The sequence below is a fragment of the Condylostylus longicornis genome, unplaced genomic scaffold (assembly GCF_029603195.1).
Source record: "Condylostylus longicornis isolate FDR11 unplaced genomic scaffold, ASM2960319v2 ptg000137l, whole genome shotgun sequence".
Classification (NCBI taxonomy): domain Eukaryota; kingdom Metazoa; phylum Arthropoda; class Insecta; order Diptera; family Dolichopodidae; genus Condylostylus; species Condylostylus longicornis.
Window position 1 is genome coordinate 1,844,801 of NW_026578105.1, and position 72,089 is coordinate 1,916,889.

Genomic DNA, 72,089 nt, shown 5'->3' on the forward strand with positions numbered 1-72,089 from the left:
TCGGCAATCTTTTTCATACCTCTGTAGCTCAGTTAGTAGAGCATCCGCCTAAAAAGCGGTAGGTCACTGGTTCGAGTACAGTTCGATGAGAAAAAAATATTTTTTTTTAATTTTTTTGTCTTTAACTCGTTCCACTCGGGTTACGTTATCCATCTGTTCTGCAGTTGTATGAAGAAATTTCCATTAAATTAATATCAATTATGGAATTTAAATATGAGGTAACAGAATTGAAATACCCCGAATTTTAAATTTTAATTATATTATAGAAAAATCTAGTAAAAAATAACAGAGTTGATACTAAAATAGAATCAGTTAATTGGCTAAAAGTGAAATGTTTGAAATTTGTAAAAAAATATCACCCACAAATTACTCAAATATTTAGTGCACATATAATTACTTAAGTAAGCACGAGTAATAAATATTTATTGGTCGTTTTGACCAAAAAAAAAATTAATTATTACTATTTATTGCCTGTGAAAACCCACTAAAACGAATAGATGAATGAAATCAATGGATCATAGGTTAAGACATTAAAATACTTTATTATTGAAAACTGTTATAGGGTTGAATAAACAAGTCTCTGATTTTATAAATAAAATTTTAACTTTAAAGTTGAATTACTCAAAATGCACATTTTGGATTTTGTGAGTTTTCATTTAGCGGCAACGATATGCAGAGTATGAATTTATGTACATATATATATATATATATATATATATATATGTACAAGTTTGTGATACAGAATTCAATGTACATCAATTTTATTCGATAATAAACTGTTGATATAATGTGTACAATAGAAAATATATGGTTATATAACCAAAGTAAGTTTAATTTTATCTGGCCTCTGGCTTTAAAAATATTATATTGTACGAGTATTATATAAGATTACATATATAAACATCTATATATATTCAAATAATGTAAAAAAATTGAAAATTTTGCAATCCTTTTCTCTTTTTTATTTTAAAATTTTTTTTTATTTTGTATTCGTTACTCTTCACCTGTATTGTACAACGCCCACATTTTATATAAACATTAACGATTGACATACTAATAATTAAATACTGATAAAGGACAAACTGTATTTTATTTTTTTGGTTTTTTTTTTGTAATTTTTTCATTTACATTTTCTTTGAGTATAATAATATTATACTTTTAACAATATGTATATAACGTTATATTTTGATAAAATCTATTGGATTTAATGGTTTTTAATGGTTTTGTGTGTCCTTTACAAAATGAATTACCAGGACACATGAAATAAACATTTGTAAAATGAGTTAAAATAACAAAAAATTATGAAATTAAATTCAGAAAAAAGAAAAAATTTACAATCGTATAAAATAGCAAATTTAAATTAACAATTTTCATCTTGACATAAATTTTAACACGTATATAGTGTGTAGGAATATAATATGGAAATTATGGTGTCCCGCAAAAGAAATTTTATAATTGGAAATATTCGACAATATTATGAAATATTCGATTTTGGTTTTTGTTTTGTATCTGGATTTTTTTTTTGTGGTCATACTTTTAGTTATAGTTATAGTGATAAATGATTGCTCAAAAGAATGGTATTTTTTGTATATCCTGATTTTTGTTCAAGAAAAAATTTCAGATTAAAAGAAATACCGAAACTAAATTATTAAATACCGTTGAGCTTGTAAGATGGGGAGGGGCGATTAGGACGGAATTTAAATTAACTGAAATCTTCGTTCCTTCTATAGTGAATAGACCTTATTTTCAAAAATATGCTTATAAACAATTTATGTTTTCTAATTTAGCCAGAATACATTTTTTAAAAATTTTCAAAAAATTTTACATAATATTTGCAATATTTCATATTTTCAAAAAATTCCTTGAAAACGCTATAATTTCTAATTTAACTGGTAACCATTTTAAATAATAACAGTAGGTATATTGCCTTATTTTAGCTCTATATATTAAATTTTCACAACTTATTTTTTTTTTCTATTCTTTCTATAATGTTTACAAAATAAGTACAATATTTGTTTTTCTCATAAAATCTAAAATTAAGACTAAATTAATTGGTTGGCATACAAGGTGAATAATTTTTCTTTAAAGCATACAATATTTACTGTATAGACATTGTATACATACATAATAATGTATTAATAAAGGAAAATTTCCAAATTGGAATTGATATGGTACAGAAAGTATGATGTCAAGGTGAAAATATTTTATTTGTAAATAATATCATTATTAATATTATTATTATAGATAAAACTCATATATATTCATATTAAGTAATACGATATTTTTTGTTTCCCTAAAGAAAAATAAGACAAGTATCATTTTCCAAACATTTATTTGGGATTTTCAATTTAACTTGGTTTTAAAAATTATATTAATAATAATAAAAAATTAAATAATATTAAGGAAGAAATTTTTATTTGTTTAGTATAAGCTTAAGAGTTTCTTGAAAATTTGAAGTTCCCAAAAAAATCTAATTTTGAAAAACAAAAAAATTATTTTATATTTAAGTAAATATTTTTGATTATAAGTGGTTTGATGCCATATAAAAGTAAAATTTCTTAAATAAACGCCTACATTCAGGCAAAATATTTTAACAAAGTGTTAATGTGGTGTTTATTTATGTGTGAATTCCGGTAGCACTAATGTTATCGTTTACCGTTTCTTATCGTTTCATACCATTTTTTTTATTTCTCTTTTTTTCTTTTTTTTATGTGAAATTATTTTAAGGTATAGTTTTTTTTTTTGTTTTATATTTTATTATTTCGCATTTTTAGATTAAATTTCAATTTAATTAAAATTATTTTTATATACGCACATCCTTCAATCATTGTTTTAATGAAGAAAATTCAAAAGATATTTTTTTTTTTTTGGAAAAGTAAAAGTTTTCTTTTCTTTATAATAAAGAACAGAAAAAAATTAAAAAGTGTTATGAGGAATTTATTTTCAATTATTTTAATTAGTTAAACAATTTAATTTGGAAAATTTTATAGAAAGAAGATAAAAGTAGAGAAAAAGAGAAATTAAGAAAATAATTATACTTTAGTTAAGGTTTACGAAATTTTGACATTGTCATGCAACGAAATTTATTTCTTAAATTACCACAAAACTCGGCTTTAAATAATGTTTTTTTTTTCTAAAATAGCATATTTTTTGCTTTAAAAATTTCATTTTATTTTACAATTTTTAATAAAAAGAATTGAGTTTATTAAAATTTTATTCATATTGTTATTCTTTGTTTTAGAAGGTAGCAATTTCAGTTTGGTTTTCCATAACATGTAAATGAAGAATAAAAAGCTCTAGGGTTTATAAGTCAAACACTGAGTAAAAATTTAATGGTTGAGAAATTGAGTTGAGTAAGTGGATTAAATGATAAAGACAACAGCGCGAACAGAGCAGATTTAATAAATATTTTTAATAAACTTATTTGAGATCAATATTACTGTCTGGATTTTATAAATGGTACGGTTTAAATGTGCTATTAACAGTTTCAGTACATTTTACATTTTAATCATATTGTATAATTTTTTAATTAATATTAATATTCATTTAGTTTTTTAAAACATACAGAAGATCGATATTTGCAAAGTATATTATTAAACAAACCTATAATATTTACTATAACGAGCCCGGTTAATTAAATGAGGCGATCAAGCAACTTCAATTTGTTGAAATAAGACTGCGCTCTATTGAAAAGATTTTTAAGAAATAAAATTTGTCTATACACTAATTTTTAATGCAAGTAACATTTTTTAATTCCATGTTAATGTAGATTAAAAATAAAATCATTAATCAATTTTCAAATGATTTGTGTGTACAATTTTCTCAAGTGTATACTCAAGTGGGAGTATTCAATTTTTATTTGATTTTAATTGTTTATATCAATACAAATAAACAAAAATAAAAAGAAATTTTCTAATTTAATATGCAATTTCATTATAAACTGTAAATTGAAAATTGATTATTGAAGAGATATGATCCTTTTGTAAATTGTAGATTTGTACAATCGGTTGCAAAAGTGCAACGGGACTACGTTGTGTGTTGTAGGACATGTTCCGCACTTAAAGGGATCACGCTCGAGATCCACCTTCCTGATGAATTCAAATATCATACAAGTCCGGAAGGCAGCAATTCCGTCGCCGTATGAGCAAATACTAGTATCAACCTTCTCCTATGAGCGAGAGAATCATACTCCTCATAAAATCTGTAAGTGCATCCATTTTCCAGGTTCAGCCGACTGAGTGGCCCGCTAAGTCTGCAGTAATCCGACAAAACTCCAATGAGAATTTTCACATGATTCTTGCCCATCTCTATAATTTTCTTAAATAACTTCTGGTCATAATCTACCAGAAGGTCGTTGGACGGCCGCAGCCCCGGAAAACTTTTCCAGCACTCCGACCGCAGCCCCAGAAAACTTTTCCAGAACTCCGGCCGCCTCTGATTCCTTTCTTAGTTCCCAACGAATAGTATGTGGTTTGATTCCACAAAAGGCGAATTTCAGCTCAGGGAGCGGTGTGTTTGCTTCTTACTATATAGTATTACAAATGATTTTGGTATAAAAAAGGAAAATTTAATACGGTTTTTTTTTCAATTTTTTAGAACAAAACTTGCAAAAGTGCAAGTAATTAAGTTTCAAAAATGTTAAAAGAATTGAAAAAAAAATTTTTATTTAATTTCAACCAACATTCTATTTTTAAAAATAGTCTAGATTAAAAAGTCAGAATTAATGCAAAAAGAACAAAAGAGAATTTAAAGTAGATTTTCCTCTCCTTTTACGTCATTAAAGTGAGCACAAAAAAAAAAAATTTTTTTTTTTTTCAATATTATTGGTTTTGATATTGTGAGTGTCAAAAGACTGACATACTACATAAATGTCAAAAGGAATAAGAAAAAAAAATAAATAATTTTTATCTGTTCCTCATTTTTTGCTTTTTAATTCAAAAACTTGTTTGATTATTGCGGTTTTTATTAAACTTTGTGGCAAAAAAAAAAAAAAAATTTTCTCGTCCACTACCTTAAATGTTTTCAATTGAATTTTTTCATTTATTTTTTTATTTTTTTTGTAGTTTTTATTACAAAGAGTTAGAATGTTACTGTTAGAGATAGAGCAAAATATTTTGTAATTTAACTTTTCACATAGGACGCAAAGAGAACGAAAAAATATTAACAATTTTTTTTTTTTTTTTGTGTTTCAACGACTTTACTTTTTTGTATATTTGTGTTATTAGTTACTTGGGAAATTAGTTTTCAAATAATTTTTTTTTTTTGCTGTAGGACTTTAAGTTTGAAAAGTATCGCACCTGCCTTAGAACAAAAATATATTCTTTACACACATATGTACAAACATATTTTCTGATGAATTACTAGAGTGCAGTTAAAGTTTTATGAACAAAAAAGAAGAGAATAAACAAGAGAGAAGCTTACAATATTAATTTTTTTTGTTTTTACTGTTATAAAATATGGTTACCTTTTATTATTGCAATCATTATTATCAATATCATAATCATAATCAATATTACTGTTATAGTAATAACTTTTAAAGGTTTTAACAAAAAAAAAAAAAACAAAATTATGACAGTAAGAAAAATTCAAATTAGTTTTTTCCATTTTGCTTCATAAATTTTCATATTTTTTTATAGCCCTTTGCTAAATAATCACTAGTCATTTTTACACTATTTTTGATGTTGTTTGATAATACTGCTAGCATAATAATTTTAGATACGTAGAAGAAAAAAAAAAATAAGGTACTTTTAGAAATTTTCTCTCAGGAGGTGAAAAATTAAAATGTAAGGAAGAATAATTTTTTTCTTTTGCTTTTTAAATTTTTTTTTACTTCAAATCGTGTTGGGAAGATTTTGTTTTTGTACTTAAAGAATTAAATAACAACATCATGCGGAAATTATGTATATAAGTAAAATTAATTAAAAAAAAAAATATTTTAAATGCCCTTGCTCAATCTTTACTAAAAAGAAGTTGTAGGAATGCTGGTAAATATTATTTTCTAAGTAGGAAATTTTTGATTGTGATATCAGGGAGAATTATATGACCAAAGGAGCCGTTACCGAGGCTGTAATGGTCTTTCAACTGAATGAAGTCTTGTTCAAGGACACGTTTTTGATGTCATGTAATAGTGTTTTACTCCACTTGGAGGTGAAATTAGAGAAGCTTTGATTTCAAATTGATTCTTTAAATATACTATTTTCAAATTCGGTAATTTTGTGAAAAATTATAAAATTTAATTTTCTAATATAAAAATAATTTTATTAAATTTTTTTAATTTAATTAAATTTCATTATTTATAATATTACCATAGAACATGCTTACCTAAATTTATAACATTCTTTTCATCCCTTTTTAAAATATAATTTTCAGTTTTTTTTGTGTTCTAGTTTTTAATAAAATGAAAAAGGATTTTAAAAAGTATAATGAAAAGAAAAAGTAAAAAAAAAAAATTTACAAGATGACTTTAGTGAAATTTTCTTTTGTTCTTTTATTAAAAGATTATATTTTTGGTGTTTATTTGTTTATTTGTCGTTACCTTAATTACACTTTTCTGTAATCACACCATTTTTATTTTTATAAAGTAAATAAAGATGAAAAAGGTTAGCTATAGTTGCGTTGGTTGTTTTCTGATGAGTTACGATTCATTTAAGTTTTATTTTTATATTTTATTTACTATGGTATCTATATAGACTACAGACTTGATTACCATGAAATATTTTACCAATTCTGTATATAACTGAAGATTATAAAATTAATAAAAAGTATCTTAATATGAATTCGTTTGCGGTTTTTTCATTCCATTTAAGAGATATTAGATTTTAAGTGTTTTTTTATTTTAAAAATACACGTGTCAACTAAGATGAAAGTATACGCATGTTGGTTAAGATATTAGAATCCTGTTTAGTGTTTTCATAAAATTATCTACTGTTTTATATTGCTTTACATATAAATTTTAAAATTGAATTTTTTTAATTTGCCATAGTACAACAAAAAAGGGTCAAAAATTTTTGTATTTTCCTCTTATGCTTTGCTTGTTAACGAGACACCTTTTGTTATAGTGCAATATAAAATACAATATAATTATGTTACAAATAATGGAGATTATATTAGCACAAATAATTGAGTAAGATTATATTATTCATTTTAGTTCTTTATAGCTATACTTACTCCTCTTGTTTTTTTTGTTTGTTCATATTGTTCTGGTATAATGGTTTATTATAAGCTATTGGGCTAAAGGATTCGTACATTTCTGCATATAATATTGATATTTTATATCTTTCGCTCAATTAAAATACAAAATAATAAATAATTTTAGAGAATAAGAAAAAGAGACATTAAAAATTTATAAATGAGACGAGCAAATTAAAGTTAAATAATTAGGAATATTTTATAAAATAATTTTATAACTTTTATATTCTCTTGAGCTCAAATTTGTAATGATATCGCACAATCACTACTCAATTCAAAATTAAATTATCAGGATCACTTCTTATTGAAATCACTATTACAAAGTATGATTTTCATTTTAACATACATTCTTATTATACTCTTTTAATACTCTTAAAGACGTTCATCTAAATCAGAGATTAGCAATTTTTATCTATTATTGAAAATAGCTTTTTTTTATTGTTCTAAATACCAAAAATTCAATTTCAATACCATCTACAAAAGTTATACACAAATATTATTAAAAGAGAATTATAAATAATTGTGTCTCTTTTTCAAAATTTAAAAAAATATGTACGATTGTTAAAAAAATATATACAAATATTCCATGAAATTTTTTACTTTTTTTTATTGTTGCTCTCTTTTCTATTCAGTCTTATGGGAAAAATGATGGCTTTTATGTAACAAAGAAAAATTAACACTGTTAAAAATGTAATTTATATAGTATAAAATACAATTCGAGAGAGAATTTCAATTCTTATTTCTACATACAATATGATAAAATGAATATTATGAGAGCCCTAGGGGTTATAAGTGTTATATAAATGTATAAAAGAGTATTGTAGCTATAAAAAATGTTTTTTTTTTGTTGCTCTTTCTTTCCAAATAGCTATTTACGATAATGAAAATTATAATTTTTTTTTAAAAAGTTTATAATTTTACTTTTATAATGTCAAGAAGTTAAGAGTTGGTATTTTACTCAAATTTAAAAATTTGGTTTTATTTTTTTCAGTAATTTATAAAGTTGATAACGAACTTGAGTTTATTAAATTTTTATTAATTTTCACCACATGTTGAATATAAATTTGTTGTTAACTTTAAATTATAAAATAATTGGGAAATATTTAAAAATTTTTTATTAAAAGAATGGTAAGGGAAAGTGTTATATAATGTTTATAAAGGTTCTGAACTTTAATAATAGTTCTATGGAAAAGTAAAAATGAATATAGAAGATTTTTGTCTCAGTATTCAATTAGTATTGTTCATAAATATATTATATTTATATTTATAGTTATAGAAAATGTTTAATAATTTAAATTTGAATGCTTATTAGTCTTTATTATTAATAGTATAAGTATACTATGTACCATTAGAAATTTCCATTAATAATTCATATTTATAGCCTATAATCATATGACAACAATATTATTGGCAATAAAAGTCTTTATTTTTAAATTGATTTTTCATTCTTTAAGGGTTTTAAACTAATCATTCAAATCAATACGTTCATCAAATTTCCAGAAAAACAACATATGTACATAATATAAAAATAAATCATTATAAAAATGTTAAAAAAAAAGGATTTCAAAAAATTCATATATTGTACATATTATGGCACATTATATCAGTTTATTATAATTTATGTATGATACATAAATGTCCTCGTGAGATACATATATAAATATGTAAAAATTTCCCAAAATAATATTGCATATTCAGAATCATGTTAACATGTGAATATTGAAATAATGTGGCATTTTAGAGAAACAAAAAAAAAACAATATATATATATATATATATATGTGTGTAATATTAGATTGACAGTTTATTTCTGTAACTGTCAAATAAATTTTCTTGATCACAATAAGATTAATATTCATTTGAATATGTTCTTGAAGTTAAATGGAAAAAACGAAACACAAAAAAAAAAATATTAAAACCAAGAAAATGAAAATTTTCAGAATTTTATTCTTTCAAAGATCTCATTTTGTTTCTCTTGAAATTTTTGAAAATAATAAAAAATTTAAAAGTATACTAATAAAGTTGAAGCAAATCAATGGTTTGTAATCTAGCACTTTTCCCATTAACAAGGGAAAATACTGCTTTTAAAATATCTAGCTACTATATTATTAAAATTTTACTTTCATTCACATGTAAAAAAATTAAAAAAATTGCATACATTTAGGATGAGCAATATATGCAATCTTTGAAATAAAAAAAAAAAATAAAATTTAAATAGTAAATTGTGTGAGTTAAGAAAAATAATTAAATTTTTTAATGGCATGGCATTATTTACCGTTAGATTATTGCATTTTTAGAAATTGGTAAGCGCTTGCAATTTCAGATATATACGGTGCTGAAAATTCAAATTTCGAGAGGGTGTGTAGGTGGAAAATTATCTATGTATTAATATCTAAAAGGTGCTAAAATTTCAGACTTCTGTAACCTGTTCTATTCTAAAAAATAAAAAACTACTGGTGGTGGGGGGGGGGGCGGGGGAGAGGCACGAGGTAAGTATAAATTTTTATAGTTTTTGGTTTTGTATTTTCATAATTGTTAAAGTTTTGTAAACATGTTTATGGACGGACAAACGGACTGAGTGAAACAAATTAGCGCTTTTTTCCAAATTTTTTTTTTTTTGGGAAAGTTCTAAAAATTTAAAAATAATAGAAAATGAAAGTCAGATTATTATTATTTTAAATATAAATTGTTCAAGAATTAATTCAGTTTATTTTTATACTGGTTAATCGTAATTTTCTTAGAAATTAACTAAGGAAAATGAATGAAAAATAGCTGAAATAAAATGGAAAAAAGATGGATACAAAAAGTACATTATAAGGATGTAAGAATTTGTTTATAAATTCAAGTCAAAATATTCTTTGCAAAGTATTTATTTATTTATATTATTTTATATTTAAAAACAAAAATAAAATTAATGATGTGAGCAGTATATGATCCATGTGTACTGCTCTTCCTTTAACCAGATTTCTTCCAATTGCATAATATTTTTAATTGAATAGAAGTGAAACATATAATATAAAGAAAATTTATAAAGGAAACTTAAATTCAAGTTCTTTTTTTTTTTAAATTGACTACATTAGCACTGAATTTTATTAACAATATACATATTTTATTATGTTTAAGAAATTAATTTACGGAATTTTTTAATTTTAATACGAATGGCCCGAAAAGAACAATTCCTTAGAATCAAATTCCCATTGTTAACCAATTTCTTGGTAATTTGGTCAAAAGCTTACTACTACTTCCATAAAATACAAAAGAAGAAGTGTTTCAAAATGGAATTTTCAAAGCGTTGTGAATTAAGTACTGTAACTAAATTCGAGAATACATTTATGCGGTCGATAATATGTTGATCACATCATATTTCTTTTTTTAAATTATGCGCCACAAATGAAAATTATTAAGTTTACTTTTATTTTTAGAAATATTTAACAATGGAAAATGCGCGTTTTTAACTTATTTACTTATAATAATCTAATTTTTATTCAAAACATGTTTATCAGTAAAAATCTGTCGATCCATTTGCTTTTAAGAAAGATATAGTCTTGAAAAAAAAATTCTTTTATAAAAAATATCGTATTGAATTTATAAATAAAACTTAAATTTGCATAAAATCCATTGCTTTACTGTCATTCTGTCATAATATGTGCCTAAATTTTTATATATTGCTGCTTTGAACGGTTTTCGGTATTCTTTGGAAATCGTCGATTTTACATGGAAAAAATTCCTAAAGAGCAAAGAAAATATTTTTGAACTATTCTATGAGTTGTTCACTTAAATAATAAAAAATTTTATTGGAATTTTAAAAGGTTTTGTTGGAAAAAAATTAAGAGATGGTAATATCGTTTATTTTCATATGATTCTCAATGGTATTTTCTCTTTTATGCTTGATTTGTTCATTAACATATGAGAAAATATAGCTGAATATAAATATAAAATAAATGAATATAATTCATAATGTAATTAATGTTATACACAATAGAAACTTTATAAAAGCAAATTATCATAATGTTTATGAATTAAATAGGAAACGAAAATAAAAATTTTATATATGTTTATTGTTTGTGCTTATGCACACAATAGCATTTTTCATTGGAAATATTATTTTACTAAGATAATAAAATTAATCATAATAATGAAAAATTTTTCAACACGCAAATATAATTTTTATTTGCAACAATATACAAATAGTTTAATTTTTTATTTTACAACATTATAAAAAAATAACAAAACCTTGTATGTCCGTAATTTCAATTTTTCTAAGAAAATACAAAAAAAAAATAAACAAACGAACAAAATAATAACAAACAACGCCAAATAAAAAAGAATCTAATGGACGTTTTATTTCATGTGCTGGTGGTATATACACCATATTATTTATCAACTACCGTTTTTATACCCGTTTGAACGTATGTTCGCGGTTTATAATAAATTTGCATTACTGCTTGTGATGCTTAGAAATAATGGTCTGTCTGTCCGTCCTGAATTGAGCTACGTTCATTAAATTTCCACAAATAATTTATTATAGTAAATTCAAAAATCCTATATAATTTGGATATGTTCGAGGTTTTGACTGGGATGGCTGCCATATAACTTCAAAATTTATTTTGCAGTATTTCAGAAACTATAGAGCTAGGGTATTGGAATTTGGTGCAAGCGAATAAATTATAAGGGCTATTCTTTTCGGTGAAGGTTGTTTGAAATTGTTTGGCTCCTTCTGGTAGACATATAGCTTACTTGGGTATATCTTAAAAGTTGTTCAACCTACAATACAGAAATTTTGCAAAAACGAATATGGCCAAATATGGAAGCTGTATTCGTTAAAAATTGTTGAGATATTATGAATGCTTGTGATAGCAAAAATTTTTTGGCCATATCTCAGAAATGATATCTTGGCTACTTGTAGTAGCTTACATAAAACTTATATAGCCATATCTTGGCTACTTGTAGTAGCTTACATAAAACTTATAGCTCAGAAACTATTAAAGCTATAAAGCTGAACTTTTGAACAAACGAATTTGGTGATGTATGGCCATTATTTTCAGTAAAACTCTTTAAGATTTGAAATCATTTATTCGCACGGATATCACAGAGTTGACGCGGTCAACTGTATCCATTCTCATTTTTATTATATTAATAAAACATTTGAATTAAAATACGGCAAAAAAAAATAATACGCTTAAAAAAAAAAAAAAGAATTTAATTTAAAATAGAAAAAAACAGTAAAATAAAAATTAAATTAACAATAAAAGTAATTTTACTTTTTATTCATTTTCCCTATGGAAATAAAAAATTATCTTTTCCATATACAATTGGAAAATTTTTATTCAAACTTTAAAATTCTTTTTAATTTTCAATTTCACATGAGTGCGAACATTTTGTCCTTTTTTATGTCAGTTTATTATTAATTTAATTAAATTTAAAATTATATAATAGTTTTCTAAGAAATGTAATTAAAAATTAATAGCAACCTTTAGTAAATAATATTTATTTTATGCTATAATAAGTTCTTGGAATCTGTGGCAAATTATCCAGAGAAAATAAGGATAATGTATATGAAAAATAAATATTATATTCCAAAACTGTTATATAATTGTAATTATTATAATAACTACTGAAGTATTTATTCATTCCATCGCATTAACTTAATTTTATAATAATAATAATGATGAAAGTGTTGAATTCTTGGAAAAATTTGCAAAATAAAATTTAAAATGGCTTCTGGCAAATATTTTTGTTATCAATCATAATTAATTTGTTATTATTAACATTAAATGGTCAAGATCGCTTTAATAGAATTAAATTTGAATTTGATATTAAAATATATATTTCCTGTGTACTATGAGATTTACTGCTAATATTATATCAAGGATATTATATAAATATGACCCGGTAATGATTCATATTTTCTCTTCTCAATATTAATATAGTAGTTTGTAAATGATTTTCATGACAATTTTCACTGAGACTGTACTGAGAAACGTATAATTTGATTTTTATTTATTTAGCTATTTAATTTTAATTCTCTTGAATTTTCAATATTATTTAAATTATGTCCAGTACTCTGCCAAGAAAATTCACTATTCTTTAATAACAGTCCTTTCCTGTACAATTTGTTTTGCCAGTGAATTTTGTTTAAGAAGTACACAAGGACAATTAAATTATTATTCTATGAAAAGATTTTTTTTATTGTTATTTTAAGGATATTTTTATTGCAATATTTTATTAACAGTATTGTTTAAGTGAAAAATTTTCATCAACAGATTTTTGTAATTATTTTAAAAACAATTTTATTATAAAAATTTATTTTGATAATGAACAAAATGTGTAAATACGAAATTTTAAATTGTTTTAATTCTGAGAATATTTTTTTATTTTATTAACAACAAACAATATATCTAATACTCGTATAATAAATCACTTTAGAAATTGCTTTCCTTAAAATTTCATTCATACAATATAGGCGTTTTCATTTAAAATTTTGAAAATAGAAAAAAAATTAAGAAAAATAATAACAAGAATTTTAAGTGTTTATATGGGAATTAATGAATAAAATTTTGAAAATATTGTGGAAGATGTGGAAAACCCTAAATATATGTAATGCTAGATAACAAAAGAATACCATCTGTTATATATTCGTGTGAGATTCACTCGAATACTAAAATTGGATTCTGGCAATTGGATCTGTGCTGATTAATCGAGTGCAGTAAATTATCAAGCAAACTGGAAGAAGTTTTTGTAGTGATTTGAGATTATGGCTCTAATTCTTATACTGGCATCTATTTTCTGCATTTTGAGTAACTAATTTCATATTACATAATAAATATAATTAAATAGATTTTATTGAATTCAATTTAATACAACTTTCATACAAACGAAAAAAATGAAGAAATTTTTTATAATTTAAAAAAAAAAAATTGAGAAAAACAAAACGAGGCATCAAGTTAAAACGAGAATGTTGGGGCGTTTATAATATTATGCATATTAAAGGTAAACAACAGTAAAAACAAATAAAAATATTCTTTAAGCAACACCTATACATTCGATCTATTCGTGGAAAATGTAGGAAAAATTTTAACAGAGATTTTAATTTTTCCCTTAAAAATTGTTTTTTTTTTTTTTTTTTTTTTTTGACACATTTTATGTTTTTTGTTATATCAAAATAAATTTGAACATATTTGATAGGTTTTTTTTTTATACTTGAAACTTCAAAGAGAGAAAAACATAATAAATTTGTTTTTTTTTTGTTTATTATTTACAAAAACAATATTTTAACCATTATCTGTTATACATAATATCAAAGTATATTTAAGATCATGTACTTGTCTAAAAAAAAACATATTTTTATTTATAATAAATGTCGATTTAATGGTATTTATAGAAAAAATATTTTGATGCCTACAAACTTATACCTAGAAAGGATTTTTATTTTATTAAGAATAATATTTTTGTATCCTTAAATTATTATTCAATGTTCAGTGAAATATTGAATAATCATGTAAATTGCTAATATTACGCGTATACATTTCTAATCAAATAAGGAATATTAAAAAAAAAATTGTTATATTTTAGTAAAATTATGTTGTTTTTGTATATACCAGTTATGCTCTTTAAAGTTAAATTTAAGCTAGCAATAAATAGAAGTAGCAACATTGTGGAACAGAAAAATGTATGAATAAAAATTTTAAATTTTTAAATGGAATATTTTTAAAGAATTTACTATTTCCAGATTCTCTCTTTTAAATTTTAAAAAATTACTATTTACTCATTCTTTCACAAAATAGTTTCCAAAGTAAAATATTATACTTATGTGTCGATTATAAATTCTTTTATAATTTTCAAAACTTTTCAATGAAGTTATAAAGAATTCAATTAGAATTCCCATTTGAATTCCAACATAAAAGTTCTATTCATTTTTCTATTTAACTGTAAATCAATCAAATACATATATAAGATCCTTAATTCCCAATAGTATTATTGAGATTTAAGGATCAATTATATGTGAAATATACTATTAAAAGTTAAAATATAAATATGTTAAAATTCTTATTCGAATTTTATATTGTAGCTAGTAAAATTTTAATTATAATTAATTTTAACATTGATTTTTTTCATTAAATATAAAAATTAAATACTGAAATTTTTCGAAAAAGAAAATTTTTTATAATGTAATAACATACTAGGTACCGTTATGTATACCTATCCAAACTTTGTATAAGATTACATTCTAAATACTATTATAATATGTTAAAAATAAACATATTTTACATCTTATGGCAATATAACATTATAATATAAGTGTAATACAAAGTAAAATATAGTATTATACGTATTAGTATATTATATAAGATTAAAATTAATAAGTAAATCGTGTTAAAAATTGAAAAATAATAAAATATTAATGAAAATGAATAAAATTCGTCTACCTATAAATAATAAATTATAACAGGTATGAAAGACATATTCTTATAATAATATACTGTTATACATATTATGTTATTATAAATATTATATAATATAAGAGTATAATGTATGTTGCTATAACAAAATTTCATTTTTATGATAATGACAGAACGTTGTCATCATTTATTATTCATCAAAAATCTTAATAAGATCTAAAATGATTTATAACACTGTATATTATATTATGTACATACATATAATATAATCATAATATTTAAGATGATAATATGATAAATAGTGTTATGATAATGATAAAAAATTAAATTTATCAATGTAGAAAGAGGAAAAAGAGTAAAACAGTTAAGAATTTTTGTTAAATAATACGAAAGTTTCATTGGGGGGAAAAAAAACAAGAGACAAAAGTAGCTGCTTAAAAGAGAGCTTTAAAGAATAACAAACTTTTATATATTCTGTATGTATGTAAAATGGATTTATGTAATTATATTTTAATATCTCATTCATTTCACAGTTATATTAAATATTATAATTGATTACGGCTCGTATATACGTATAAAATTTGAAACAAAATTGTACTGATTCATTGCCATTTTAATATGCAGAAATTAAAGTTTAACCATGATTCTGTTAATAATAAGGTAATCGAAATTATTTATATAACAGTTAAAAAATTCATTATTTTGAAATTTGAATAAAAGTTTTAGCTTTATAATTTAAAAAGAAAAGAGTTCTGTGGATTCACAATTTTAATATGTGTGACTGGTTTGTACTATAATTTTTTTTATAATATTATTCAACGTGTTGACTCTTTCCCGTATTTTAATAAGAAGCCTTCTATTTGGATATTTTTCAATTATATTTTTCAATTTCGGTACAAAAATATAATCATAAATTTTAACATTAATTATTGAATTTGGAAAGTCGCTATCAAGTTGTATAATATTCTTATACTATATTTGTATTTGTATAACAAAAGAATTACAAGAGTATGTGCAACTGATGCTGAAACCTTTATATGGTACACATGTAAAAAATATTTATGTACTTGACAGGAGGATTATTTTAGAAAGGTATGTACTCCTATGTTAGTCGCATACATCTGACGTTAATGTTGAATTTACTTTATTTTAAAACAATTATTGTCCTTCTAGACCCGAAATCTTATAATGACATGATTTTCTTAGGGTAAATATATAAAATAAAATTTTATTAATTTTTTATTTTAGACGAGTGAAAGCTTAATCATGATATTCGATAATTAGAAAAGATGAAATAATATAACTAAATTATTTAAATAAGTATAAAAGTGTTTAAAAGGGTCGGGCCGGGCGGCGATGTGGTATTACTTAAAAAGTTTTGTAATTCGTTTGTGATCGGCTCGGAAATTTTCGTTTTGAATTTACTCATAATTATTTGTGAAGGAAGTGTAATTATTTATTCTGGGTCTCAATTCAACAATTTTTTCATAGTTACAGTTGTGGAACTTATATATAGAAAAATAAAGATTTTTTATATAGAAAAAAAATATTTGCATATTTTCATAAATTTAACAAATTTTTCTATACCAAGAATTCAATATTTTTGTCATTGTATTCTTTTCAACTATCCAGTTTATATTGAATTTTTTTAGTATGAAATTTAATATATTGATGAAATTTGAAAAGGATACACTGAAGGATCAACTCACTATATTTAAATGAATTTTTTTTTATCATTTTTTTTTGCTTGTTACTTAAATTTAATAAATATTAAGAACTCAATATATAGATGTCATCAATTATTTAAGAATTAACAAGTGAATCCTTATTATAAAACCTTGAATGATATTTTTAACTTTTTTAAAATTATTGTTTTTTCTTTATGGTCTATGACATAGATCTCGATGAAGTTGTCAGAAATTTTTATTCGGATTTGTGAAAGGGAAAAGTAAAAATGGTAAAAATTTTTATTTTTTCTTTGTTTATAAAATTTATTTAAGATTTTTTGAAAATCGGAGAAATTTAATGAATGAAGAGTCTTCAATCAACTGTGAATTATTAGAGCCCCAGTTATGACTATATTATATTATTAAAAAAATATTTAAATTATAAATTTATAGTGGAAGTATAGATTTTTGAAATTAGTTGGAAATATAAAAAAAAGGAAAGCAAATAATTGAAAAAGGAAAATTAAATTTTTCTTAAGTGCTTTTCCGTTTTATGTGTATGAATATTAAGTTGAATTGCTTTTTTAAAAGTCGGCAAAAAGTTTTGAGTTTCACCTAAATAAAGTTGGATCAAACCAATGGTTTGTTAAGTAGCACTTTTCTTTTCAATAAGTGAAAATACTGCTTTTAAAAATAATCTACTGCTTTGTTAAAATTAATTTTATTCATATAACAAAATATTTTAAATATTGCATACACTTAGGATGTGGTATAAAAAAAACAGTGAAAGAATCTTTAACATATTGGTCGAATTACATGATTAAGGGTTAATTGCTTGAGTTGAGAAAAATAATTATATTTTTTAATAATATGGCTTTTACCGTTAGCTTTCTGCATTTATTGAAATTCGAAAAAACGTTAAGTTTCGGAAATATAAGGTGCCAAAAATTTAAATTTTCCAAATTTTAAGAGGCGATATCTTCAGAAGGAGTGGAGGTGGAAAAACTTTTCTTCCAGCGATATAGTTAATTCTAACTACTTACTAATATCTCAAAGTTGCCAACTCCTAAAACTTGCAGTTCAGAAAAAATACGATTAATTGTGCAATATTGAATTATCTGCGTTAACATAATCTGAAGAATATTTATGGATTGTTTAAAATAAGTAGTCGAAAAATGGTATCTTTAGGTATTTGAGGAACTATAACTTTCAGAGGGAGGGAGGTAAGTAAAAATTTTTTCTACGAAAATGAGTTTCTAGTAAAAATCTATTCGCATATCATGAAATTTCAGCTCTCTATCCTCGAGAGTGTAAAATTTCTGTAAACGAGTTCACGGAGGGACAGACAGAGTGAAATTAATAAGCACTTTTTTTCAAAATTTTTATAGTAAAATAGTAGTAAAAAACACTATCAATTAAGTAATTTGATATTTTGTAAGGTTATTTTTAAATATAAATGCTCTTTAGAGAATTTAAAAATTTCGTTAGATTAATATTTCTTCGAGGAATTCTATAATTATGTTAGAATCAAATGGAAATAATATGCCTAAAAAATTTTTTAAATAATTTTTAATAGTTTTTCAAATAACTTCCAGATTTGGAAGTTATTTGAAATAGATTTTGGAAGTGAATATTTTTGACGTCAACCCTGAGACCAAGGTAATAATAAATAATAAAATTAATATGAAACAGCAGGCTTTATAAAACATAACATCAGACTAAGTTTAAATAATTTGCACGCAAAATATTTTCGAAGATCAAATGTTATTTGTAGTGCTATTTGTAGCTTTCAAAAATAATATAATTGTGTAGATTATTGCATTAGCAACTCATAGAGTTACCTGAGACAATAATTGTTATTCCATTCATTTTGCTTCATTTGAGAGGCTCGCCATTTTTAAACTGTTGTAGATATACATTATAATATCGTAAAAAATTGAGCTACATTTTGATGGGTTTTAAAAAATAATTTGAAAAAAAAATGCTATAAATCTAGTTTTAGGAAAGTCAGAAAGAGCGGCGAAGTCAATGCTTCGGAAATTTGTCAATATATTTTTATTTTCTCTGGGTCGAAATTTTTATTCTTCTCATTTTAAGTATATCGGTGTGCTACTTATGGTTTTTAAAAAAAATTCAAAAATCAGAAATTTCAAATTTTATAAAATGTAATTAGGCCCTATCATATACCCTATTAGTTTAAAGTATCATATAATATACTTTAAAAATAATATACCCGTTTTAATAAAATACACACAACATCCTATATACTCGTACTCATTAAGTGTTTATTACCTATTTACTATGTATACTTGCTGTTAATACTATACGTATATAATAAAAGCTTTATTAAACTGAATTCAAATAATAAGAGATGTAATCATCATAAAATTTTGTATTTACTCTAACATTTACTCTCTCGCTAATATCTGCAATTTTTAACATTTTAATAATATATACTAGCATAATCCCAAAAATGTTATATGATTTCATATTATTTGTATATTTTGTTATTTTTTCTATTTTTGTTTATCTTTTTCCCTCTCTCTCTCTCTCTTTCTTTTTTTTCGGTTTTTTGTTTTTGTATAGATTCATGGAGTTTTGTTTTGGTATTGCCATTCTTTAATTTGTATAGAGTAAATGTCTGACTACATAGGACTACATTTAAATGCAAATATCAATAGAGACATTTAAAAACAAAAAAAAAAAACCGGAGATCCTAAAAATACTGTATGACGGGATCAAATATTATTAACGTTATACAGAGAATATTGTTGAAAAGAGTCAGCGAAAAAGAACGTGATATGGTCAACACATAAACGATCGGGAATTTTATTTTCTAAATTAATTTCAAGAAAAATTCTATTATTTAGTTCATTAAAAAATGGAAACAGAATGTAAAATCAGCCCCCATAGAAAATAGTTCAATTCCCTCACTTTGATATTCCAAAAAAAAAATTTATTTGTTCAATGTTTTTACATATATTAATTTATTATATTTTAAAGAAACTGGTTAAACTCAGAAAGCATCAACCATGAAACCTGATTGCTTCAAAAAGCTTGAATTTCTCGGAAAGCTTTGTTATGTTATCAGGCAAATCTTACATGTATATATGAAATTTTAAGAAATCTATTTTATATTTTCTTAAAAAATGATCAAAAATGTAAAAACCACTTGGAATTCAATAAAATTTGACCTGTCTGTTGAAATATCCAAAGAAAAATCAAAGACTTGAATTTCTATTAAAGCCGTTTCAGTATACGGATTAGAATACATGAATGTACAAACAATTAGCTAGACATAGCTACTAGATTTCCCTATTTATTGATCACAGAAAAATTATCCAAAGTTAAAAACTCGACATGTGAAATTTAGTACCATCTCATAACCTCTCTTATTGTATGCAATCCGGCCGGCAAAAAAGTAAAATATATAAACAAAAAAAAAAAAAATATTAAAAGCAATGCATATAAATAAAAAAAAAAAAAAATCTGCAAATAAAGAAAAGATGTCACCATGTCATCATTTATTCATGTTATGCTAATTAACACATCAAGTATTCGTCGTCTGGAACAAACAACACAACAACAAAAATAGTATAAAAGAACAAAAAAAAGAAACAGGATAACCATATGGAAATATGTGGTTTTATTTTTCCTCTTAAAATAAAAAAGTTAATTAAGCCTCTACTAACATTATATATTACAGATATATATATATATATATATATATATATATGAGATATATCAACATATTATACATATTTATGTACATGTTTACATGTATAATCAGTCATTTACTAATATAATGTAAACATAATAATGTAAGTATAAAATCATGATAATATTACATATCGTATGAATTGCATAAAATTTACATGATTTTTTTATTGTAGACATTATGTTACTAGGTATTTACATATTTTATAGTATATAACATACATATAGGAGGTGTAATTGAGCGAACTGAAAGACTAAGAAGAATGTTACATAAAAAACTGAGAGAGATTAAAAAAAAAAAGCAGGATAAAACAATAATGTTGATCTAATGCACACTATCTTCATCAATCAAGAGAAAGACATCATCATTATAATCACTATCATCATTAATCAATATTATTATTCTGATTGTATAACTTTTATAATAAATTGTGCGTATGTATGCATTTATAATGCAGGTTTCTTTTCATAAAAATATGCAAAAGAATGCACATAAAAAATATTATGTAAACTATTATGTATATCAGAAATAAAGATAATATGCGAGCATATATACCAGAGATGTTATAATATTATACTTCTTATTAACTTGTATACTTTATTCATTCATTATGAATTTGAAAATTATCACTATTTTATATGTGTATGTGTTTATAAAACTGCATTATAATACAGAATATAAGAATAATATTTCTTTGTATTTTAGAATATATTTTATTAAATGTAATATTGTGGTAATATTTATGATTTTAGTTTATTATATATACGCTTATTATTATTGTGAAAGTATTTGTACACCTACATACATAATACTCGTAATAATATTTATGCATAAAAATAAAATTTTCATTTCAATATTGTGAGTATAATAAGGAAATAATGTTTCACAAATTTTTTTTTAAATTATTTGTTGAAATTTTAGTTTTGTCATAAAATATTATGCATATAATAGTAATTATTATTATGATAATTAAGTACGGATGAAGATTAAAATTTCATATTCTGGTTATAGATTATATATATATATATATTTGTATATAAATATAGATGGTAGAGATTTGACAGGACAATAATTATAATGATACTCGTAATAATATAATATATAAATATAATATGAATTCATAAATCTTTTATATATGTATAGAACTGTTATAATATTTGATGTAATTAGCTTAATATTATAACAGTCAAGTATATAAAAGAATAAAAGGAAATTCTTATAATAGAGATATTTTATATTATGTGTAGAATTTTTTAAAAGGAAGTTATTATTAATATTGAAATTTTGATAACATTATTGTATATGCACTTATTCATGTTTAGCTGCGTAAATGATTAAAAATTAATATACTCGTAAATTTTCTTAGATATTTTACAAAAAAATATAAAATATAAGATATTTTAATAATACCTTATAATATAGTGATTATTAAGAATAATTTTATCTTTAAGTGAATTTGTAGTATGATTAAGGAAAATATTGTTAGTGTATAATATTATTACAACTTGGAGAGTAAGAAGATTTAAGATTAGTATAGTTATGCTATAAATATTTTGGTGAAAGATTTTTTAGAGATTATAAAAAGTAGAATAAAATTTATTGAATAATTAAGAAGATAATAATCATTTAAGGAGTAAAGTTCTTTATGTGAAGATTTCATATTCATTCAAATCGCAATTTTAGTATTGTTATACCAATTGATACGTAGATGAAACAGTGATTATTACAGACAACATAATAGATCTCCAATTTAGTTGATAGAATTCAATAACAATAGTAAAGCCTTCGGTTTAAAAATAAATACATTTTAGACAAAATACATGATAGTAAACAGATCGGAGAAACACATTGAAATCGTTAAAATTCGAATCGAAAGGTAAAATTTTACAAATATCTTGGGTCACTGATTGAGCGAAAGTTGAAATTGCGGAAAAGAAATTAAATGCTTCAGTAAAGTGCTCGGTAACAGGAATTTCAGCTTGGCTTTACGGTTGCAATTTTAAAATGCTAATTGTGGTAAATACTGTTATATAGCGTAGAAACGTTGATATTAAAAATTGAAGACATAAAAATCCTTCAGACATTTGTGGAAATGTGAGAATTTCGAAGAATATTGAAAATATCTTGGGTCGATCTCAGAATAAATGTATCAGTTCTCAAAAGAATGAATACGAATAGAGAATTATTTCAGAGTGAAAAATCACAGTAAAATTGTCTTTCTTTGGCCATGTGATACTGTAGCTATCCATTTAGAAAAAGATCGAAGGCAAGAGAGGTGTTTGGAGCAAAAAAAGCCAAATGTTAGGGTAGCGTAAAATTAAAAATTGATCTGGTGCAGCAAATGTTGGAGATTTGTTTCATACGGCAATGGATAGAAAAATGGATGAATACGGCAATGGATAGGTTGAAGCAAGCTTCTAAGAGTCATGCATATGATCGCTGACTTCCCGAAATTGACATACAGAAGGAGATGAAGATATTTTGAATACTATAGAATTATTACGTTACATTGTGTTATGTTCCTGTGATTGTGTGTTTCAAATAGACGATTGTATGTAGCAATCTCATATTTAACATACTTGGTAATCATGTAGATTATTAAAACTGCGTAAAGCAATGTGAAGAACAATATGCCGGTAATTTCTTCACTGCACCCCCGCAGCTCAGCTGGTAAAGTGTTGGCCTAGAAAATGTTAGGTAATTGGTTCAAGTCCAGTTCGAGGAGAAATTTTTTTTTAATTTTTTTGCTTTGACTTGTTCTTTTGATTACGTCATCTATTTCTTTAGCAGTTGTATGAATGAATTTTCATTATTTATTCTCTTAGAAACCCAGTATTGATTTCAAATACTTCTTATATTGTTTAATCTATACTAAAATAACATAAAAATAATTTTCATAATTAAATAAATTCTAACGAAAAATCCTAGAAGTATGCAATAATCTTTATTTATAAATTTTAATTTTAACTCACCTTGAACTTGCCAATATTTTAATATTTTTAGAATTTTCCAATAATATTTTAATTAATTCAAATTAATTTATATAGCGCATATCCAATTAAACGCATCAATAAATTTTGAATTTTTTTTTAAATTTAGAATCAAAGTAAAAACTTGAAAAAATAAGGCAACAATAAAACAAAAAAAAATAATTAACTTTAAAAATTCCTTTTGTTTTATTCTTTTTGCCCTCAAAACTTTTAATATTTTCAAAAAATTTTCGACAAAAAAATAAAATGTTAATTTCATGTTTAGCCCTAAAATAATAATATCTATAATTAGAATAATAAAATTAATATTCAGAAATTTTATTTCTATTAATTTATGAAAAAAAAAAATATGTTTTTTTTTTTAATAATAACAAAGAATCTTGAAGTGAAAAGTTACAAAAAGAAAATTTTTAATATTCCTTAAAGCATAAATTAATTATTAAGTGATGTAGGGTGAATTAAAGTGAATAGGAATAATAAAGGTATTGAAATTTAAAACAAAAAAAAAACTTGAAAATAGCTTTAATTTTTTGAGAAAAAAAATTATAATTAATTCCAATACAAATGAATTATTAAATATAATTTCGTGTTTTCCCTTTTTTTTTTGTATTTTTATTGGTGTTTTCAGTTTTTTTCAATAAATGTGTGGTATTTAAAACAGAGTGTTCAATTTAGTCAATTACTCTGAGAAATTATGAAAAAATTGAGAAGAATTTGATGAAAGATATGTGAAACAATAAATTTGCTTGAATAATTTGCTAGACAATGTACTAGTAGAGATTCAAATGCTCGATTAATTTTCTAAAATAACTCATAATTTTTTAATTATTTGGAGTGATCATGTTATTTGAATTCTAAAAGTTCTATATAATATTATTGGTAATGCAAAAACCAATTAACTCTAATAAATGGCAAAATTTTTAAAATCTGTTACTTTCAGTTTAATTAATCCTAGATATTTTTCGCTGTTAAATGAATCTTATGCGACATCTAGTTGTAATTTTTTATTATCATGAGATTCTCAATTCCAAATTTTATTTTAAACTAAAAAAAAAAATTTTATTATTATTATTAATTGGAATGTTGGTATACTTTGTAAATTTTATCTTAATTGCCTTTTGTTACTTAAATTTTTTGGGGATTTTAAATTAAACGATATTAAGGGAGCAATTTAGAATTAGGAAAAAAAAATTCATGTAAATTTTAAAATAAATTGGTTATTATAAAAATTTAATTTTTTATTATTCATTTTGTTAGACTTGCTGTAGATAATTGTATTAGAATAAAATAAAATACCCGAACCATTATTTTCTTTTATAATTTAACTTAGAATTTTCGGAATAAAAGGAGTGGTAAATATTCCTTTAGGTTTTTAGGTCTTTTTTTTTTTTCAAATTCGTTTAATAATTAATTTTTATTTTATTAATTTTGTATACCTTTCTTTTTCTTTTTCTTCAGAACGATTATTTTTCAATTGAATCAAATTATTAGGTATTTAGGGAATTGAAAATTTAAAAAAATCTAAGTTTTTTTTCTTAGTTTAGCTAATTATTATAGTTAAATAATTTAAAATTACGAAATTGATAGATTTAATTTTATTTCAAACTTCCAATATTCTAAATTTCGGTTATACAAATCGATGATTAACCCTTATTTACAAATCGATTTTGTAATTTGTCATATGAAAATTTTTTAAAAATTTTTCTATGTTCTTAAAAAAATGTTGGCTGTATTACAGTTTGACTAGTGCTAGAGTAAGTAAAAATAATGATTGTCTATACTTAAGGTTACCGATGAATGTTCTTATACTGGATATTTTCTCTCAATGGCCTATTTAAAAAGGATTGAAGGAACGAAGAGCAACATCTGATGATTCATATGCAGGTGAAATAATACGTGACTGGATTTGTTACTTCGGTTTAAGTCTCGGGACTTTAGGCGATTGCAATAGTGCAATTTTCTAGGGAAGTATAGTGCTACGTGTAAATAATAGTGCTGCGTGTAAGTATAGTGCCGCGTCAGTATATTGCTAATATTGAAGGGGATTAGTGGAGTACTTAATATTATTTTGTTTCAATTTAAATAAATTCCGAACGGGCGAAATTCAAAATAATTTCAATTTTTTTAAAAATTAAGGTAAATGCAAATTTTAAACAACTAGAGTAAAATTGAATTCTCTGGTATTCGTCCAGTTTTCTTTTTTTCTTACCAAAATTTTTTAAATGCATCTCAATACAATTTTTTTCTCATTTTCAGGTTTTTTCTCTCTTCAATAAAATTCATATAATTTTAATAACATAATCGAGTAAATTTTCAAGATATATTCATTTACCTCTACCTATTGCAATTTTTTGTCAAGAATATTTTATGGAAACCAAAACAATCAACATTAAGCATAATCAACATTATAAGCATAGTCCAGTATATTTCCGATTAAATCATCGTCAACCTAACTTAAAAATCTAATTTTAATACTGTTTGAAAAAGACACTTTTAGTTTGACTATCAAGTCACACAAAAAAAAAACCATTTATAAAAAAATAATAATTTAAATAAGGTAAAGAAAAACCACAAATATTTAAATGAGAGAGAAAGAATCATTTTAATACAACCTTTATGCAAACAAAAAAAAAAAAGTAAAAAAAAAAAGATTCATTCATAAGATAAAAAAATAATAGAAAAGATGACTGCCAAATGTACGTGTATTATTAAAACTTGTATGAATACAACAAAAAGAAAAAAAAAAAAAATGGGGGAGCTCTTCTTAACAACTTGTATATCCTCATTTAACCTTAGATCCTTGAATTTTATTATCCTGACTGATGAAGTTATTCCTGTTTTTGTTTTGTTTTTTTCTATTTTTAACCCTTTATTTTCTTTTTTATATTTTATGTACATATATGTATTATATATTATGTATAAGATATAAATGTTAAGTTTAATAAACGGAAAGGAAGAATAAAATAGAAAGTGTATATATACATAATATATAATATTAAATTGTATATATATATATATATATATTTGAGTGCCCTTTAGCTTTAACCACTTGACTAATTCTAAAGGATTTTTGATTATGAATAATTTCATTGTTCAGTTTTTTTTTTCTTTTTTTTTTCTGTACTCTAAGTTTGGGGTTTGGTTCTCATATATCGTTCGCCTAAACCCATCACCATTTAGCAGCCAATGTATTTTTCCTCTTGTCTTTCCTATTTTTTTTTTTTATTTATTTATTTATTTATTTTTTTTTTGCTTCTTCTTTTTGTTTCAATTTTAGTGGTATGGTTTTTTTTGCACCTTTATTGCATTATTCAAGCGAAAAATTGTATTTCAATTCGCAGCTATTATTATTTCATATGTATGTATGTGTATGTAATATAAATTTTGTGTGTATATATTTATTGTAGTTGATCTAATATATATATAGGTATAAGTACATTCATAGCACGTTAAAAATAACAGTGAATGTGAGTAAAAAATGTAATCCTTTTTTGTTTTTGTTTTTGTTTTTATGTTGCTTTGTAATTGAATTCATTTATTTTTATTATCCGTTTTATCTTTTTTGCCTCTTTTTTTTTTATGAAAGTCAGACACATTTAATATAAAGGTAAGACACTATGTTGAAATTGATATCACTTACATAGTAACGGTATATTGTTACAACAGTCTATAGTTTGTTTTTTTTTGTTTTCTTTTTTATTTTTCTTCCGTTTAATACCTGTTCATTTTTATAGTTTTCACTAATTTATGCCTTTAGCTTTTAATAATTTATTTATTTTAACCATAATTAATTTATCCTTTGAATTTGAAATTTTAAAAGAATTTACAAAGTACTATTTTTTTGTGTGTGATTTTGCTATTGGCAATTTTTTAGTAAAATGTTTTTAATTTAAATTGCTGGGTTTTAGGAGAGGAGCTGAGGGCGGAGGTGTGCATTTAGCATTTTTTAAATTACGCGAAATTATTGTATGTACAATAGGGTTTAGAGCAAAGGTGAAAAAGTAAATAGTATAGTTTTTAAATTACATTTAAAATAATAAGGAAATAAGAGAAATATTATTTTTGTTAATAGTTTATATTCCCATAATATTATTTGAGAATGAAATTCGAGAGAAAATAAAATGCCGAAAGTAATAGTAGAAAACCGAAGATTTTCATTTTATAATGGTGGGCATTTTGAAAATTTTGGAAATTCAGAAACAAAAATAATTTGATAACACAATTTTAATAGGCTTAATTAATTTAATTGAAAATTTATTTTAAATAATATAAATGATATTGCAAAACCTAATAGACTCCATTGTTGGCCAATTTTTAATTAAATTTGTAACAGAGAAGCTTTTGCGAAATATTAAAACTTTCTTGTGTTCAAATCTAGTCATGCCTTATTGAAAAATAAAAAAAATAATTCAAAATTTCTATTTCAAATTTTTTTCATATTGGTGTACACTAAATAATTTCGATTTTAGATTGATTGGGATTTGACAAATTCCCGCAATATAATTATTTTCTTAAAATCTAGCTAGAGAAATAACTATATTTGGCCCGTATTATTTTGTGAAAATTAATGGAGAATATTTCAATATTATTAAAATGAAAAAAATACTTTTTGTTCCTAAATCCTGAAATGCTTGACTAATTTTGAATTGTGATTATTAAAATATTCTGTGCAACTAAATTAAATATGTTTTCGTGTAAACATATTATATAATTAAATTATGCCTCTGCAAAAGATTTTACTGCAATGGTACATAAGATATTTTATTAAAGTCAAAGATTTTATGAGAATGTAGTTGAATTGATAGTTTAAGAACACAAAAAATATGTTCTAGTTTTTCTAATAAACCTGTAAATATTGCTTTGTACATACACGTTTTATTTTAGAAAAATAAAATAGGTAAGAATTCTTTTGAAAAAAAAATATATATATGAAACTAATGATGTGGTCAGCATATTATTGAACGCAAAATGTATTGGCTAGTTTAAAGTAAGTGTTGCACAAGATTGTGAAAATGTGCTTTAAACACTTCTTTCTAAATTGATAATAAATATTATTTATTTTATGACATTCCAATTTCCTGAACACCATAGTTACACATAAATAACTCAAATAATAAAATTTTAAGATACTCTTTCAATTACTTCCGAAAATAAATTCAGATACACAAGTGAATTAACAGGTGTACAAATTGACAAACCGGTAGCTTGTCTGATCGACATATCGTTGAAAATAGTTTAATTTTATTTCTGTATTACATATTAGTGCAATTCCAATAGATTTTCAACAAATTCCCTAAGCGAACTTTGGCGCTATAATACAACCTCCATTATTGTAAGTGAAGGTATATACGATCATCATTAGAATTATTACAATATAGAAATATATTTTATATATGAATATTTGTTGGATTTCTACGAGAATAAAAAAAAAAATTAACAACTTCCTTTGAAAAAAAGTTATAGTCCCAAGTACTCTTTCTATTATTAATCTTAGCACAATTATTATATTAGGTTACAGCAACAATAAAACTATATGTAAATTGTATAATGACCCATCAAAAGCTTTATAAACCGCAAAAGATTGTGATAAACCGAAAATAGAATTTTCAAGTTTCTTATTTTTCTTTTTGATTTTTTTCTTTAGTACAGAATAATATTTTTTTTTATGTATACAAAAGCACACATATTCCATAGAAAATATTCTATACTAACTAGGTATAAACTATAAATATGAAATTATTTTTGTTTTATAAAAAAAGAAATATTAACATACAACTGAACGCATAAACTATTATAAACATTTGAAAAATTTTCTTACTATAGAAGGATATAATCAAGTTTAAAAATAGAAAAATAATAAAAATAAAATGAAAAAGAAAACAAAAGTCATATACCTACATAATCGTAACTTGTAATTATTTGATATATTCAGATTACACATACATATATATATATAGATATATACAGGTCTAAGTATTTAGTTAGATAATAAAAATATACAAGACCAATTTAAAATAAGTTCAATAGCACTTTAAACAATCTTGGAAATTTTTTATTTTAGGGGGAGAACCACAATAATATTTATGCCTATATAATATTATTATGTATATATTATTATACAAGTATATATATATATATATATTATAGTATATAATTTATAGGGAGGAAATTTTTCTATGTTAAAAACAATACAAAGACTATTGTAATAAATAAAGAAAATGAAAATGTGTTTATCCTAAAGGTATGAAAATATTTTCTATTCAATATATTTAAATATTTGATGTTTTTAGACCACAAAATATATACATATATTATATACACGTGTATTGTATAATGTAAATAGCTAGCTAAATATATTATAAAAGTTGACAAGATAATAAAGAAAAAATCAATTTCTTTTGCATAGTTTTAGGGGTAAGAAAAATTTTTTTTTTTTGTGTGAACAAATTCTATATGGTAATTTTATATTAATAAATTTTAACTGTATTATAAGTAATATCTAATATTTAATTAAAAATAACGGGAAATAACCAGTAAATGGTGATTTCAGCTTAAATTTTTAAAATAGTTTAACTGACATTATTTTATTATAAGATTACAGTGTAAGTATAATAAACTTTTGAAATATTGTAATAAAAAAATTCTCATTGTAAAATTTTAATCCTTAAATGTGTAAAAAAATTATTGAATTCTCAACTCGTTTTTAATAAAAATTTAAAGTAGATAAAGGAATTGAAATGAATATTAAAAAATTACAAGTATTAACAAAAATGTGTAATAATTTACATAACAATTTTAAAATTGAAAAATCGCATTTTGTTTTCAACAAAATATCACAAAAAATTAAGGAAAATTTTCGGTCTGAAACCGAAAATTTTGTAATTTTTAATTTGCATGATTTTTTAAATTGTACACAATATTAAATTTAATATATTTTAATTAATTGTATTATGCCTCTGCATATGATTAATTAAAAAACAAGACCAAGCTTTCATAATTGTTATTGAACGTTTTCTTGTCGAATAATCATTCGATACCTTTAAAATATTTTCAGAAAACGAGATTTATTTGTAATTTCATTGATTTAAATTACAAAATAATGAAGAAATTCTTAAATTTGTCATTCATTTCTTCAAAATTAATAAAATTTAAATATATTATTTATTTATACAACATGACTTTTTTTTTTAGATATATACACACATATGTAAATTTGTATATAAAATTAAATAAATAAATTATATAAATATGTGCATGTTCGTTTGTACACGTGCCGTAAAATTTCTTTTGATTTTGGAATATTATTGTTTTTATTATCAATTAGAGCAGATAGCTAGCAACCTACACTTTTATTCAAATCTTCATATTATACTGATTTGTCTTATAGGACAAATATATTATTATTTACATGTGTATTTATATGCATAGGTATTTATTATAATAAATTATTTATTTTCTTTTTCATATGAATTTTTAGCTTTTGAAATTTTAATGCATGAATACTCAAATACAATTCAGTTGACATTAAATATAAATTATTTTATACAAAATATTATAATAATATTAATTAATTTTTAAAATTATTTTAATATTTTCAATTTCTTTAAAAATTGTTATATTATAATTCAAATATTGATCATTGATATGTAAAACTTTGTATTTATTAAAAATAAATCTATTTTTTATTTGCTTTTCTTGAAGAAAACTTGCATGTGAATTTGAGTTTTAGAGTAGTTTAATCAACAAATTAAGAAAATTTTGGTTTCATTGCTTTAATTAGTCATCTATGAATTTCTCAATATTATCAGTTAAAAGCCCGAATTCTCAAATTCTGACATGCATTGCAAACATGTTTTTTCAAAAGGTTAACAAAATGTCAAATAGTTCAGTAGCTCTTGAAGTATTTTTATAGTTATAAGATTAACATAAGTCGCCTATAACAAAAAAATTCACCCTATTATTCGAGATTAATCCAGTTGAATGTATGACATTTTGTGATAACTAATAGAAACGTAAAAAAAATTGTTTTCTAAAATTATGTTGAAATGCTTAACCACATTTTTTATAAGTTTTTTTTCTGTTTTCTAGCTTTTTTTCTTTAAGTTTAATCTCGGTAATGTGATTTGAAAACACAAAACTAAATATATTTTTCTTATGCATCAGAAAATTTCTTCTTTATGACTAAAAGGTATCTTACTATACTTCATATTATTGTTTTTATATAATAAAGCAAAAAAAAAATTTATTTATAATAAAAAGAAATGTCCTTTTTAAATCTAAATTTTTTTTTCGCATCATTTCCACTGTATTTATTATTCGTATTTTGGCAATTGTTAATTAAAACAAAGAAAACAATATAAAATTTCTTACAAAATATCTACGTCCTTCGCATAAAATATGTTGATATATATATATAAATATATGATATATATATAATGATATATATATGATATATAATGATATATATACATATATACTCAATGATTATATACCATTATGATATATATCATTATATATATCATATATATAGTGATATATATATGATATATAATGATATATATACATATATACTCAATAATATTATATATAATATAAAATTTGTACATATAGATATATATACACTAATATTAATATATATTAATATTGTATTGTTATTTCCGGTTTAAAAAAGAATAAAAAGTACGTAAAGGAAACAAAAAAAAAAAAAACAGTAATGAAAAGAGTAAAAAAATGGGGAAAAAAGTAGAAAATTTTTTTTTTTTAACATTTTTATAAATTTTTTTTGAGAAAAAATTTTTTTATTTTTTTGGCAAAGAAATAAGAAAATATAGCAAAAAAGAAGTAGAGAATATTATGACCAAAAAGTAGATTGAATACAAAATATAAATGATCTGTTAACCATGAATCCTTGTAATTATATTCATAAATTTCTTATTTTTGCTTTTGAGTCCAATAAAATAAATCACATGTTTATTTTCACAAGGAAAACAAAGAAAAATTAAAAACATAAAAAAAAAATTAGAAACCACTGAAATCCTAATACACACGCACACATTATTTTATGCATGTATACATTCTTCAATCCACATACATACAATATGCTTATAAAGTATTTGAAGAAAAAACAATAGAACAAAAATTTAAAAAGGATAATAATTGAAACAACAAAAATAATAATTTATAAAACGGCTAAAAATAATGAAAAGCAAAAAAATACCAAAAAATAAAAATAAAATTTATTTAAGTTAATTTTATTCTCCTGTGTGTACCTACCACCACTTGAATGTTTTATTAAAAAAAAAAAAAAAACAAGAAAAAATAAATAAAATAAAACACTAAGAAAAAATAATAAAAAAGAAAAAGAAGCAGAAAAACAAAAAACAGAAAACGTCATTGAAGTCCTTGAAAATATTTATATATATACATTTGTACATATATATATATATATATATGAGAGAGTTTTGTACACTTTATACGACACTCAGCTCTTCTCCCATCTCATCTTTTTCTCTGTTGTTTTTCTCTTTTGTTTTTTTGTTTTGAATATTATTTTGTTATACACGGTGCGATATGAGTGTGTGTAATATTTTTTTTTTTTATATTTTATAATTTTAAAACGCAAAGATTTAAGAAAACTGAAGGCAATTTCATATGAGAAGAGTGTATAAAGAGAGGAAAGAAAAAAAATAAAACAAATTTTCTATATTTATAAAAATTGTTTTTCGTCATTAAAATTTGTAACATATATTTATATACATATATATATATATATATATATATATACATATATGAGAAAAGCAAATAAGAATAGCAAGAACAACAACAACAACAAAAATATAATAAGAATAATGAAAGAAGAGTGGCAATATATTGTGTACGTAAAATAGCCGATATATTGTATACAAAATATTTTATTGTAAGTATACAAACATATATATATATATTATATATTGTGTGTATATATATATCAATTATTATTATAATATTTAAATATTGAATTGAAGAAGAAAAATTATAAATTTTTATTATGTTAAAAAATTTAATTTTTTTTTTTAAATAATTTTTTTTTCTTTACTCTTTATTCTTTTCTTTCCATATTTACTCATTTTTTGTTCTACTTTTTTTCTCTCATTTTTTTCTGGTTTTTTTAATTTTTTGATTTTTTCTTCTTTTTTGCTTCAGTAAGTAAGGTCAGTATTGTAAATTTTCATAAAATGTGATGGCTAACCAACGATTTTCAAAAAAAAAAAATGTAATATGCTTTTAATTTTAATAAATCTATTTTTATTATACATATATATAAAAGAGAAAGAAACGCAAAAAACAAAAAATAAAATAAATTAAAGTGAAAATGATTTTCATTTTTCCGCAGAGAATCCCTGCTATATATACATATACATGTATTTAAATGTATTGATTTTTAAGACTATAACATTAAGAGTCAGTACTATATTATTGCAATTTAGATTCTTCAAGTTAAATGAGTCACAAAATATGTCACTTAATTTATGGTTGCTGTTAAAAATTGACAAGAAAAAAAAAAACCAATATTCCAAAATTTTCTATTTGTATATACGAGTAATAAAAAATTACTTGTTGTCAATGGAAAATTGAAAATTCAGGAATACATTATGAATTCATTATTATATACAGGGTGTCTGGTATCAAAGTGAACCATATATAACATTGTATGGGCTATCATGAGTAGACAAAATTTTTTTATGGAGACAGTGTTCACAGCTCAACACGTTCGGAGTTATAGAGGCTTAAAATTTCGATCTTGAAATTTTAAGTATAACTCTGTGCCTGTATAAGACAGGCATATTATTAAATATGATTTGAAAACCTCAGAACATAGGCTTTCTTATGAATATCTACATTATCTATAATCTGTTTAGATTTCGGAATCACATGACTTTAAAATTCGAAAAATTTGAAATTTTAATTTTTTAAAAAACGTTAATTTTTTAGGTGACGTATCATTGGAGCTTTCTCCAATTTTATCAAAAGTGATAATCTTGATAATTGAGCTTCAATTTGGTATATGAGTCGTCACGCTACATGATCTGGTTTGGGAGTTGTGGAGAAAAATAGAGTATGCCATTTACTTATTTTGTAATTGATTCAAGACCAGCTTAAGAAAAAAATTTTTATTTTTCCAATTTTTCATTGTCGCCTACTCTACACGAAAATGTTTCTGCTTTCTTATTATTACTATTATTTTTATAGCAAGTTAGGACGCTACTGTTTAACCTACATTTTATTAATAACCAGATGGAAACTTTAAATAAAAAACGTCAATTCTTCTAGAGTATACCAAGCAAAATAATATTTAATTCATTTATGAAATAAAAAAGGCGGGCGGCCTGAATTTTTTTCCTTTTCATTCTATACTAATTTCTATATTTTTTTTTTTTAATTAAATATAAAAAAAAAATAAAGTTATTTTTTTATTTAATTTTTGCCTTTTATTTTTATTTACATATTTAATTTTTTTCTTTTCATTTAAAACAAGTTTTACTAACTGATTTTTTAATGAGGGTGTGATGAAAAAACAACATAATCAAAAAAAAACAAAAACGAATAATTAAATGCAATCAAAATTTTATATAAATTTAACTATAAATATATAACAGGCTTTTCTATGTACGTATATAAATAATTATATACATTAATATTTTTGTATGCGTACGGTAGACTTGTACCCATCGTATATTATAAGTCCTTAGAACATTATTATAATTAATATTGTGTTAAAATGCATACTTCTATAGTTCTATTTAATAAATTCTATAATATAATATTACATAGAAAATTTATTTTAAAAATATAATTTTATATAAAAATATAACAATCTATTTATTTTAATTTTACATACATACATATATAATGGAAAGGACACCATTTAATTATTGTAAAGTTATTTTTATAAATAAATATTTATTAAAGTCCTCAATTGTGATGATGGTATGTTATAAAAATAAATTTATTTTTCCATTTTTATTATTATATAGATATATATATATATATATATTTTGTAAATGTTATTTATTATATACTATATATATATATTATATAAAATATGTTAATGTGTAAGTTTATGTCTTAATGAAATTAATGAATATTAAGTATTAAAATAATTAATTACATGGCTACTTTATAAAAAAAAAAAAATAACAAAAAGAAAGGGGGAAAATGAATGAAAAAAAAATGAGTTTGAAGATTGTAAGTGCTATGACGTCTAAATTTTGTGTAGTTAGGGTTAATAATTTTTGGTTTATTTTCATTATTAATATAGGACAGTAATGTTAAGCAGTAAGAAATAATTGACCCACTCAAAAATATTATTTCTGTGCCAATTAAATTTTAAAAAAACTTAACGTAATTTTTAAATAAAATTTCGAAGATTAAAATTTAAAGCGAGTATTTTATCACCATATTTTAAATTTAATCAGAGTTTTCGGAATGATAGTATTTTCTTTCTTTAAAATAATTTGGTCAAATATTTTAAAAGAATATTTTTCTGATTTTAATATAAATATTAATTTTGAAATTGTAGATAATAATTTTTATAGTAACGATAGAAAGAGGGGAAAATTCTTGATCCAACATAAGAAGAGTTTTAAAATATTTTGAAACTAATAGAATTTATAATACTATAGCAATTGAACTGTTATATTTTGCAAAATACCTTTATTTTAATTTACAGTCTGCAAATTTGTGAAGAATAACATAGGAGTGAATATTTCATTTTAAGGTTCAAAAATTTTCAAAATGTTGGATAAAGAATTTTCCTATTTGTCTTCGATATGAAGAATTTCAAATATTTTAATCAATTCTTTTTCATGTTAAGTTGGTCAGTACTAGTATTATTTGATATTAGTGATATTTAAACTCCATTCTATTTTTTGTATAGCAACAATTATAATATAAAAATAAAAAAAAAATATTCGGAAAAATCAGGCAATTTTTATCAATTACATTATTAACTTATTATGGGTAAATATGAAAAATTTTTCTAATATTTTATTTACGGTAATAAGAAATTTTTGTATTTTTAAAACTACTAGTACAAAATCTGCCAAATGCAATTGAAAGTAATTTTTTTAAATTAATTAAATTAAAAACTTTAAAGGAATTTTTAAACTTTTATTTATTTATTTTTTTTTTTAAACTATATACTTCAACTGTACTACTATATTTAACTAATTGAAATATATTTCTGTTCAAATTATAAATCTATACAAATCAATTTTAATTATTTCATTAGTGCATGTCAGTTTCATTAGGAATTAAATTTTTTAAAACATTTTGAAATGACAGATTGATTTTACATTCATAATGAAAAAATTATTTTTATTTTAATTAAAAACAAAGGAAAAAAGAAAATTTTGAAATAATTTTTAAAAGTGTTATACAAATTTAAAATCAGAATATTTTTCCATTTCTTGAAAACAATTTTTTAAAAATTTATATTTTTAATTTTGTATAATTTAGAATAACTCAAAATAAAATAAAATTTGGTTAATACCAAGCACTTTTCCCTTCCACAACTGAAAATATCTCATTTAGAGGGAACTTCCTACATTGTTTAAATTTGTTTCGTTGATATATCAAATTATATATATCATACTATTGCATACATTTAGGATGAGAAAAAAAAATTTTAAGAAGTATTAACATAATGGATTTATCGGACGGCGTGCAGTAAGGGCTAAAAATTATTATATTTTTTTAATGCATAATATTAACCGTTAGCGTTCTGCTATTATAGAAATTTCAAAAAGTTTGCAGTTTCGGAAATATATGATGCCGAACATTTAAATATTATAAATTTCGAGAGGTAGTAACTTGACGGGGAATCGAGTTAGAAAAATATTTTTATTTGTCTTCAGACATAATTTTATTAAAATTTCAGACTTCTACAGCTTATCGTTTAGAAAAAAAGCGGTATCAAATATTTGAAAAAAAACAAAAACGAATTTCAGATAGCAATTTTGCTATACCAAATGAATCAGTTATCAATATTTTTATGAACAGGGTATAAATACCAAATAAAATAAAGTGATGCTTTATAATTATTTTTCTTCTTTTATTATAAAAATTTTCTTATAATTTTTAATATTGCAAATTTATTTGTTTAAGATTCATTTTTATTATAACCTGTGTAGCCAAATTCATGATATATAATACAATATTTTTTTTATACAATATATTGATATATATATCATAGATCTGTATATATCATATATATGATATGCTATCATTAGGTTCATATATATCTTTCTTAAATTCAATTAAATGTATTTTTCTTTAATCTTATATAAAGTTTAATGATTTTCCTGCAAATAGAAATATTTTGTATATATAGTGATGTTTAATTAGTATAATTTTTTTATGATTCTGTACATATATAAGGTATTTTTTATACATTATATAACATTTCTTATTCAAGAATATATTTGTGTATATGTTAACTATTGTACAAATTTTTATACATCTAATTTTTGTATTACAAATTAGAACTTGTATATATTATAATAAAGTATGTTTATTAATTCAATATAACAGAAGTTATTTTCATTTTGTTTTCATTTAATGAATTAAGAAAAGACAAGGAAATTAGCAATGGACAAGATATCACAAAAAAAAAAAAACAAAAGGCAGAGAAATGGAAATTAAGCCTTATAAAGAATTAGTTCTATTTATATAAATTTGTATATATTATAATAAATGTATATCTACATACATATAAAATATATTATAATAAATATAATATAATTTTATAAACATTTAAATTTTCAGATCGGAAATGAAATGAAAGAAAAGGACCAAATCTTTATAATAAGATATTTGTGTGTATAACAATATAATAAGGATAATAAAGTTTAATACAATATGTATACTGTGTAGAAAAATTAATAATGATAATGTGATATAAAGTCATAAATTGTTACAAAATACAGCTTTAGTTATATTATATATTCTCTTTTATTGCAGAATTTTTATATTTTGTATTTAAAGTAAATAATTATTTTATTCAAATAAGATTATATTATATGATAGGCTCCTATAAATATGTTATACCATTATTAATTATTTTATATTTAATTAATTGCATACAAGTGTACAATTAAAATTAAAATTATTATAATATAAAAAATAAAATTATTTATTCCTAAATTATAATAATAAAACAATTATGAAATATTCAAAATTCAAGAAAAAATTCATAAGAGTGTTAAAACATTACTCTGCTCTTTTGAAGAGAGAAAATTTTAAATATTTGAGAAAATATTGTATGACACAAATTATTAGAATCGCACTAGTTATATTAAAATTTAAAAGGTGAAAATTTTTATTATTCTTTCAAAAAAATTGCATACTTATAGGTTCAACAGATTAATTTATTTAGTTTCTCTATAATATTTGCATTTGAATTCCTTAAGAGCTCTTAGTATTTCTATTAGTAAGCGAAACACTGTCCATAACCCAAATTATAGCATGAAATTATATGACTAATGTTGAAATACTAATATTTTGACAATAAATTATGGTTAATTTTTAATTGCTTGTTCCAATAATAATGACTTATGTAAGTTATGTAATGGCAATTACAAGAACCTTAATATTTTTTCAAATACTATTTTTGAATGTTTTATTAACTTGCACAGTAATTCTATTTTTTGACCATTTATATTTATATTAAGAAATAGAAATTGTACTAAAATAGCCTAATGTGGGTAATTGAATAAATTTTTCGAATATTCTAAAAGAAAACAGAAAACGAAGCATTTAATAAGATCATATACATGTTTATAATATACATATATATATTATATACAATTCGTGATTTTCATGATATAGGTTTTTTATTTATCACAGGATTGACAACGAGAATAATTTGTGTTATATGTGAGTTAGACCGCAATACTATATGAATGTCGTTATAAATGTAGTGTGTCTGTGTTTATTATTATTAATTCCAAAATAATTTTATTGCTGAAAATTCTGTTATACATTAAAAAAAAAAGAATTTTAGTTAAGGAATATGAATAAAAATGTGTAGGGATTGCAATACAATACCAATGTATAAGTAAAATTAAAAGAACAATTGAAATACAAGTAAAATAAAATTAGTTTATAAAAAAATTTATTCATTGTTCTTTATATTTTTCTCATTATATTTAATTTTTTACTTTTTACTTTAGTTATCTAATTCATTAATTTTCATTATATACTTATATTTATGTAAGTATATATATAATTTTGTAGAATAGTATAGTATACGAAAATAATTAATTCAAAATAAGTTAGAGAAATTTAATTTAATTTTTTTGTCTCGAATTTGTATGTGCGTATTTAGAACCTCTATAGACTGTGAATATATTCTCTATTCTATATAAAAATTCTATATAATGCGACTCTATATAAAAATTGAATTAGTTCTTCAATATGATTTCATTTTAAATTTATTGAATTATTGCAAAACCATATTGAATTAAAATTGAAATTAAATTAAAATATCGCAAATATAAAAATAAAATGAATGGAAAAAGAATAATAAAAAAATTATTTGGCCTCTGTTTCTCTTTTAATATTATTTTTTTTTTTTATTCACAAAATTAAATTAAGCATCTTGAGAAAAGGAAGAATGTTTTTGAATAAAATAATTTTTTTTTTTTTAATTCATTAACTTAAAAGTTTATTTTAATTGCTTTATAAAATTTTGTTTTCAATAACAATACAAATTTATTATACTGTTATACGAACAAACCACTATAATACTTAACAAGTAAAGTGCTATGATACTTTGAAATACAATTAAACGAATTTTATTTTGTTTTAGGAGACAAAGTTTTGTTTGTTCATATTATATTTTCATACCCTATGTAATATATAAGAAGGGTATATAAAATTGAAGAAGAAAACGTTCACGACCCTGGAAAGTTAGATATAATTTTGCTCAGACTCACAATTTAAGACAAGTTAGCTATGTCCGTTCTTTCATTCGTCTGCTGTTGAAGCGCTCATTTGAGAATGCAAAGAGCTGGGGACTTGAAATTCGGTACAGATGCGCATACGATTCCAAATCTGGTTATGTGGCGCATCGTTCAAAAAGTCTCCAAAATCTTTACAACATTTTTTGGAGAACTTTTTGCTAAACATCGGTTAAGTTCTCGTCGGTAAGGTCTTGGGAAAGGTTTTTTAAGAAAATTAGTTCAATATGGTTATGTTGCATATTTTCGCCAAAATTTTGAAAAACTCTACAAAAAATTTTCTCCAAATTTAAAACAGTTTAATATGCTATTTTGGTAAAGATCAAAATCAACATTTTTACTTGATTCAAATTTTACAATAAAATGTCAATAGGATCTTGTTTTTTTATTTGATTTTTTAGTGTTTCAAAATTTTGTAAATTGAAAATTTTCTTAAAATGTTTTGAAAAGGCTTAAGCTTTTTTTATAATTCGTCAATCAGAGATAAAATTTAATTAATTTATCCAAAAATTTTCGATAATTTCAAATTTGAGAAAAAATATTTTTTAGTTTAATTTGGTCCGTTAACGAAATCAATCTTCATTTACATATGCCGTCGATACGTTGAAAAACTGAAAATCAAAGAAAAATACGCATAAGCAAATATATTGAAATTTCAAAATTTTGCTGTATCTCTCTTCAGCTAGAAATTACAGGACTTTTCTCCGAAAAAGTCCGTTTTTTCTTCAGCTTATCTCAAGTAAATTCAGTTTTTGTTATTTCTCAGTTCAGTTATTTCTTTTAAGTTTGCAATATCATAACTGAGTTTCTAAAAAAAGGAAGAACGTTTAAATTATAACTGTTATACAATTTAATTTAACTGTTATACAATTCTATTTTTTAAATATAGTTTTAATATTTCTTCTTATTTCAAATGAATATGCAACAATATTCCTAATACTTTTATAAATTAAACTTTTGCTAAATAATAATTATAAGACACCCTTTTCCATTTCTATATTTTTAATATATTTAATTTTATTTGTCAATTATTATACAAACGCTTTTAATTTATTTTATATAAATCTAATTTAATGCAATTTATATCAATAATTTTATTGGATATATGCAAATATTATTTTGAATGCATTTTTATTTAATAAAAATGATTTCCAAATATAACAATTTTCATGCATTGAAATAATATTATAATATAAAAAAGTAAAATATTTTTCAATATTTTTATCAATACACAGATAAGTAAATTTATTTAATGAATTTGTAATTAGTGATTTCAATTTCCTAGGGTATAATTACACCACAGTATTATTGAAACTTTGAATTAAATTAATTAAAATGCAATATAATAAATCAATTAAGTGTTATACACTATACAATGTTTGATTTATTTAATAAAAAATAAAATTAAATTATCAATAGAAAATAAAATTATATGAATTGGGTCAGAAAATTAAATGGAATCGATATTAGATCCTAATTTTGATGCAGACCAATAAAAAATTATGTATAGAGTAGGGTAACAGGGCAATTTTAAATAGTTGATAATATTGGATTTTAAAAAGTTGAGAGAGCAAGACTTTTCTTTACTTCATACAAAAAAAAAATATTTTATTTAAATTGTTGAGAATTAAAAATTTTAACTGTTATATTTTATATAACAGTTTGCTTTACAAGTATTATTAGCCATCTTTATTTTAAAATATGAAATCTTATTTAATTTGTAGAATAAAATTGAAAAATTTTATGGAAAATTCCAGTAAAAACATTTTTTTTTGCTTACCATTGAAATTTTTACAAAGATATGAATGAAAGTACAAAAACAAAATACAAAAAAAATATTTCAAATTTTTTTTTTTAAATAAAACAGATTGTTTCAAAATGGTATGTAAGACTATAAAATTTTACATTTTTTATCCCTATTGTCTCCAATCCACAAAAAAAAAAAGAAAATGTGAATTATTATACAATGTTTAGTGTTCCAGAACGCTGTTACATTTAATAAGATTATATATTTTGTTGGACCCATTTTGTTTTAAAATAAAATGAAAATTTTAATTAATTGTTAAGAATTTTAATGCATCATTTATTGCGATACCATCCATGGATGTAATAAAATTTTCAAACATTTAAAAAAAGAAAAACTCTTACAATATTCAGTGTGACAAAAAATATTGTCATTATTGCTACTAGAATACTTAATCTTTCTATGATTCCTTAAAAATAATATGTAATTTATGAGTTTTGAATTTTATTCAGTTGATTATTTTTATTAAATTTCTAAACAAGTGTTTGAGTACTTAAAATTTTCAATATCTCCATTCCTTAGCATATTTAGCTATTTAGAGAATTTACTTTTAAATTGTTTAACTTTAAAATTGAAAAATATTGTAACCAATTATTTTTCAACCCATCAAATCCTAATTTTCTTCAATTTACTTGAATTATATGTAAAACTTCTTATTTGGAAAATAGAATAATAAAATATTTTGACTGGCCTATAATTGGTCAGGCTAACGAACAGTGTGATCATTATTTTTATTCATATTTTGAATTTTTTCTGTCATTCTAAAAGTATGCCATAAGGGATTAAGGTATGCAATGTGCAATTTTATTCCTTTTAGTTATTATTTATTCCCTTTTTTTGCGTTTTCGGGTCTTTATTAATGAAGATAAATGTGCTCATTCCATTCATCGAATTTTTCTTAAAATTATTTTTTAAAAAATTCTTTAAAGATTGCAAATTTTTTAAAGAGATTTTTCAAAATTTTTTTAAACATTTTCCAAAAATTTTTGTCTTATAATACTTTTTATTCTAATTATATGGTTGGATTATTATATATGTGTATATTTTATTCCAGAGCTTCAATTGTGTGAAAGGAAAAAGAGAAAGAAACTAATATTCTTATTAAAAACGAAAAGAAATTACTAATTAATATCATTTTTTTTACGATAAATGCGAAAGTATTCAAAATTTCAATTGAAATTTAATATGAAATAAATCAAAATTATATGAAAAGGTTTCGTTTCAAGAGTAATTTAAGCATCCATAATGTCATTTAATGAATATTATTAAAATTAAATGTTAAAAGATCATTTAACGCCCAAAAATATTTTCTTGTTTAAGAAAATTTTCCTAATAGAACATGACATTTAATAAAAAATTATTACGTCAACATTTTCAAATATTTTAAATTGAAGGTCAAATGAAAGTTTAGGCTTGAATTTTTGGTATAAGATTTCTATCTCCCACTTAATTGAAATTTAATCAACAAATAAAGGACATATTTTCTTTTCTTTGTATATGTTTTATTATTGTAAAAATTTTCTACGCTCACACGGAAGTATCATATTCTAATACACTGAGGTATAATAATTTTATACAGAATGACGAGATTCATGGTATTTCATTGTTGAAAATTGTATGATAAAATTTATTTTGAATTAAAATTATTATTTTGATTATAATTTGTTGAATTAATAATATTAATTGCAAAGTAAAGAATATTCAAATCACTTACCTATTTGAGGAACATCATACTGTCTTTGACCTCTAGTATTGCGTAACATTAATTGATTCGCAATACTATGTGAAACTGGTGATATATTTGATTGTAAGCCACCAACATTTCCAACATTTCTTTTATTTGTTTGTTGTAAATCTTTTTTTTGTTGTCTTTTTTGTTGTCTATTGTTATTATTATTATTATTATTATTACTATTATTGTTATTATTATTATTTCTTAATTTATTATTTTGATTTTGTTGTTTTTTATTATTTGAATTCAATTCTTTATTGTTATCCTTTTGAAATGATAATGTATCAGAATTTATAAATGAATCAATGCTACCATCATCATTATTTACCTGTTGATCTTTTTGCATTTTTTGTCGTTTTTGTTCATTTTGTTTTCCACCAGATTTACCATTTGTTATCTTTTTTAATTGCTGTTGTCTTTTTAATAATTCAAGTTTAATTTTTTCTTCTTTCTGTTTAATTCGATTATCTAATGCTGATGTTGTTGATGATCCTAAAGAACTTGATAATCTTCGATTTTTATAATCATCTTTTAAATCATATTCTTCATTCGATGATGATGATAATGAAGATGTCTGTTGATCTAATGATGCTAATTTTAATTGCAATGCATTTGTATTTAATTGTTTATCATTTGGTTTTTGTTTTTGTTGTTGCTGTTGAAACAATTCCTGCAGTGCTTTTGGTGGTTGTAATTGAAATTGATTATTATTATTATTATTTGTATTTGTATTTATATTGCTATTACTTAAGCTATTTTTATTATTACTATTATCATTGCTGTTCATTAAACCAATTTGACTGTTTCTGTTATTTGTATCATAAAATGGATTATTAAGATTTCCAGTGCCTGTAATTTTATTATTTTTATTATTTATTCTTATATTGGTATCAGAATTTTTGATAAATTTTTCTGTTGGGTCTGTATAACCACTATATATATCATCATTTAACATCATAAGACTATCGATATCATCAGAAGTTAAAACATTTTTACTATTACTGCTTTTTAAAATTCCATTACCATCATCAATATGTCTGTGACCAGTAATAGTAGTATCATCATCAATATTATCAACACCAATTCTAATATAATTTTCATTATCACCTAAACCGATTCCAGTAGAATCTCTACTATTACCATTATCAATAAAATCATTATTAATGGTGATACTGCTACTACTGATACCGCCACCTTCATCAACATTACCACGAATATTTAATGGTAATGATGGATGATGTTGTAATAAATGATGCATTGAAATTGGTAATAATTTTTCTTGATCATGTTGTGGCTCCTGTTCATGTTGTTGTTGTAATTGTTGTTGTTGTTGCTGTTGCATTTGTTTATATATTGGTATTGATTGTGTCCGATGACGATAATTTATTAAATTATTACGATAATCATATGGTGATGTTATTGTTGATGATGGTAATGACGAACCAGTAAATCTACCATTAAATTGATTATGGCTATTAAAGAATGATGATGTTGGTGGTAAATTATTATTATTATTATTATTTCTTCTATTTGATATTTGCTGCGTATGAAATATTTTTGGATGAAATTGCTGTTGTTGTTCTTGTTGCTGCTGTTGTAATTGCAACTGTTGTTGCTGTTGTTGCTGTTCTTGTTGTTGTTGCTGTTGTAGATTTAATGGTTGATACCGATGTAAATGTGGTAAATATTCACTATTTATTAGACCAAAATCATCATCATCATCATTTAATTCAATTGATTTAACTATACGATGCTGTTGCTGTTGTAATTGTGATCTTTTATTAGGTTGTCGATCACGTATTGATCTTGTCTGATGATATTGATCATTATGATAATGATGATGATCATTTAATAATGATGATGATGATGGTAGCTGTTGCCTTCGATATGAATTTAATGTTGATAATTCAACTGGTATTAACCTATTTTGATTCAAATGCAAAGAGCTTGTGCTCATTAAGAGCACTGTTAAGAACATTAAAATTTTTATGAGATTTTGTAACATGATTTGTTTGTTTTTTTTTTTTAATTATTTTTAATTAATTTAATATTTTATTATTAATTTTTTAATTTATTTATATTACGTTTATTTAATTAGTTGGTTAGTATAGAAATATAGCTTTATTTTTGTTTTTTTTTTTTTATTTTGTGCCTAACAATTTACAGGTGCAGATTTTATTATTTTTTTCTTTGTTCTTATGTTTTTATTAAGTTTTATATATAATTAATTTAAATAAAAAATAATATATAAGAATAACTATATTATAAAAGAGTATAAAAGAAAAAGATTTTTATACTATCGATTGCATGTAAAATATAAAGTGTTCAAAGTCACATACACACTTTTATATTTTTAGGGTATATACATATATATGTAATATAAAGAATGAAAATTAGTAAAAAATATTTTGTAGATAGTTTTGTAAAATTGTGTATTTTCGTAGGTTTTTTTTCTTTTTCAATGTTGTTATTCTTTTTTTTTGTAATTATTAATTTTGATTGTTAATATATGAGAAAAAAAAAATGTTCAAGACATTAACAAAATATACAAGATTTATTAGAGTATAAATTAAATATAACTATTCTTTTATTATAATATTAAAGATTAGGTAGATGATGTATTTATTAAATTAAGTTGGTAGTAATCCAGCCACCATCCAGGAATTAATTTTCCCATTTGAATTTTAATTCCAAAATACAAAAAAAAAAAAAAATGACAAGAGTTTGAAATTAAATTTTGTTTTTTAATTATTGGTTGTGTCTTAATTTCTCAATAGAGTCTTCAAATAAATTTTATATATTGTGCTTTTATTCTTGTTTTATTTTATTTTTTATGTTCTTATAAATTTTCTAAATAGAAAAAAAAAAAAAAACAATTTACACTTATTTTATAGAAATAGGCAATTTTTAAAAAAAAAAAAATTCAAAAGAAAATTAGAAATTAAATTTATAAATGTAGAGATATAAATTTTATATGCTGCTCCGGAAAGTATGCAATTTTATGCGCAATACAAATTTTGTATGAGAGAAAATTTTCTTATTTTTTTTGGATTATTTTTGTTTTTATCTTCTCAAATTTTCTTAAATTGAATTAAAAATATAATTAAGAAATTTTTTTCTTATGACAAGAAGAAAAAAAAAGAAAAGAGAATATTTTTTTTCTTGTATACCGTCGGTATTTTCTCTTCTCTGAAATTTATTCGAAATATGCAAAAAATTATTTTGGTTTTATAAAATTTTCTTTTAGTTTTTGTTATTAAATTTAATTTTTTATTATAATTATATTATGTTTGTTTTTTTTTTTTTTTTATATAATAGGAACCAAATTTTACTGTATTTTCACTGGGAAACTAATATAAATGATTGCTCTGTTTCGATATTTGGATTTTCTTTATTCTTTTTTTCGAATATAATTTTTGGACAATTCACGAAAATTTTTATTGTTTTTTTTTTGTTTCTTTTCTACTGAAAATTTTTGTATTCTGTTCTGATATTTTTCATTTATTTATGCTTGTTTTTTGTTTTTCGTTTTTGTTTTTTGGCAAATATTACTAAAAATTTTATAATTTATTTGTTCATATAGTTTCTTTCATATTGTTCTCATTTTGTCGCTTTAATATTATAAATGGATCCTTTTTCATATACGCTCTAGTTATGTTTTTCTAGTCTGGGAATTTTATTTAAAATGGAATAGTAATGATTTTATGACCGCATATAATCATGTTTAGAGATTTTTTTTAAAAAAAAAAAACAAATTTTTTTTTTTTAGTGTATGTATAAATGTATTATATTTATATAGAAAATAATACAAGGAAATTTCTATCTTAATTTTTCCTTCTCTTTTTTTTTTTTGTTTTTATTTTATTTTGTATGATTGCGCTTAAGAAATGGCTTTTTCTTTTATTGAATTTTCTAAATTGAAATTGCTGAATTTAGTTATGATTATAAAAAATTTTAATTTTTGGGATATTTTCGTAATAATGGGAAATTTTCAGGAAAAAAAAATAAATTACAAAATAATTTTTTCTTATTATAAAATTGGAAATTTATTTTTTTTTTTATGGGCTCTAATTTTTTTTCCGAAAGTTTATTTGTTTTATTTTTGAAATTATTTTTATCGCATATGTGCGTTTATATTATGAATTTGTTTTTCGTTTTCAATTCTATTTTTTTATTTTATTTTATTTCGAAAAAAAAAAAATTTTAGTTTACAATAAAGTGCTTCCGAAATAAAAATATGTTCTATTTTTTTCTTGCATATTTTAAGGAACTTTATTTACTTGTTTTTTTTTTTTTTGTTATTGATTATTAAACAATTTCTTTTTTTTTTTTTTTCAAAATTAATTTAAATAAAAATGAATTTTTAATATGTTTGCTCCAAAAAGAAAATGAAATAAAATTTTTTTCTTTAAGAATTAATTCTGGTTTTGTGTAATAATTTCTTATAAACGCACTAATTTTTTAACACTAAGCATAAAAGTGGTATTTACATATATATTAGTAAATTATTGTTTTTTTTAATTAATTTTGATTATAGAGCTCGTTTTATATTATAAATATTTTTATTTTTAAAAATTTATTATTTATATTTTTCGTTTTTATTTCTTTTCTCTTTTTCAAATCAATTTTTAACATATAAATTTTGTAACACTATTTTATATATTAAATATATGAAAGGATATGGGGTCTATTGTGTTAATTGATTGCTAGCCGGCAACATTATATGGAACGACAGAATTTATAAAAATTACAAGTCGATTAGATTTTAATTTTAGAAAATTTTTCAACATTTTTTCTTTAATTTTTGAATCTTTTTTGTTTTTGTTTTATTACTCTTGTTCGTTCCAGTGTTAGTTTCCGTTCTGGTTAAATTACCATAACTTTTAATAATAAAATACAGCAAAAAAATAAAAAACAAAAATAAAATTTCACTTGTTCTTAAATGCACTCTTTCTTTTCATTTTTTTTTTTTTGTTTTTTTAATATGTTTGAAAAAATAATCACATGAAATATTTTTTTTTTTTAATTAAAAAATCTATAATTAATTACTGTAAAAAAAAAAAAAAAATAAATAAATTATGAAGCACAAAATATTTTTTTAGAAATCTCTCCTTAATTGTAAAAAATATTTTTTTTAAAAAGGAAATATTTTTTTTTTTTTTGTGTTTAGCTGATTTTATGACTCGTTGAGCTGACGGCTATATACACTATAATAGTTATTATTACTATGATTTCCAATATATATATATATATATATAAATGTGTTTATCAATCATATATATATATAGATATATATATTTCAGAGTTATAGGACGTGGGGGTAGGTCATATAAATTGTTTTTTTATTCTTCTTTCAGTTTTTGTTTTATTAATTTAATTTTGAATAACCAAAATTATTTAATTTTATTCAATTTCTCTTATTATTATTGAATATTTAATTTTTTAATTTAATAATATAAATTGAATTATTGAAATTATCTGGTAATAATAACAATGATGATGATGATGATTTATTGTAAATATTTTTTGAAATTTTTTTTTATTTTAATAAATTTTAATAAAGTTTCATACATTTTGGAAATTTTGAGAGTATTTTAATAATTGTTTTCATTTTTAATATTTTTAATGAAAAGTATAATAAATTGTAATTAAAAATTTTCTTTTTTGAATAATTTTTATATTTTCTGAATTTTCTTTGAATGATCCTTTTAACAATATTATTTAATATATTATATATTTCACTTGAATTATTGAATATATTATTTTAATTATAAATTCCAAAATTTTTATAATACAATAAATTTATAAATAAGCTTTTGTATTACAATACACATTATTCACAATAATTGAAAATCCTTTAAAATCCTGATTTTTTAGGCAATATAATAAGGCCATTTTGGCCATTTGGCGGCTTTAATCCTTTTTGATTTTTTCTTCTTCTTTTTCTTATATTTCTGTTACGGTTAATAATTTCTCATTCGTATATAATAATGGTAAAGAAAAATTTTTCAGTAATTTTTAATTGTGTGTTTTTTTTTTTTATGTTATAATTCTATCCTTGTAGAATTTAGGTGTAAATTGTTTTTAGTTTTCTTGAATCATTTTTTTAATTTTGTGCTCATTTGAAAATATTTATTAAAATTATATTGATTAGAAAAGAAAAAAACAATGATGTTATATTAGTGCACTCTTCAAAAATTTTTTAAATAGAATTGAGAATATTTTTTTTAAATTTTCGGTTTTTTTTTTTGGATTCTTATGCAAAATTTTGTATATTTCATTCCCTTTTTTTGTATTCATTTGAATTTGAATTTTCTGAAAATATTTTTCACATCACTTTTATAGATTTTTCTATATTATATTTTTTTTTTGTTTTGCTTCCTTTTTTTTTTCTTTAATATATTTATAAATTATTGCTTTTATCCTGCTTTAGGCCACAAGAAATTTTTATTTTCTTTTTTCATATTATATACACATAGTTTATTCATTTATTTAATGTTTTTTTTTTATATATTGTATATACGTTCATATATAAATGTTCTTATTCATGAAATAAAATCATAATGAGATTTGACTGCAATTAATAAAATGAAATGAAATGAAAAAAAAAAAAAAAATTAAATAAATTTTTTTTTTTTTTAAATATTTTTAATAAATATTTGTTTTTTTTTTTTTGGAAAAAGAAAAAAAAAATTAATTTTATATAAGAAAATTTATTGTATTTATTAATTTTTTCTTATATAAATTTATATTTAATTTTTTATACACTCTTATATATATATTTTTATATTTTCTCTTAATTGGTTTTTTTTTTTTTTGTAAAATTTTCAATATAGTTTTGTTGTTATACTTTATTTTTTTTTTTACTGTAATTTTTAATTTTGTTCTATTTATTTTATTCCTTACATTTATTTTATTTTTTTTTATTTTCTTTTTTATTTTTACTTTTATTTTATTTTTTCTTTCTAGTATGGTTGATTTTTTTAACCGTTATACTGTTAAATTTCTGTATCGCCTCACTGAAGAGATGAAACGCGAATGAATTTTTTTTTTTGTTTCTACACAAAATAACTTGGCAAGGATCTCTCCCGACACAAAAGCAAAAATAATTAAAAAAAGAAAAAACAAAAATAAAATCTTATTCTTATATAGAATACAAGAAAAAAAAAAAAAACATTTTCTTTTTTCATTTTAAATGAAATAAAACCAATGTAACATTAATGAATATAAATAGTACTTGTAGTAGTAAAAATAGTAGGAAAAGCTAACAGAAAAAAAAAAAAAATAATAAAATTTTCAACTAAATTGAGAAACAAAACTCACAAATACATGGATGTAAAATATTTCAAATATATTATGTGTATTTTATATTCTTTTTATAATATAATATTTATTTATAATCTGGCAATACCTTTTAAACATATACATTTACAAAATGCAAATAATAACAATAATATTATTATTTTCGTGTATGTATCTATAATAAAATACAAGTTTATATTAGTATTAAATTTTTTTAAAAGTAGTAGACAACTTACTGAAAGGAAGAGAAGTCATTGAGAGTGAAAGAGTATATTCACATATATATATATATATATGAGTGTGTGTATATATAATGCGTATATTACATGCATAAAAATGCACCCATACATATCTAGTAATATTTATATTACGAATAATAATGGGTTGTATTCAACAACATGTAGAATTTTTGTTTTTTTTTTGCCATTTTCTTTGAATTTCATATAAAAAGCTTTTTTTTTCGTTTAATGCTCTCGTCATTAAATTTTTTTTTGTTTGCTTTTCATTCTCAATGATATTGGTAGAAAAAAAATAATTGTGAGAAATAAGCTTTTCTCTTACCATTAGTAATAATTATTTTTTAATTTTTATTGTTATTATTGTTTTTTTTCCAAAAACAAAAAAAAAAAACAAAAAAATTTTTAGAGTATTGGAATTTTTTTATTTTTAGTTTTTTGAATTAAATTTTTTGTTTTTTTGTTTTTTTGTTTTTTTTTTTCTGTTGTTTATTTTTTGACCGATTCAAATTCTGTCTTCGTTATAAATAAAACATCAAGGATATTTTTGGTACACATAAAAGAAAATTTTTATGGTTATAGAATTTAATTTTGTAAATTCAAGAATTAAAAATATAAAAATATACATTTTATTGTCATTATTATTATATGTATATGTGTGTGTATGTACATAACGTTGTTGTGCATATTGTATTTTTATGTGTACTTAAATCGAAATAAATATATATATATATATATATATATATAATTTATTATTTATTATCCAAGGATAATACATTCCATTTTTTTTTTGCAAATTTTTATATATTTCGTTTTTTGTTCTGTTTTCTTGATTTTTCTTAATTATTTACAAGTAATTATTATTGTGATTGAAAAAATTTTAAGTTGCAATAATTAAATTAGATAGATTATTATTAGAATTTTTTTTTTTAAACAAGGTAAGTACACAAGGTAAGTAAAATATACAATATCAAATATTTTAATAATGATAAAAAAATATTGAATTGAAAATAAAATAAATTAAATTAAATAAATATTCTCTATTACTTGTGAATAAACTTGAAAATAATTAAAATTTTAAAAGAAATAATAAAATTCATGAATTTTACTTTTTCATCCTGTATTTAAATGAAAAAAAAAAAAGAAATTATAATAAACAAGTTATTTGATGCAATATTATAGACTTGTGCACATATTATTATATTAAATGTATAACAGTCACAAATAATTTTATATTTTATATATAATAATATATAGTTATATATATTGTATATATATCTTTTTCATAATATTCCAGAATATTGTACTTATATCATTAATATATTTTTATATATTACGCAAAAAAAAAAAATAAAAAAAAACAAAACGAAAAATCTGACTACTGAAGAAAATTTATATATATATATATATATATATATGTATGCAAAGTAAAAAATATCTGAGAGAATTTCAAGCTTGATAAAAGAAAAAAGCTTCAACGAGGTATGAGAAATATAATTTTTATTTACACTATATTGAGTACAATATACGTAATAAAAAAAAATTCTCTCTCAAAATATTATACACACTCTAAAGAGAGACAAAATTTTTTATACTTTTGATTCATATATTATATAGATTCTTTCTATATGTATAAATGATTGTTTGAGCGCAAGACAAAAATTTCCGGCTAACGGATATGATGAATAAGAAAATACGAAAGAAAGAATAGAAAAAATGAAATAAGAAAAAAAAAAAAATTAATTTTTTCATCTCGAATATTTTTGTGTGTAGGAGATAAGAATTTTTTTTTCTTCATTTTTCTCAATTTCTTATTTTGATTTTTAATTTTTGCATTCTGTCCAAGGATGTAGTGGACAAAATGATTTTATTTTCTTTATTTTTAATATTAAAAATAATTTTTAAATTTTAATATATTTTTTTTTTTTACAATTTATTTAAAAATCACATTTTCTTTATTATTAAATTATTAATTTTCAATTTTTTTTTTAAACAAACATACTTTTTTAATCCATTTTATTATTCCACATTTCTAATGTTCTATTTATTTTGAACAATAAAACAAAAAAACAAAAAACAAATGTGATTTATATAAAATTTTGCCGTGCGAAAGCAAATTGTCAGTAAATTGGAGTTGCAAGAATGAACTAAAAACAAAAAACCAAACAACAACGAAAAAAAAAAGCAAGATTAAAGAAAATTTTTAATTTTTACTTTCTTCGTATTTGCTACAAATATTTTACTCTACAATTTTTCCTCTCATTTTTAAATATTATAATTTTTTTGTTTCGTTGCTTTTCGTAATATAAAAGAGAGAAATATTTTTTAATGAAAAGAAAAGAAAATTTTAGGTATATATATACTAGAACTATAAATGAAATTGAAATGGTATATAAGAAAAAAGAATTCGGATTTTATCCTTTAATTTTTCTCAATATTTTCATTATAAAATTTTCGTATATACACGAAAGTAAAAAAAGCAACAAAATAAAGGAAAAACAAAAAAAATCAGGATTTCGGAATTCATCCCACGTTTTTATATCGATGTATTGTCATTTTCCTTTTTTCTGTTTTTTTTTTTTGTTATTATGATAGATACTACATAGTTATATAGGTGGATTTTATTATCTACATTAAGTATTATGCGGCTTCAATTTTATTGATGTAAGTATTAAAAAAAAAAAAAAATTAAGTATAAAAAAATTGTTTAGTTTCGAAATTATTTATAAGTTTAATAAACATTAATTAAATATATAAATGTGAATTTTAACATTAAAAAATTAAAATATTTATTAAATAACAATTTAATTTAAAATAATAAATTTATTAAAATTTATAATTATTTTTAATACTCTAACTTGTAACAGTTTTTTAAGCCAATTTCGGTATTCTAGATGGTGCAGTACATTATTTTTTATAGTGTGATATTGTATGTGAAAATTTTATAATTCATAATAAAGCATCATCTATAGTTTGAATTATAATGTTTTTTTTTGGTTTCAGATATCGTAATAATAGAATTAGTAAAATATTATGAAAGAATATAATAATATTATTAAAATTGTTATAGCACAGTGTCAAAAATCTTAAAAGTAATCTATAAAAAATTATTTTATTTTTGTGCATTTGCAATTTGCCACATCACTTTATAGGATTCTGGATTCTACTGCAATGAAATTAAAATATCATTTTAGAATTAAATTGTATAAAATTTCGAACTATAATGTCTATTAAACTTTTTTTTTTGTTTTTTGCAATTTTTCAATATTATTTGTACCTACATATATAAATTATCTATAGAATGGAAAATATTGTATGTATTACATGAAATTTAATTTGAAAATAGGAAAAATTCCAAACAAAAAAATTTAAAATATTAATAAAGAAAAATATTTTTTATTATTACTATTTATTATAGGTTAAAAAAAAAGGACGATAAAACTGCAATTTTATTATAAACAAAAAAAAAATCAAAAAATACACAAAAATTTTTAAGTAAAATTATGAATAACCAGAAATAAATATGAAAATATAATAAGGGATGCACATGCACATACATTCATATATATACATTAATATAGAAAATTTTAAAATACATGGGCAATTTTTATTATATTTGGTCTTATTTAACATTTAGTTTTTAAGAATGATTTAAATAAAAAAAAAATTTCATTTTTGTTACTTTTTCTCTTCTTTTTTTTTTTTTTTTGTTAATAAAAATAATATTATGAATATTTTTGGAAAATAAAAAATAAACATACAATATATGTATATATGTATGTATGTATAAAATATAAATTTTATACACAAGGGTATGTTTATCTTCTAAATTTATACAAGGAAAATTTATCTTTGGTAGCATAAACAGATATATATATATATATATATATATATATGTATATACATATATATTTACCTTTGTTTTGTTCTTCAAAAACTTCAAGTTCTCTTACACTACACACTTAAAGGGAAAAAAAAAAAAAAACCAGAAAAAAATAATGAAAACAGAAATAATAATGAAATGTAATATAAAATATAAAAATAAAGTATACATAAAAAAAAAAAAAAGAATAAAAAATAAAATAAGATAAATAAATAATTGTATATTTCACGCTCGTCCTTGATCCTTTCTAATGACGTCAGAGTTTTGTTATCTTATTAGGATTTGATCCTTATTTTTGTATTTTGTTCTTTTTATTTTTTTATTCATACATTTATTATTATATATATTATATTTAATTCTATATATATATATATTACTAATTTTATTCTAATAATTCGTAATCACACACACACACATACATTTATTTTTTATATATATGTATACATTATATTATGTACCTAATTATAATTATATTACTTTTAATAATTTTTAAGTCGAGATTCGTTCACTTATTAATGAGAGCCTACAAAAAAAAAAAAAAATAAAATTCTTATTTAGTAATAGAAAAAAATATAATAAAAATACGGACGGGACCCGATTCGGAATTCGGATTTCATCGGATTTTATATTACAATTGCAAGCAATTATTGTATTTGTGTGTATTTTTTTTTTAATAATATCATATGTGACTTCGTTTTGAAAAAAAAAAAAAATATCAAAAATTTTTAGTCTTCGGTTTTTATGTTTTTTTTTCTCGTTTCCTTTTTTTTCATTTAATTTTGTTGCCTTTTAGCCTTATTTTTAGATTTTTAATATTGAATGTTTTATACAGATATATATATATATATATGCATATATATCGTTAATAAGGTGTTAAATATATAAATATGTTTGTATGTAAAATATTTAAATTTTATATTATTCTTACTATTAATTATTTTTTTTGTTTGTTATTACATTTTAATTTTATACGTATATACATATATATATATATATATATATATATATATATATATGTATATATATATATATATATATATAAGATTTTTCTCCTGAGTTGTGATTTAAAAATTTTTTTTCATTTTTGCTTCCGTTTCATTTTTCTTTTTATTTTGTTTTTTATTTTGATATTAAGTCATCACTTCTTAATAGATACGCAAAGGATACATCTTTTTTTTTTCTCTCATTTTTATGAATATATTTATATTGTATGTAAGTGTATGATTATTAACATCACCATTAAATTTGCTATTTGCATGCTGGTTTTAAAATAAAACAGTTATAATGTTTTATATATATAACAATATACATACATTCATACATATACATATGTACAATAATTATTATATTTCTTTTATATGTTTTTATAAAAACCATGCATGTTTCTTCTACATATCAACCGAAGAAAGAATGAATAAAAGAAATGAAAGAAAAAAGAAAAAATATGAAAAAGGAAAAAAAAGTAAAAAGAAAATAGAAAATAAAATTCCAGACATGAACGCATAGTTTTGAATATTTTCATCTCCGTTTTTTTAAATTCTTTTTTCTTCTCTTTCTCTCTTTGAAATAACATAATTAAGCTTTTTCTATTATTGAATGAAAGCTTTTACATATACATATACAGAAAATTTAAATATACCCTTTAAAAGCTTAACTTTGATAGTCATTTTCTAGATAATATATATATACGATAAAAATATTTGATATATATTATACATATATCTGTGTATAACACTTTTTTTTTAATGTATGCTCTCAAATTTTGCAATATATCTACTAGTATACTATCTAAATATAAAATTTAAAGAAATTAAATTTCATATAGAGAAAATAATAAATAAATATAATATGTATATATACATAATATACGTGTGTATATATGATATGAGACTTAGCTTTTAAATAATGAAAAATATAAATAATTTTATGTATAATATAATGTGTGCTGCAAAAAAAAAAAAAAATAAAAAAAAAATAAAAGCACAATATTTTCAATGTATGAAAAATACATTTAATCTCTTTTCGGACATAATTTTCGCTATATACATTCACATACACATGTAATATAATATAATAAATTTAACACTATATAATATAAGATGAGTTAATAATAATATAACAATTATGTATATAATTATATATATATATATATATCTATATATATATATTTAAATATATTATTAATAAAGTGTAAAATAAATGTTTAAGTAAGAGAGAAAAAAAATGTTTTTTTTTCTTTCACTTCTTGTACATTTCATTACATACATATATAAAATATATTTGTTACATTGAATATTATAAAGAAAATATTATTGTATTGCTTTTATGTTGATTTCTTCTTCTGTGGGTGCGCCAGCAGACACCCACGCACATTCGTGACGTGAGCACAGCAGTTATAATAAGAAAAAGATAAAGAAAAAAAAAATATGACAACGGTTAAGAAAATAAAACTGAAAGCAAAGAAGAAAAGAAGAGAAAAAAAAAAAACAATATAATGCTAAAATATGACTGTAACATGAATGATTTTTAGTAAAAAAAAAAAAAAAAAGGAAGAAAAATCAGAAAACAAAAAAATAAAAACGTAAATGTAAAATTACGGTATTTGTATAACAGTTTTTTTTTTGTTGTTTTAACAAAAACAAATTGTTTTTTTGTGTATAAAAATTTAAAAACTGAATTATAATAATAAAATATTGTAATTATACTCCTATATGTAAATTCTAATCTGTAATTAAAGCGGTGAAAATTGGTAAAATTATATGAAAAGTTTTAAATTAATATGCAATGTTCCTTTTAATAATGTTGCACTGGCAATTTAACTCCAAACAGTTTTTAACATTAAACCAGTATGAAACAAGAAAGAGAGTATGAATATTACTTACGTTTATTCTAATAGCCTTTAATAATATGAGGAAATTAATTTTCGATATATTTAAATTTGTCAGTTAGTTTTGACTTTTGTATAACAGAATTTTAAATTTTCATAAATGAAAAAGTGTTATACATATTATTATTTTTATAACTATTCTTTAACATACTTAATTTTCACTTACTATATAATTGATTTTTGTTTTTTTTTTTTGAGAGCTGCACATGAAAAAAATCAAAGTCAATCGGTTTTTGTTTTTCTAACCTAGTAAGTATAAAGAGAAAATAACTTGAGTTTGTCTTGTAAAGTTTAAATTGCGTTGACTTGAATTTTTTTGTTTACCTTCCAAAAAAAATTGTCATTTGCAAAAATATTTTTATTTTCAAATATAATTTAATGGAATGAATTGAGTAAAAAATTAATTTTGAATTTTTTAAATTTAAAAATAAATAATTTTAAGTTGTTCTTTAAGCCGCAATTCACTTGTTTAATTATTAAATTTAAAAAAAAAAATGTTGTTATCTCTATAGAATATTAATTTGTGAGTTGGCCATCGCTACTCTCAACAAATGAATGAAATACCATCAGTATAGTGCAAGTCTTTACACAAAAGCCCCTAAAAGCAAGCAATATTAATCAAGATTAATGTTAATATTAATAATATCAATATAGCTAATTTAATACAATTATTCATATTATAATTCTCAATAATATTAATTTCATTAATATTATTCTCAAAATATATTCAATAATTTTAATGTAAGCGCGTAAATTTTATACATAAATTTTATTTTTTATTGTACATAATTTAATTTTTTTATTTTAAATAATACAAATTTGAACATAATATATGGATACACAATAATTATATATAGATACCTGTACACTTGTGTTATTTCCGTACTTGAAAACAAAAACAACAATAAAAGAACAAAAACAACACTGAAAATAATGGATAATGCAAAATATTTTATAAAAACAACTTTATATACTCGTATTTTTTATTTTTGTTTTTTTTTTTGACAATAAATGAAATTTATATCCACAAAAGTACTGAATGATACAATGAAAATAAAAGAGCAAAAAAAAAAAAAAAACTCCAAAAAAAAAATGAGAAAAAATCAAAAAAAGAGAAGAAGAAGAAAAAAAAAACAACTTCAACCAGAAAGAAATGGCAAATAAGAAACGGGCAACAGCAAACACAAAAAAAAAAAACAAAAAAACAGAAAAAGAAAACTAAAAAATGAATCAGAATTTTGGAGCCACTTCAGAATTTACCATCATTTACCGATAAAACAGTTATATTTTTTCATATATGAGCATTTATTATTTGCGAAAAGAAAACAGAAAAAAAATAAAACAAGAAAAAAAAAACCCACAACATTATACTACACACTTACACATATGTATGTACATACAAGACGTATGTATGGTTAAAAGTATTCGGAATAAACTTATGTGAAGAAACAAAATATCAAAAAATATATTCATATGCGTACATAAATACCGAATAATTTCATTACAATTTTTTTATTTTTTCTGTTTTTTTTTCTGTTTTTTTTTTTAATTTTTTTATTATTTGAAAATCATGTACTTACACTGGTTCTTTTATTTTTGTTTCATTCTGTTTTTTTTTTTTTTCGTTTTTAAATCGATTTATTTAGCAAATTTTCAAGAGAGAAAGGCGGGAGCTTAAAAATGGAAAAAAAGAGCACAATGAAAGAAAAATCACAAAAAAAAAAAAAACAAAAGAGGAAGAAAAAAAAAATACTGAATTAAAAAAAAATTTTGAAAGCAAAAAACATTACGGTTGTTTTTTTTGCATTTTTGTTCCTCTTTTTTTTTTTTTTTTGTTCTTCTTTACTTCCTTTTTCGATTTACAATATACGATTTTCAAATTTAATTTGAGGAAAATTGAAAAAAAAAAAAAATATTTTTTTTTATTAATATTTTTCTCACAGTTTTGTAAATCCAAAATATTTTTATTTTTTTTAAGTTGTAACATTTGTTGCAGATCATGAAATTCATATATATATGTATATATATATATATATATATATGAATTATATATATATATACATATATTTTAGTAATAGATGGCACAGTTAGAAAAAAATAATAATGAAATAGAAAATTTTAATTGAAAAATAAAATTTTTATAAATATACAGTTCTTGTTTTTGTTCATAGTTATGAAAGAAACAGTAGCGAGTACATGTGCATATCTATAGGTTTGGCACAAATTTAACTAAATATTTTGTATATTTCTATCTCTAAATAAAGGTACATAAAAACAATATATAATTTATTTTGAAATATGGTAATGTGCATTAGTAGGTAATTGGATTTTTTTTTTTTTTGGTTAAATTACCGATATTGTTTACTGATTCTGAATATGTAGCGTGAATTGATGTGGTAACTACTATTTTTTTTTTTTTTGTAAACATTGTTTTTAATATCTTAATATATTTTTCGTTCCTGACAGATGTGTTTTCAGTTTTTATACATTTTTCGTATATTTTGAGTTCCAGACAGAAGTATTTTAAATTTTTGTACATTTTTAGTATATTTTGCATTCCAGACAGACGTATTTTAAATTTTTGTACATTTTTAGTATATTTTTCGTTCCAGACAGACGCATTTTTAATTTTCATACACTTTTCGTATATTTTGCGTTCCAGACAGTCGTTTTTGTAATTTTCACACATTTTTAGTACATTTTGCGTTTCAGACAGACGCATTTTCAGTTTTCATACATTTTTAGTACATTTCGCGTTGCAGACAGACGTATTTTTCATTGTCATACATTTTTAGTATATTTTTCGTTCCAGACAGTCGTTTTTTTAATTTTCACACATTTTTCGTACATTTTGCGTTCCAGACAGACGTATTTTAAATTTTTGTACATTTTTAGTATATTTTGCGTTCCAGACAGTCGTTTTTTTAATTTTCACACATTTTTAGTATATTTTGCGTTTCAGACAGACGCATTTTCAGTTTTCATACATTTTTAGTACATTTCGCGTTCCAGACAGACATATTTTTAATTATCATACATTTTTCGTATATTTTGCGTTTCAGACAGACGCATTTTCAGTTTTCATACATTTTTAGTACATTTCGCGTTGCAGACAGACGTATTTTTCATTGTCATACATTTTTAGTATATTTTTCGTTCCAGACAGTCGTTTTTTTAATTTTCACACATTTTTCGTACATTTTGCGTTCCAGACAGATATATTTTTAATTTTCATACATTTTTAGTATATTTTGCGTTCCAGACAAACGTGTTTTTAATTTTCATACACTTTTCGTATATTTTGCGTTCCAGACAGTCGTTTTTTTAATTTTCACACATTTTTCGTATATTTTGCGTTTCAGACAGACGCATTTTCAGTTTTCATACATTTTTAGTACATTTCGCGTTGCAGACAGACGTATTTTTCATTGTCATACATTTTTAGTATATTTTGCGTTCCAGACAGTCGTTTTTTTAATTTTCACACATTTTTAGTATATTTTGCGTTTCAGACAGACGCATTTTCAGTTTTCATACATTTTTAGTATATTTTACGTTCCAAACAGACGTATTTTTAGTTTTTATACATTTTCCTCAAATTTTTATTTTTGCAAATAACCAACTATCCAATCCCATTTTTTTGTGCGCAACATCTTAAATCTTATTATAAAACATAAATTTGCTGACTTAACAATAGTTTTTTCTATTCATGCTCGTGTTCCACTGTACTCGTATTTGAGTTATTTTCTCTGAATTATGAACATTAGATATACTTTATATCATAATCCATAAAAATTACTACTTCTATAACACAAATTTTTTAGGAAGCTAATCAAAATCATTTTATTTAATTATAGTTGTGTTGAAAGTTTTAGCATAATATTATATTAGTTTTAAAAAAAAATAATAATTATTAAAGCTCTTAAGCAATTAATTTTGTGCGTTTCAAATTCTCCTTAAATTTATCTTAATGCATAAACTTGTCGAATGCTTTGACACAATATAATTATTTTATTATCTTTTTTAATTGTCCTCTTTACTTATTTCATCCCATAACAGTATAAAATGTAATTTACTTATTCAATTTATTGTCCTAGTAATAATTAAAATGAAAACAAGAAAAATATGTATGTTTGTATTAAGTAAATAAAAAGTAATTTTGTAAGGGGAAAGGAGAAAGTCAAAAAAAAAAATACAAAAAGTTTCATTGGACTTGGTTTTTTAAGATCTTTTTTATTTTATCTTGAGAAAAATAAAAGCCAGCTGGCTTTCATGTTAAAGGATGCAAAAAAGGAAAAAATAAATGTTTTCTTTTATTTGGCTATTGTGTAAAAAGTAACTGAGAAACAAAAAAATTTTTGTTAAAAATATTGTGAACAGAATTTAAATATTACACTTAAATTTTTTATTTTCAGATCAAGGATCAAATGAGGACATAGCAAAAAAAAATCTCATTGAAAGAGAATTGAAAACAAAATTTAACTATTTTCCTTAAAAAAAAAAATTTTAAGAAAAAACTGAACAATTTTTTGCTATCCGACTTTTCAACACTTCTTGGATTTTATATGAAAACAAAATTTCCTGATGAAAATATAAGAAAGAAAAAATTTGGTAAAAGTTGTAGTCTCGCAATATAAGAGCATAAATAATAAGGTAAAGTAAATTAAAAGATCGTAAACAAAACAAAATTGTCATTAGATATAAAATGGTACTACAAGCACTTAACATGCAGAGGAATGGACTATAGCTATGCTGCTGCTGTTTCATGAATTGCATTTAAAATTAATTGAAGGCAGAAAAGGAAAATTTTCCAAAAAATTATATACATTTAGTTGAAATCTTTTTTTTAATCTAATTTTTTTTAATTTAATATAATGTTATAATTTTAATTTTAAAGAATATTATTCTGTGTACTAAAATTTGAGATTCTACTATTCTAGGAACTAATATTATAACAAAAGGCAAATTCCTTTGTTTCTAATTTTCATCAGAAAATTCCTTTTCCAGAAGAAATAACATCCTTTTAATTCATGAGAAACTATTTGCATCAAATAAATCACTAAAATCAATATCCTTACTAATTATTGTATCAGATAAATTTAAAAGAAAAAAAAAAATATTTACCAATATCATCTCCGTTGTAACCCTCATTAAAATGTGGGTTAAAAATCCAAAATATCAATATAGTTGATTGAAATATTTGTTATGGTTAATTAAAGTAATCCCTTTTAAAATATTAAATTTTCAACTCTATAGTTAAATAAGTATGTTGTATATTTGTATGCCTGTTTCATATTGTTTCTGATTTTGCATCTATTCTAAGAAAAGAAAATTCATTAACTTTTACAAAGACTTTTATTTTTTTGACTATATTGGGTATTTTTTTTTATATTGTTATATACTTACCTAAAATAAAATAAAAAAAGCAAATCAAAAAGGATCAATAAACTTGTATTAATTTTTCCTTGAAAATATTAAATTTATTATTCTTCGATGTTAACATTGAAATTAGTATGATACACGATTGGCCTTTGGAAATAATAATAGTAATAGAGAAATTTCATAGAAATTAAGATCTATTATAATTTTAAAATGGTATGTAATAACTGATATTTTATATATTATTATATATTTGGTGATTTTCGGGTATTATTGCTTTAAGGGTTCCGAATTTTTAACGTTAACTTATTAATTTTTTTAGGTTGTTGAAAATATATTGAATAATAAATTTTTAGATTTTATTTATTTAGATTCAATTATATAAATTTTTTACCAAAACAGAAAATTGAAAATGAATTTATTATTAATGAGTGGGATTAAGCTCATATATTCATAAATATGGATTAAAACCATGAAATTTTAAATCATGGAACTCAAAAAATTCACAAATTTTCTAAGTTCTAAACATTTATAAAATAAAAGTTAACTTAAATTCGTTTTGAAGTCTTTGATGAATTTTATCTAAGTTTACCATTTTAATATTGAAATTTTTTAATCCATTTAGGGTAAGTTATTCTTTTACAATTTTTATTAACACATTAATTATATTTAAATTAATATACACAAAGTTTTATCAAAAAAAAAAAAATTATTATAAAAAACAATTTTTCGAATTTGTTCTACATTATCTATCTATTAAAATCTAATTATTAATATAATTTTAAAAATAGGCCCCCAAATATATGCAATTTTTTTAAATATGTGAGTAAATATATTTAATTTCTAATTATGCATTATAGCACGTAATAAATATTTTCGAATTAAAAAAAAATTAAAATTTTTACAATTCTCAATTATACAAATAAAATTCATCTCTATTTTAATTATTCAAAAAAAAAACATTAACACAATTAAAACTCAAAAATTATTGTTTCAATAAAAATTTAAAAGTTCAAATGTAAATTTACCACAATCTGCACTCAAATACTCTCGTAGGTATATTTAAATTAATATATTATTATGTACCTGCCTACATAGCGACAAAAAAAGCATATACCGCATAATATTTTGTAAAGTAAAACTGAAAACAAAAACATACAAATAGACAACATATTTATTAAAAATATTCACATCTTAATTACAGGAATTTTTTTACGATTTATCCTAGAAAAGATATTAAATTTTTATAAAAACAAAATTCAAAAACAACATAACAATAACAATAATCAGAGAAATGGAAAAAAAAAATAAAGCTTATTTTTCCCATAAAACCTTATACTGTTACTCAATTTAACCTACCTCAAATATATATAAAAAAAAAAAAAACAAAAAGACAACCAGAATAATTTTAACATACCTTGGTCCTGTTTTATGTATTCTCTTTTTTTTTGCTTTCATTCTATTTTTCATTATTATTTGCTTCTTTCTTTCCTGCTAGGATTAATTGGTATATAAAAGTGTAAAAGGACAACTTATTGTAGCGAGGCATAGAAAAAAGAAACAACAAAAACAAAATGTACACAAAAGACCTTAAAAAGCACATCCAGAACAATAAAATATCAAAAAAAAACAAAAGCAAAATAGGCATTAAAATGAAAATACACAAGCATACACACATTCCATGTAAATACATACTAATATGTATATATGTACTTTCTCGTTCATGCAATTTGTTATATTTATATACAAATATTTATCATATAAAATGTATGTATTTAAACATACAGTATAGACAGGTAGAAAAAGAAAAAAAACATTTTCTATGTATGGTTATATGGATATGCATATTGTATATACTATATTTTTTCGTTATATATATACACATAATAAAATAATAGAACAATAGAAAATGAGTGAGCAACAATAAAATACGAACATAAAAATAAAATATATAAAAGAAAAGAAACAAAAAAAAAAGGAAGCTTATAACACACCGGGGATAAATGAATGAAGTCAGGTTAGTTATAAAATAAAATTGTAATATATACCTATTAAGTGTACATAATATATAGGTATATATTATTTCAACATTATTATTCTTTTGATATCTACACAATATTGTATATATAAATGAAAAATCGAATAGTATAAAATAGATAAGGATAAGCTTTTTTTTATTTTTTTGTTTGTTTTTTTCAGTAAAGAAATTTTAGGTGTGTATTTTTAAAAAAAAAATATATATATACATATAATATATTTATATATACATGCATATGTTCCTTGTTTATAGAAAAAAAAAAAACGAAAAAAGAATATACAATAAAATAGCAATACAACATAATAATGTGTGTATGTATATTATACATAGACGTCTATATAGATTGCTTCGGATATAAAAATAATACGAAATTATATTTTTAGGCTAACGAATTGAAATTTCATTATAGTTAAAGAAATAAAAAGAAAAAATTAAAAAAACAAAAAAAAAAAAAACAATAAAAGAGATAATGAGAAAAAGATATTATAGGGGTATCAGAGAGAGAGAGAGAGAGAGAGTATATAGAGATAAACCAATATTTAAGTTGAATATTCAGAGAAAAAGAGAAAGAGAGTAAAAGAGAGTATATATTATATGTGAAATTCATACCTTCATATTTTGTTTATTTTAAAATTATATTATTGAGAATTTTTAATAGAATTGCCATAAGGTATTTAAAATGCATTTAAAAAATAAATAAGAATAATTTTAAATGTTTTTAATTGATTTTATAAAAATTGATTATTTTATTTATTTAATTTTAAATAATAGGCATAATAATATTTTAATATAATTATTTATGTTTAATTATTTTATAAAAATCACAAATAAATTTTAAAAATAATTTTGTTAATATTCGTTTAAATCCTTTATTTTCTTTATTTTTTAATCTTTTACTTTAAATTTAAAAAAAAAAAATCTAGAAAATTAAAATTTTAAATGAAAGCAAATAGAGTATTTCAAAAATTATTCTTAATATTAATTATTAATTTTCACTCAATTAAATTTTATATTAATGTCGAAAATCAAGAAAATAAAAAAATATTTTACATTTTACTCAATATTTTTCATATATTCCAAATATTTATGGCGAATTATTCATTTTAATTAAAATTATATAACAAATTCATATTGCAATGAATAAAAATTATTGTATTAAAAATTAAATTTCCTTTCTTTTATTAATTCTTCCTTCTATCATTCTTTACTATCTGATTAATAATTTAATTTTAAATTCTTTGTAGTTATTTTTTTTTAAATTCTAATATTTAAAAAACAAAAAAAAATATTTTTATTCTACATAGAGAAGAGAAAATTTTATTTACGTTTTATAACTGAATATATTTTTCCCTTTTTTTAATATATATATATATATATAAATATGTTTACATATTTATAATATAATAACAAAAATGTAATATAATCCTTATATCCTGAATGACTGGTTAAAAAGAATTAAATTACCTGTTGAAACTTACAATACATTTATAGAAAATGGAAAAAAAAAAAAAACTTTTTTTTTTTTTATGTATATTAGATTTGAGAGAAAAAGAAAAACAAAATATAATATTACAAAATAATAAAAGAAGAAAAAGAATAAATGAAAGAAAAAAAACATCAACAAAATAAATAATGAAAAAGGGTGTTAAATGTAGAGAAAGGAAGGAAACGAAAGGAAAAAATTTTTAATAAAGAACAAGAGAAAAGATATGGAAAATTGGTTGATGGTGCGGGATATTGCCAGGAAAGAGTAATTTATATTAGCCTAATATTAAATATATATATATATAATTGTATACAGAGTATATAAGACAGTGCTTTTTTTTTATTGTACATAAGGTAAACTAATATTTATGCTACAATTTATACATTTGTGTATTATACGCATTTATATGAATTTCCATAAATATAAGAAAGGACAAAATTTTTTCTTAATGAAAAATAATTCCTGTTATGAAAGCAAAAATAACAAAAAAAAAAAATCTTGATCTTACAAAACAATAATTTGAATATTTTTTGTTAATTTCTGGTTCTTTTGAAAATTTTAAAATCTCTTGAAAATTTAATATTTTACAGTAGATTTTGTTAATTTTTTTTTCGATTATTTTCAAATATTAATTAGTTAACAATTAAATTTTTATATATTGCCTAAAATACTGTAATAATTTCTGCAGTTCTATCATTTTTTTTAAACAGGCAAACGCAGATATTTTTTACGTTCATTATTTTAACAAGATTAAATCTGGCCAGGATATTTATCTTAAATGTTATTAATTTAATTATTTAATATTAATGAAGAAAAATTTTTGTACTAGTGTAATATACTAGAATATGCGTTTGTAGATTATTTTACAATATTATTATGTTATATAGTCTTATTTTTTTTATTTTTATTGCCGAAGAGAGATAAGGGCAAAGGAATTGATTCCTTACAGCCACAGCAATTATGGTTTATTGTGTAGACCTCCCGTATCCCACTCAAACTAATTCGAGTCCTATGTGAGCTCCTCCACATTGAGAAATCGTCACCCAAACCATCTTAATTTGTTCTTATATAATTAAAAGATGATTATGAAGCACATTTTAATTTTCTCCTTATATTTGTGCGTATTCGATAATTTTTTTTTATTTAAATTTTTTTTTATAGATTATTTGCTTTTATTAAAATAATATTAAACCAAAGATTAATTTCAAATTTGTTGAAAAATGAAAAAAAAAAGAAATAGAAGCAAACAAAAATATAGGAAAAAAATAACCTTCTTGGTTTTCCCTTTTAAAATATCCTTCTTTTTCCTTTAAGCCAATTTTAATCCAGGATAATTCTATTTTGTTTATTTTATATTATCCTTTTTTCCTTATTCTATTTTATTATTTTCTTTTTCATTATTATTATTATTGTTATAACAAATTACTTTTTAAGATTTTCAAACAGGCAACAAAATAAGAATAAGATCGAATCAAATGAGTAAAAAAAAATGAAAAAGAAAAAAATCCAAGAAGATGGTTACATTTCTGCTCTTCTCTGTTCTTTGATTAAAATTAATTTTTATTTTTTTTATTATTATTTTTTTCCCTCTATATGTCTACATTCCTTTTTGAAAATTTTATTTTCCCCGTGGTTTTCCTAATTTAAGAATTAGAAAAAAGAAAATCAGAAATTAAAAAAAACACATATATTAAGACTTAAAAAAATTTAGTAAATTAGAAAAGAAAAAGAAAACATGCAAAAAAAAAAAAAAGTTAGGAAAACCAAAAAAAAAATGGTTACTTTTTTTCTTCCTCATTACTTGAAAACTCGTTTTATTTGTCATTGAGAAAAGAAGGAGAAAAAAAATACGATTTTCGTTCCGTACAATCCAAACACAAACGAATAAACAAATATAATTATATCGAATGCACACTGTATTACCAAAGAATAGAAAAGACGAGAAAACAACAAAAACAAGAATAACAAGAAAAATAAAAAGAAAAAGGGAAAAAATGGAAAATTATTCTTTGTGATGACGTAAATTGTATTCGTTTTTAGCTACAAAATCTAGAAGGTCATATCTGTTGGTGTCGTATGATTTTACAGTTTACATTCATATTATTATTTTATTTTTGCTTTTTTTTCCATTTTTTAACTCTATTTTGTTATCCCTTTATCCTTCTACAAAGGTGAATATTTTTATATGTACGAATTTATGTTGAACTATTGTGAAATTTTTCCTTTTTTTTTTCTTTCCCTATCTTATGTTGTTTTGCATACATAATTTCAATTACATGTTTGTAAATATATACATTGGCATATATATATATATATATATATATATATATATATATATATATATATATGCTCATGTATATATGCATCGTATTACTATTACATCGTATTAAAGTAAAAATAAAAAAAAAAAATCTGATGTGGTCAGCACATAACCGACCGCATTGTATATTGTCTAGTTAAATGAAAGTGTTACAGAATATTATAAAAATGTCTGTTAAATACTTCTTTCCAATTTTTAGGACATTAGTAAGCTTATAGTTACCATACTTAGAAAAATGTAAATTTGGCTCTTAGTAAAGTTTCGCTTTGTGCTACCCGAATTCCCTGAAATGCTCGCCAGTTAGTTTTGGTAACAACCAGAACTTAAATATCAAATTTCAAGAAATTCCATCAATTCGTTCCGTAGATATGGTGAAAAATGTGAAATCGGCCCGCAAATCAGTTTTCGAGCCCTGATCTTTCCAAAAAATTCACATATTCATTGTTTTAATACGAGAAATTCAAATACTAAGTTTCAATGAAATCGGTTGATTATTTCTCCTTATGTACACAAAAATGTATTTTTGGCCCGCAGTAAACGTCTAGTTTCCGATGCCTGATTTCTTCCAAAACATAAGAATTTTCGCGGACGGTCGAGCAAAGCTCATATATGAATTTTCAAGTAAATCGGTTGAATATTTTCTTCAAAATGGTGAAAAAAGTAAAATCGGCCCGCAAATCAGTTTTCGAGCCCTGATCTTTCCAAAAAATTTATATGTTCATTGGTTTAATACGAGGAGTTCACATATTAAATTTCAATGAAATCAGTTGATTATTTCTCTTTATATACACAAAATGTATATTTGGCCCGTAGTAAACGTCCAGTTGCTGACACCTGATTTCTTCCAAAAGTTAGGAGGTTTTGCGGCCGGTCGAGCGAAGCTTATATACGAAATTTCAAGCAAATCGGTTGAATAGTTTCTTTAAAATGATCAAAAATGTAAAACAGGCCCGCTAAAAAGTGCAGTTCCCGAGGCCTGATATATCCCAAAAGTTGATCGATCCGTGCCATGGTGGAAATAAACTTACATATAAAATTTCATAAAAATCGGTTCAGTAGAACTTGGGATACACGCGTGCACACACAGACCGAAAGACGGACAGACCGACAGACCGACAGGTTGCTAAAAATAGTTTACTTACACTTCCCTACTATGGAGAAGTGCATTCCCACGGAAAACTCGATATGCAAAATTTGTTGCCATCACATAACCTTCCTATTATTTATACAATACGGTCGGTAATAAAAGAATTTAAAAGAGGTAACGTTTTCAATGGAAGACGCAAAAAAAAAAAAACCAAAGAAAATAGAGCCTGAAACGTTGTAAAAAAGGTATTCAAATAACGAAAAAAATAATAACAATAATATAATAATAATAATAAGACAAACAAGAACAAAAAAAATAATTCAAAAATGTCCTTTTGCTTTTCTGTTGTCTCATAAGTTTTCATTTTCACACGTTTTTTGTTTTTTTTTACTCATTTTTTTTTTCTTCATTTCATTTTCTTCCATTTTGTTTGTATTATTATACAATGTTATCATTGCTTGTTGAACAAAAGTTGAACAATGACAACCTTATACAAAAAACAAAAATGAGAAAAAATAAAAACAGAAAAAGAGAAAAAAAACACAACAACAACATAGGTGAAAAAGGTGAATAACAAACAATGGTATATAAGAAGGATAACAAACAACCATATTCAATAATTCAAGGGGAAATTTTTACCAATATTTAATTTCCTGATTTACACGTATAAAATTCTCTTATCTCTAAAATTGCGCTTCAATGAATAAAATTTTTTGAATAAGAAAAAAATTTTTTTTTTTGTCTTTTTGAATAACAGAATGAGTTTTTACGTCGAATAATAAAAAAGTATGGTAAGAAAAAGGTAAAATTTATAAATAAATAATAATCTATAATAAATATTTGACGGTCTATTTTTTAGTTAAAGGATGTGAGGCAGCAAAAAGAAAAACAAAAAAGAAAAATAAATTGCTTAGTTGAGCTTAAAATTTTATATAGATTTTTTTTTAATTACCTACTAAGAAAATCGAATATT

General features: G+C 21.8%; 1 protein-coding gene and 1 long non-coding RNA gene across 2 annotated transcripts; both read right to left on the reverse strand.

Annotated features, from left to right (window-relative positions):
* Positions 1 to 30,897: 30,897 nt before the first annotated feature.
* On the reverse strand, positions 30,898 to 46,455 carry LOC129615566 (protein kinase 4-like). The gene is made up of 6 exons (XM_055530820.1): positions 46,088 to 46,455; positions 45,897 to 46,024; positions 45,606 to 45,776; positions 45,246 to 45,347; positions 44,827 to 45,089; positions 30,898 to 30,999 (listed from the first exon to the last, which is right to left on the reverse strand). The coding sequence occupies exons 1-6, from the start codon at positions 46,453 to 46,455 to the stop codon at positions 30,898 to 30,900; spliced, it is 1,134 nt and encodes a 377-aa protein (XP_055386795.1).
* A 3,743-nt stretch (positions 46,456 to 50,198) lies between these two features.
* Positions 50,199 to 51,524, reverse strand: LOC129615548 (uncharacterized). Its single transcript, XR_008697466.1, has 2 exons — positions 51,405 to 51,524; positions 50,199 to 51,072 (listed from the first exon to the last, which is right to left on the reverse strand). It is a non-coding gene; the product is annotated as an uncharacterized LOC129615548 (long non-coding RNA).
* Positions 51,525 to 72,089: the final 20,565 nt, after the last annotated feature.

Bases quoted from the DNA above. Each gene is read 5' to 3' on its own strand.
- LOC129615566 (XM_055530820.1), bottom strand. From the start codon at position 46,455: ATGAGCACAAGCTCTTTGCATTTGAATCAAAATAGGTTAATACCAGTT. The intron at 45,777-45,896 runs GTAATAATTTAA...AACATGATCAAG, and splicing joins AACATCACCATATGATTATC to AAAAATTATTACCAATTTCA. The intron at 45,348-45,605 runs GTGATAATGAAA...ATAAAATTACAG, and splicing joins TTCTACTGGAATCGGTTTAG to GCACTGGAAATCTTAATAAT.